General features: G+C 38.7%; 1 protein-coding gene across 3 annotated transcripts; it reads left to right on the top strand.

The window, feature by feature from the left end:
• Window positions 1–6,240: 6,240 nt before the first annotated feature.
• On the top strand, window positions 6,241–55,219 carry LOC108709603 (protein yippee-like 2). 3 transcript variants are annotated; one of them, XM_041584085.1, is made up of 6 exons: window positions 6,241–6,384; window positions 7,742–7,992; window positions 19,727–20,050; window positions 50,533–50,576; window positions 52,385–52,493; window positions 53,707–55,219. In XM_041584085.1, the coding sequence occupies exons 3-6, from the start codon at window positions 19,934–19,936 to the stop codon at window positions 53,794–53,796; spliced, it is 360 nt and encodes a 119-aa protein (XP_041440019.1). In that variant the 5' UTR covers window positions 6,241–6,384; window positions 7,742–7,992; window positions 19,727–19,933; the 3' UTR covers window positions 53,797–55,219. The 3 variants fall into 3 exon arrangements, with proteins under 3 accessions (XP_041440019.1, XP_018105086.1, XP_041440020.1); XM_018249597.2 differs by lacking the exon at window positions 7,742–7,992 and having other exon boundaries at window positions 6,242–6,384; XM_041584086.1 differs by lacking the exons at window positions 7,742–7,992; window positions 19,727–20,050 and having other exon boundaries at window positions 6,249–6,384.
• Window positions 55,220–72,089: the final 16,870 nt, after the last annotated feature.

A 72,089-nucleotide genomic window follows, 5' to 3' on the forward strand; every position in this document is an offset into this window, starting at 1 on the left:
TTCCCACAATTTTGCTGGATTGAAAATGCAGACTGAGAGCAGCGGAGCCAACGCTCAGTGTGCCCTCAGCCTAATATTCAAGTCAGCTTAGAGTAAAAGGTCAGCAAGTTTTGCCACTGGAAGGTGCCTAAAAATCTGTGTTTTTTTAACTTTCATTCTCCTTTAATGATCCCTTTTAATAGCCAGTGTAGATGTAATGTCACCAATTCCCTTACTCAACTTACTAACTCATTACCTATGCTCCTTTGGGTATAAATGTTCTTGGTGAATACTGAAACATGGTTAATTACAAAATAAGGATATGACAACTCCCATAAGCCAACTTTAATTTTATAAAAACAGTTACAGGAAAATCAACTATTACATTTCACATCACTTCAAGTCCATTAAGAATAGACCCCTTCCTCCTGTCTAAGCTGTTCACATTTAGTGCATTCCCTATGGTCTAAACTCTCTTTCAGATACAGTAATAGTTACAAATCTATGCATTACAGTTTACAAATTAAAATCCCTGGTGTAAATTCTCTCATTTAACCTTGTATCCTCCAAGATAGAATTACCATATCATTTTTAAATAGCCTTGATAATTATATCAGCAAAACAGTAAACATGCGGCAGGCAGATGCATATTGATATGAAAATTTGTGTCACCTAATAATGCCTCCTAATAATTTCTGATTTAAAGTAATTTAAGTAATAAATACAACATCAAATGTAGGCCTTGTTTTGTCAAGAGTTTACAGGATTACATTATGAATTCTGTTACAACATGCAAGGTTCTTGTTTCTTTGTACATATTTCGTTATCTCTTCCATACGAAAGGTGGCCATACATGCTACAATTTCGATCTTTCCCACAGCCATTGGTCATACAAAAGATCTTTCGTCCACTCTTCTAACGTTAAGAGCTGAATCATCAGATATGCAGGTAAAAACAAAAATAATTTTTTATCTCTCTCTGATGATTCATTAACGTTACGACGTTCAGGCACCTTTAAAAATTTTCAGTCCTACCCAATAGACAAGACTTTTTACCGATATCCCTAACCTAATCATATTTGAGCCTTTAATTACCCTTTAAAGTAGAGAAAACTACTCTCTTCATGTTTATTACTTCTTAGAACTGATCATGGTTACTTTGTTTGCATAATTTACCTCATGCATTTCAACATGAGTTCTATCACAGTGATAAATATACCAATTACAATGAACGTATATATTTTCCATTGCATTGCATGTAAGCCTTTTGATTTTGCACAGTAAAGCATGACTCTAGATAATATCTGTATAAAGACTATAATGTTTATGGTTTTGCAGTTGTATTGTTTCTAGTAAGTTAATCTTTTCAAGTTAATTAAACTAGAAACACAGTGTTTGGTCCAAAATGAATACAAGCAATTGATTGTATTGAACCATGCTTTGAGTCGGGTCCAAAAGCAAAGACTATTCTTCTTCACAGGATGTAGAAGTTACAAAATCAGATATTTGGAATGGTCTGGGCTGATATTTGATTGCTTGACTGGCACTTGCAGAACATTAAACTGTTACCCAGGTTTTTGAATTTGAGAGTGTATATAATGGGATTACCAATGGAATTTAATGTGATCAACGTAGCACTGAGGTTTCGGAAGACAAACACATTTTTTCGTAAGTCCTCTGGGCAGCTTGCATTGGTGACATCCCAAATCACTCCTCCAAAAAGAGGAGCATAAGAGATGAGTGCTAATATCCAAATGAAGATGCAGGTTTTAGCTACCTGCATTTCAGCTGCTGTGTAGGTTCCGTTAAGCTGTCCGTGAGCCTGCATGCACATCTTCTGCTTCCTTATTTTTAAAATGATTCCAATGTAAGTAATCAGAGGAAAGACAAATGCCATGACACAATTAGGAACAGAAATGAATAATAAATAGTCAATACAAAAAGGTCTATAAAGTGTAGATACATTGCTATCCTCTTTCAAACAATCCCATCCAAAAAGTGGCAGTGAACCAAAAAGTATAGCTACTGCCCAGATTATGACTGCTGCACACAAGATCTCCTTTCTGGAAATACCACAGTTGCGTCTTCTAACCCCAGAAACTGTCAGATAGCGTTCTATTCCAATGCCTACTAAGTTGTAGATCGTAGACAAGACAGAGGTAGTATAAGCCACATATGCAAAAAGGACTTTCCATGAACCAAATATGGTGCTATCTGGATCAGTAATAAACTGCAAAGAGATCCAAAACCCAGATAAACTCACCAAAAGATCAGATATTGCCAAGTTGCAAAAAAGAATAAAGACTGGATGAGTCAGCTGTTTAGAAAAAACTATAGTGACAATGACAGCACAGTTGAAGATCACTGAGACTACATTAATAATCATTTGGGGAAGTCCCAGGGCAAGGACAACACGGGGACTCCAAATATCCGAGTGATTTGTCTCATCTAAGGAGCAGTTTAACAAACGGCTCATGATTTCTCCACGTCAGGTATATCAGATGCACTCAGATGCGATCGTAGCTTTTAGTCTCTCATTCCTCCAATGCTTGGTTTAAAATGAATGCTATTCCTACTTAGTTTACCTTATTTTAGACGTCTTCTTAATTAAATATTAACCACACATATTTAAAATGTTTTAAAAATGTACCAAATGGAATTGCAATTTACAGTTGCTAAGGCAGGTGCCATTAAGCAATGTTTATATGTAGGTTTTATCATTCTCCACAGCAGTCCTTATCTGAAATGGGATTGGCTTATTGCACAATAGCAGGAAATTACTTTTTGCTAAGCTTCGTGTTGTTATCACTCAAAGGGACTAAGCAACTAAGTTAATAATGTACATAATTAATTATCAAGTGTACACAAGTTTCATTTGTCATTTATCTCTTAATATAAAAAGCACAACATTTAATGATAATATATTATTTATTCAGTATTACCTACATGTACCAAAAATTGTACAGACACTTCCCTGTCCAATATCACTTTCCATAACAAGAGTATTAATATACCATTGTTTCTTATTTTACATCTACAACATCATCTACTCTTCTTGGAATGCTGGGGGGGGAACTAGGGGTAGGCAGAAGAGGAACATGCCTAGGATGCAAAGTTTAGGGCCTTGTATTGGGGATCAGGACTGGTTCTCGGTCAATTTTCTAACAGGTGTTCAGCTGGACTAAAGTCAGGGCTCTGTGAAGGCCATAGTCAAAACATACTATAAAATAAAATATTGGGGGAATCCATGTCCTGTATGCATGTGAATCCAGTGAATATAATCAATTCCCAAAACTTGGCAGCCAGGACCGATTAGGATCACAATATAGCAATTCAGCTTTAAAAAATGAATTTGATCTCTTACCAGACATTACCAGGAGTGTCTTTTTTGCCTGTAGGGCACTACCGCTTAAGCAAGATTCTCAGTTTGTTCTTGGCAGGAGCACGTCTGTTGGTGGTGGGCACTAACCTCTACAATTTATTAAAGATATCTTTTATTCATTCCATTAAAAAAAAAAAAAAAAAAGGTGACTAGCCATGAAGTGCTTTAGACAATTGTAGCTCCTCTAAATATTTGATTTATTATGGTTTCATGAAATAGAGTGTATAAATATTTTAATATTTGTTTTGGCACAAAGTTGGAGGCATGGAATTGTCATTAATGCAATAGGCAGGCAGCATTCTCCTGGCAAAACACAAAGTCTTGGCCAAGCTCGGACTCTTCAGTCAGGTAGTGGAATTCAATTTCCACAGCTCCAGAGTTCAATGGCAGCTATATTTCCACAACTCCAGCCATTCACGAACAGGTATCAGACCTGATTTCCAGAATGCTCGGGACTTTTGGTTTTCTGGAGAAGAGGTTCCGTAATTTGAATCTCCATATTTTGTCTTCTCCAAAAATCTACTAAAAAATAATTTAAACATTAAATTAACCCAATACAATTGTCCTGTCTCAAGTAAAAATAATTTATAGCTTAGTTGATATCAAGTACAAGGTACTATCTTAACTAACAAATAAATCATTTATTTAATTATGTGAATTATTTGCTTGAGATAGAGTCTATGGAAGATTGTCTTCCCATAATTCTGACCTTGCTGGATAACATGTTTCCATATAAGAGATCCTATACCTGTAATTGTTCATTGTAGTATCAGACATATTGTATGTACAGCTGCTCAACCATAAAAGCCCGCATTTCTGATTCATAGTTGTTGTTCTGAAATTGCTCCCAGAAACAGTCCAGAAGAGCTGCAAAAAGACCCTAAGCCGAAGGAGCCGAAGTTGAAGTCCTGAAGCCCCAAAAAGACAAGAAGCCACAAACGGATCTGAAGTTGAAGTCCTCAAGCCGCGAAAAGACCCAAAGCCACAAATGTAGTCGAAGATGAAGTCCTGAAGCTGCGAAAGCAGCTGAAGTTGAAGTTCTGAAGCCATGTGTTGTTTTTTTTATTTTATTGAACCCCTAGCCAACAATGTATTATTTTTATACTCTATAGGCCACTGCAACCAATGTTTTTTTTTAAAAAGTATTCTCTGAGGCCTCAATGTTTCTTTTTAAAATAACTTTTATGGGGGGCCCTGGCGCCAATGTTTTTATTAACTTATGGGGAGCCCTGACCACCAATGATTTTTTAAAAACTTTTATGGGGGGCCCTGGTGCCAATGTTTTTTTAACTTATAGAGGGGCTCTGGTCAACAATTTTTTCTTTAACTTAAAGGGGGGCCCTGACCACCAATGTTTTTTTAAAACTTTTATGGGGGGCCCTAACCATCAATGGCTTTTTATAACATGTGTGTTTGGGATGTTTACTGTTTTTAGCTCTGATGTCTGTGTGGTCTTTAAACTGTGGTGTTGGGTTGGCCGGGTCTTGGACGCTGGGGTGGGCAGGGGGCTCAGAAAATGTATGGGGACCCGTGATTTCTAATGGCGACCTTGAGGACATGCCATTATAGACAGAAAGGATGACTTTTACCATATACTATAAAAAATAATTTATTCTGTTGTGTACCTGCTACCCAGTAGATGCCCCATTTACCATTTTATTAAAGCAGACCTGGACATCATTATTTTAATTCACATAGTAATTCACATAGTTTCACATACTAAACTAAATTAGAAATGTTTTCGTGACACATACTAAATTAGACAGCAGTCCACAAAACTATATGAAAATATAACCCATAATTTCTGGCACTTTATTTTTCATCCTATACTGCTAATGAGGGACAGTATCAATGGTACAGAGCTGTTGACTTTCAAAGGTGTGAAGCTAGGGGAATTGCAGTGTGTGCTCCCGAAAAATTTCCATTTCCATCCCCTTCCGTCCATTGGCCCCCCTCAATGCTTTCTCCCTCCTTAGTATTTCAGTGGAAAAAAGTGTCCCATGGCATATTCATGCAGAGTAGCGCAGCTCTTCAGCGACATCTTCTGTATCTTCGGATAAATATATAGCTTTCCGCACATGCGCAGTAGGCACGAATACCAGCATGGTCCCAACTGTGCATGCACGAAAAAGTTTTTTGATTAACGGGGGGGGGTTAGTTCTCCTTTAAAGGATTGGTCTTACTCATCGGGCAGAATAGATAGAGATAGAGGTAGGGTTTCTAGCCGCATGGGTTTCAACTGGACATCTCAGTTTCTCAGTGTCCGTCCAAAACTTTCTGTCCCATTTAAAACATTGTAAAAACTGGACAGAAATCCATCCATTTGCATATAAGTGATGTAATAACCCTGACCCAGGATCATAGTTCCATGACATCATTGTGCCTGCCTCTGATGTCATCATGGCTACCCCAACATCACTGTTCCACCCCCAATGCTAGCTGCCCCGCCCCCATTGTTCGGGTTTAGCCACCGGCAAAGGAGGCAACCCTACATCCAGCCCAAGTGTAAGGTTTACCACTTCATGTTTCCTTTATGCTGTAAGCAGCCTTGGAGAACATGAAAAGGGATTTAATATATGTATTGCCTGTGCAACCCTAGCAGTATGGAAACTATGAGGCACACGTTTGGTCAGTTCCTCAGACCTCAGGGCTCCCATGCTGGCAGTTCTATTAGCCAGCTCATTGGCTGACCCACTCTACAGCTGTTGTCTCCACACTGCAACCTAACCTCATGTTTTGTTTTTCCGACAGCTCTAACAGGTAGGCGGTGCAGAAACATTTCCACGCAGCCTATTGGCTCATAGTTACCATGGGCAGGAACCCAGGCTAACCATTGAGAACAATGTTGCTATCCACTGTTTAATACTTATAGGCGGACCAAGGTGTCACTTATGTTGTGGCTGGTTCGGTTGTTCTGCTGTGAGAATTGCAGGCATTAGAGCTCAAATGCAGATCTGGCTGGAGAGTCACTTCAGCTGCGTGAGCGCTTCTGCACTGGTTGGATACTTTGTCTTCTTGCACTCAGTAAGTTGCTGAGGCTTTGTGATGGCATGAGATCATTTTTCAGTCTACATTTAGAATTGATGTGCTACTGCTATGTGTTAGTGTGCTATGTGTAAGAGCTTATGTGTCTGCACAGTGCTGCATTTGGGTCATGGAGTCACTTTGTACCTTTATCAGATGCATTGGCTCTTGCTTATTATAAAGTAGTCTTGTACATCTTGTTTTGACTGGACTGGATATGAGAAAAACACTACATTTTTAGGTGCGCTACATTGATAGGTGGACATACATTTACTATGCTCTGATTGTATTGTATATAATATATATGTGTGTGTGGGAGTTGTCATAGTGCTTGCTCTGCTGTGGCAGAGTACAAAGGAACCATGCTTTCCTCATTATAATGGAGAAAAGGGTATATAACTTTTGGCATGGTGTTACCAAGCAATAACATGAAAAAAAAGCATCTAAAATATATAGTAGTAGCCTTGTTTCACTTCCTAGAAAAGTTTTACAAAACAGTTACTGCCTTCATAATCTATAATACACAAAAGCCATGAATATCTTGTAAATTATATCCTTATAAACGCTGAGTTCTGATGTCATTTCTGTCACATGACTCACTGAAAATTGTGTATTATAATAAATAAAGTACCCCCAGTTGCAAAATATGAGGATATTAGAAGTTACCTCGGAGTTCCATGACCTTCGGCCTCGTGTTTTTATATGGTCATGATACTCCTCTGTAACTTATAATATTCTTATATTTTACAAGAGGGGGTACTTTATTCACTATATAATATCCCTTTAATTTCCAGTCCCAGGTTTAGTGGTACATTATGTCTGAACAAAACCTTACAGTAATAGTTACAGTATGTTAAACATAAACCAGGATGTTCAGGGGCAAACAAACTATCCAGGTTTCTATGCTAATCATTAAATTATATTTACTATTTTGATTTCAAAAGTTTTTTGCCCTGATGTCCAACTGGTACCTCTATGGTATCACTTTGCATTGCTGGGTTTTTAAATACTGTGTTAAAAAATAAGAGGGAAGGCAACTAGTTATGTTATGGCAAAAGGGCAAACTGACAAGAAGCAAGGAAGTCAAAGAAGAAAGCCTGTAGATCACATTCCAAACATGCCAGATCAAGGCAATTAGACTCTGTATGCTATGTATGGCCTATTTAAAGGCACAAGCCAGAAAAAGGAAATCTAGTGGGTTGCAAAATTGCTTTACCCACGTGACAGTGTTATTTACCAACACATACTGAAGTGGGAGGAGTTTCCCCAGGACCGATTTAATAAAAGGACAAATTGGGCATCTGCCAGGGGCCCACTGTGCTACTATGTATTTATTAACTTTTTTGTCATTCCACAGGGTAGTTAGTCCTCCCTCCCCATATCACCCAAACCCCCAGGCCACAAGCACCCTAACCTGACTGTGAGCACGGAACGAGTGGTGAAATTGATTGACATTGCTGCTGGCCAATGGAGCACAGGCTAAACCAGGCAGTTGTGAATTCTGCAGGGAGGAGGGAGAGGGAGGAGAGACAGAGAGCTCAGCGTGTCAGTGTGACAGGGAAGATATAAGCTCGGAACTGCAGAGAACTGGGAGTCAGTGCCCAACATGTACGTATAATAATAGTGACACATCTGTGGGCTGCAATAGCCTTATTTACTTCAGTTTTCAGTATAATATATTGTTATGGCCTATAATCTAGGTAGGGGCTTAAGGTTCAGCTGCAATAAATGCTGCTCATATAATCAGTGCAGGGGAGAGCAAAAGAGACGGAGAGAAGTGCATAATGACCGGGTGAGAGAGAGCTGTGTGTGTTTTTTGAATGCCTTTTTTGTTTGTATCTGAGCTTGCTTTTTGTCAAGTGCCTATACTCAGTTATCAAACACATGTATTTGATCCCAGATGCATACAGGCAGGTTTACTGGCTCCTGATAAAACTACCCCTAGTGAATGGGATAGGGAGCTCAGATTGCAAGCTGTACTGGGACAGGTCCTGATGGGAATGATGCACAATCTCTGGATGTTACCAAGTAATACTGTATGTTACTGTTATAAATAAAGGCCAGTAATTGTAATTATATGTTCTTGAACATTATATGTAGAACCGGCAATACGCTTATTTTGCCACATGTTCAAGGGGCAATTGGGTGTGCATTTCTGCACTGTTATGGGGCATGATGCATCAAGTTGATTTATTTTGCTAAGCTAAATTTTTGTGGCATTTTACTATGAAAAACAAAGAACATTGCTGTAACCCTCCCCAAACCCTCTTGTCTATAGCAGTTCTCTCTATTTGCATATAAAACACAAAAGCCATGAATATCTTGTAAATTATATCCTTATAAACGGTGAGTTCTGATGTCATCAGTTATAAACGGTGAGTTCTGATGTCATTTCTGTCACATGACTCACTAAAACTTGTGCATTATAATAAATAAAGTACCCCCTGTTGCAAAATATGAGAATATTAGAAGTTACCTCGGAGTTCCATGACCTGTATAAAAACATTCGGCCTTCCGCCTCGTATTTGTATATGGTCATGAAACTCCTCGGTAACTTATAATATCCTTATATTTTACAAGAGGGGGTACTTTATTCACCATATATAAGGTGCACATGTGCTTTTGCAGAGAGAGACAAGTGGGCTATTTCACGTAACGTGGCAACTAAAACCTGGTGCAGCCACTGACAAATTCGCCGCCTGCCCTTCATTAGTACTTACCTTGGTTTCCTGCACTTTCCCTGCCTAAGACTCATTTATTCTATTAAATTGTTTAAAGCAAAGTAACATCAAAAAATTTAAGTTTTAAAATAATGAAAATCTCATGTAGTGTTGCCCTGCACTGGTAAAACTGATCTACTTGCTTCTGAAACACTACTATAGTTCATATAAACAAGCTGGTGGAAATTGAAAAAAAGGCTATATAGCACAGGTTAAATAGTGGATAACAGATAACATCCGTTTAAAACAATTTCATTTTTTGATGTTACTTTTCTTTTAAGTCTAATAATAATTGTGCCTAATTATACTTCTATTCTGTGCCTTGGCTTGTTTTATACTGTTGTCCAATTGAGCAGCCGTGTACCATCCTGGCACCGGACCCCCTCAAAAACCCTTTTTTTTTCTCTTACCTGTCCCCATGCGCTTACTCACACCTCTGCTTGCTGCAGGAGGCCCGGAAATTTCCAGGGAAGAAAGTGTTATAGAAAACACTCCATGACCACAGGGTCTGCGTCCTCTATAGTTAAACAACTGTAATGGAGAATAGCTGGCAACTTCCTCCCCAATATAAAATATATATATTGCCTAAGCCGACAAAAAATGAATAGTTATACGATTGGCACCATCCTAAGCCCTTATGCCTCTATCTTGAGCTTTGGCTAGTTGGTTTGCCTCATGTATTGTTATCCAGTTGCTGGAATCTTGGATGAAGGTGGATGGTGACTGGAAATAATTTGAGGCCAGTTATATATCTATTTTTTGTTTTTGGTGCCTCCGCCCTCCCTCTTTGTCGTAGAACTAGCATAACATTTCAGTTGTATAGTTTGTGTGTGTACAATTGGAGGTGTATCCCTACCTATATAGGGGGATTCCCAAACATCTTATAGCAACTAGCATATTTCCACCTTTCAGTTTCCTCATATTCTGTGTTAAGGTTCTTTGTTCAAGTTTTATACTTATTACTGAGTATGTTCACAGTAAATGTGAATGTGTTATCAGTAAATGTTCTAAATGCAACTTGTTTGTTTTGTTTTTTCTTTATCTTAATATTGTGTGGGTGGAACTGCAATTGTTATGGCAATGGTAGGGGGGACAAGTGTGTGCAGGATGAGACTTTGTATTAGTCACAGCTTTTAGTTTCAGTGGGATGCTTGTCTGACTGAATTAATGTGTGTGCTTTGCTTGACTCTCAGTGCAGCTTTAGTCCAGTAAATTATGTGTAGCCTTTTTATCCCTTCCTTAAAAAAATATAGGCGTTAACAGCAGCTTGTAGTAATGATTGTAAGCACTGAGCTGGTGCTGCACTCTGCATTCAGGGTCACAACTATGGTTAAATATGCTTTATTTAGATCCTGGACAGCAACTGCAGCTTTTGCAAGGATATTTTTCACAACAATCTTAAACTGGTCATATAGAGATAAGTCTGGACATGCAATATGCTTTCTTCTGTGGCCCCTCAGGCTGCTTGTGCCTTTATTTGACACGTATGGAAGGTCATTGTCTGTCCCAAAGTATTATCAGCCAGCACTCTCTTTGCATAAACTTATCCACTTTTTGAAGCCTGTGATGCAGGCAAGGTGACTGGAAAAGAATTGTTCTCAGTACCAGAGGAATGTTATTATTGGGTTTTAACATTGCTCAGAAATTCACATTTTTCCTCATGTACAGACAGTTTTTGCCCAAGATTAGCTCCAGCGTATTCTGAATTGTTAGATCCCAGCCAGAGACTCACAAAGAACAGTGTTTAGGCTCAGTTGAATGAGAGAAATCAGAGCGTTACTGATGAGAACAAACAGCCGAGTGGCAGAAATAGATCCACTGCATAAGGTGTCAGGAGTTTAGAAGTGGAATAGGTCATTATGCAGAGTTAAAAAAAACCCATCTCTGCAGGTACTCAGTGTCAAGGATTAGGTAGGGGGCACTGTGGAGACTGAAGGGAGAAGGTGAGTCCTTTAGGCAGGGACTGGCTGTGTCCACAGAACACAAAGGGAAAGGCAGGAACAGGGAGACGAGGGCCTAGTCAAACTGGAACAGGTGCAAAGTGAAGCAGGACGGAGCGGGCGAAGGTCAGGAAAGGATGATGAGGGTGTAGATCGGGGGCAGACCAAGAGGATAAGACTGGACGGTTCGGGCGTAGATTTGGGGGAACAGGACAGGATACAGAGGGAGACTGGATAGCAAGATAGCAGGGGAGGACTGGAGAGCAGGAGAGGAGACTGGAGCAGAGGGAGACTGGATAGCAAGATAGCAGAGGGAGAGAAGGGAAGCTATAAGACAGGGTTCAAGGCAGAACAGGTCAGGAAGCAGGAACAGGCAAGGCAGGTACAAGTTGAAGTCAGGGAAAGGTACAAGGTGGAATAGGAAATGAGAACAGGCACCGGTCAGATCAAGGTCAAGGCTGGGAAGGAACAAGATAGGATAAAGCAAGATAAGACAAGATAGACAAGGACAGGCAGACCAAGGCAAGGAGGAATAACAAGGGAAAAGGGCAAGAGCTTGAACAACCTAGTTAGGGGCACTGTCACAGTACTAGGGAGACAATGTAATGCTCCGGCAAGGAGTGTTCTAAGGGCTGCCCTTAAATAGGGCAGAGTCAGTCCTGATTGGTGGATTGCAACTACTCAGGCAGCAGCTGGGCTGGGGCTGCAGAGGCCAGTCAACACATAGTGAGCAATCCTACAGGCTGCTCACCTGGCCAAATGGTTAAGGCATCGAGCCAGAAACCCAAAGGTCCCTGGCTTGAATCCCAGCAATACCTGAAACTCAGGAGGTTGAGCTTTAATTTTTTTTTTTTTTTTGTACAATTGTTTTTTAAGTACAATATTTTATTTAAATGGTGCATTAGTACTTAGTGACTCGGCCTCCTGGAGCTCACCAGAGATTCAGGGCCCCCCAGTTTAATGTAGACTGTGTTAAGTGTTGTACATTTTAGATATTTTATCGACTGGTACTCTGGCAGGCCCCTCTATCCTTGGTTGTTTACACTTTAAAAAAAAAAAAAACTATGCTAAACTTTCTCTCGCCTATTTGCAATGAAAAGTATCTGTTCAAAGTCAGCAACATGTGTTTCAAACTCTATATAACCAGATGGTCAAAGGAAGAACAAAATATTCTACTTTTTATTGGTAAAAAAAATACTAATCAGTACAACATACCGTATATACTCGTGTATAAGCCGACCCGTGTATAAGCCGAGGTACCTAATTTACCTAAGAAAACTGGAAAAATGTATTGACTCGTGTATAAGCCTAGGGGCCCCATGTCAGATTTCAAAATGTGGAATGTGACCCGGCCGCAACAATTGGGGGACACTGGGCAGGTACCTGTTAAAGGGTCCTCTGTCTACCCCTATTTCATGTTTGCTTCCCTCTGCCACTTCCCCCCCTGCCCTCCCCATCTGTCGCTCTCCCCACCCCGGCCCTCACGTCTGCTGCTCTTCCCTCTGTCACAGTAAAACGTGACCCGGCCCCAGCAGGACTGTCTGTGACTGACTGTGTCGCCGCCCGGAGCAGGTCCAGGAGCTCCGGGCGGCGCGTCCTTCCCTGCCGGCGTTCGCTCCCAAAATGGCGGCGCCCATGGCCGCCACGTGGGTAGCAGCGCCGGCCGCTACCCACGTGGCGGCCATGGGCGCCGCCATTTTGGGAGCGAACGCCGGCAGGGAAGGACGCGCCGCCCGGAGCTCCTGGACCTGCTCCGGGCGGCGACACAGTCAGTCACAGACAGTCCTGCTGGGGCCGCGGAAGGAGGTATGACCCGCGTATAAGCCGAGTTTGAGTTTTTCAGCACATTTTGGGTGCTGAAAAACTCGGCTTATACGCGAGTATATACGGTACTAATAAAATAAATTCTAAAACCTATACAGCAAAGAACTTTTAGATAGCTATTAAATGTTTGCAGATCCAGCATGGTGCCAAAATGTTTTGCAGGAAAATGATAGTTGCCAAAACGTTGACAGTATAATATATACCTCTTTGTGGATGTTATCAAGTTATAGAAAGAAGCGGTATTGGCAAATTGTTAAGGTAACACTAAGGGGCAGATTTATCAAGGGTCGAAGTGAATTAGAGGGAATTTTCAAAGGAAAAAAAATTCGTAATTCAAAGTAATTTTTTGTATACTTCGACCATCGAATAGGATACTACGACTTCGAATTCGATTCGAAGTAAAATAGTTTGAATATTCGACCGTTTGATAATCAAAGTACTGTCTCTTAAAAAAAAAAACGTCAAATTCAATACTTTCGCCAAATTAAACCTGCCGAAGTGCTATGTTAGCCTATGGGGACCTTCTAGAGCAGTTTTCTATGTTTTTTGAAGTCAAAGAAAAATCATTCGATCAATCGCTGAAATCCTTCAAATCGTTCGATTCGAAGGATTTTACTTCGACCGCAAATGGCCAAATTCAATGAAAAAAAACTTCGATATTCGAAGTCAAAGTAATTCAATTCGATGGTCGAATTTCGAAGTATTTTCAACTTCGTAATTCGACCCTTGATAAATCTGCCCCTAAGAGCTTCATGCAGAGTATTTTTGCAAGAATAAGACACCAGTGGCCTTCTGGAGACTGGTTAAAATAATTCAGTTATTTCTATTTATTTATTTATTTAGCTGTAGCTTTTCATCTCAGTGCTCTAAATCAAAGTATAAACCATAGGACCCAAGTATTATGGATATTAGATCTCCTGTTAGGATTTATTTAGTCATCCACTAGACCTTTCTACCTAGACAGAATAATATCAGAGTTACTCTTGGAAACTTCTTTTGCAATTTAATTCAGTGTTAGAATTCGATTCGATAAAACGTAGTTTAACAATTTAAGTTTTAAAGTTCCATTGGATGGCCTTGACTTTTAAGCCATTGTAAATTTTCCCTTTCCAGGCGTCTTTATACTACAATTGGTGTACCAAATAAGAAGGAATAAAATGCTGTGTAATCATGAATAGCCCATGGGACCCCAGCCTTTGCAGATCTTCCACTCCTAGCACTAAGTTTTATGTGGGATATGAATGGGGCTCTAGTTTTGCTTTATGTTTAGTGCCAGGGGTTTCTTGTCCCTACATTGGTGGCTCAATGAAACTGAAGCTGGAGATTCTTCTAAAAAGAAGTTTAAAGCTGATCATTTGAAGGATGTTTTAAAGGTGCTTCTGCTTTGCTCTAGTGGACCCCTATCAGTTGCAGAGTCTTTTCAATTACATGTTTCTGCAGGAACTGTGGGTTAATTTTTAGTGTGATTGGTTCTGTTACAGAAAATCTGGTTACTGTTTGGGGGTAAAGTGAGTGATGCAGGTGTTGCCAGGTCACTCATAATGGTTATAGCCTAAAACAACAGCATGGTGGACTAGTTATAAGTAAGCCATTACAGACTGGTGGAAAAGCTCTGAACTTTTTTTTTCTTGTGTAACTTTTCTATTCAATGAAACAGTTGCATAATAGTGATGGCTGAATGTGACCAGTTACGATTCACTGAAAATTCACGATAAACGAGAAAAATTTGGCAAATGCATCGACGTCAATGGGTAACAGGTTTTTTTTTGACGCTCAACAATTGTTTTCTACCATTGGAGTCTATGGGTGTCTTTTTCACAGCAAAACCTGGAGAAAAATTTTGCTCATCAACTAAAAGTTACTGAGCCACAAAGTGAAATATTTTAAGCCCCCCATACTTTAGGATTAAGGTCGTTTTTATGAACATATATAAAAACCGATTTTCAGTCAGTGTTACAGTGGGCCTCCCAACACTTGCAATGCCTGTTTCCTCTATTGTGAAAAAATATATCAGAGAGGAATTTGAGTTTAGATCTCAGAGACCTCAGAGTTTGTCATATCCTGTTATTATTATGTTTCCAAGTGTACACACATAAAAGCGAATAGTTCTTCTAATCTTTATTTACTAGTTTAATGTCAGCACAATAAACATTTCCCTCTCCTGTGTGAAAGTTGAATAATACAATGGCACCCTGACATATTCCTCATTTCACTTCCTGCTTCATGTTTTGTTTGTTTTCACCAACTCTTGACACGGCGTGCCTTTTTTATCACAAGACAGTACTTGGTCCTAAGTTATAGCATGTGTGTAATCATATTAATCAAATGTAATTTTGTCATTTAGAAAAATAGTTATATTGTACTAGAAATTCTAGTAAAATGTAGTGTGGCAGTTTATTCCTTGAGAAAGACAAATGGCAGAAGACAGTGAAGCCAGATAACTGTATTAACCTCAGAAGATTAAATAGGGTTACCCACTAGTGCAACAAATTTTATCTGTGTAAATCCACTTGGCGACTGGATGCAATTCTGGTCATTGAAGTTAATGCATGGACAACTGGTGTTGTTTTCTTCATTCTTACTATAATTAGGGATGCACCAAATCCAGTATTTTGGATTCCGCCGAACCCCCAAATCCTTCACGAAGGTTTCGGCCGAATACTGAATCCTAATTTGCATATGCAAATTAGGGATGGGACGGGGAAATTTTTTTTTCTTCCTTGTTTTGTGACAAAAAGTCACGCGATATCCCTCTCCGACCCTAATTTGCATATGCAAATTAGGTTCGGCCAGACAGAAGGATTTGGCGGAATCTGAATCCTGCTGAAAAAGGCTGAATCCTGGCCAAATCCCGAACCGAATCCTGGATCCGGTGCATCTCTAACTATAATTGTGTGTGCTGAAGGGACAGTATGCTTATTAATGGCATAATATTTAATACACAAGCTGTATGTCCCATTTCAGCACACACAAACTGTATTGGACCCAATGTAATACAGTATTCATATTTTTTATAAGTTTCTGTATATGTATGCATGCACTTGCCTTCTAGCCTCCCCAAACAAACAAAAAGATCGTCCTCTGCCTATGACAGTTTGCATATACAGGTATGGGACCTGTTATCCAGAATGCTCGGGGACATGAGGCTTTCTGGATAACGGATCTTTCTGTAATTTGGATCATTATACCTCGAGTCTACTAGGAAATCCTTTAAACATTAAATAAACACAACAGGCTGGTTTTGCTTCCGAAAAGGATTCATTATAACTTAGTTTGGAACAAGAACTAGGTACTGTTTCATTATTACAGAGAAAAAGGAAATGATTTTTTTAAATTGATTATTTAATTTAAATAAAATGAAGTCTATTGGAGACGGCCTTTCCATAATTCTGAGCTTTCTGGATAATGGGTTTCCGAATAACGGACCCTGTATAAGGTGTGTGTGTGTGCTTTTAAAGAGAGAGCTGAGTGAGTCATTTCATGTTACCGCACCAACACTGCCAGATTCACTGCATGCCCTTTGTTAGTACCCTTGGCTGCCTGCACTTTCCCTGCCCAAGACTCATTTATTTTATTAATTGTTTAAGCCTAACAACAATTATGCTTTGTTATGCCTCTATCTTGTGCCTGGGCTGGTTGGATTGTCTCGTGTTTTTGTCTAATTAAGAATGGATGTCAAGAATCATTTATATAACTATTCATTTTCCTACCTTCCCCAATATAAAACATATATATTGCCTAAGCTGCCAAAAACGAATAGTTATATGATTGGCTCCAAAATGATTCCCAATCATCTATTCCACCCCCCATATCTTCTCTGAGTGGATAGTTTTAGCATAACAGTTCAGTTGAATATAGTTCCAAATGTGTTCAGTAGTATGGGGAAGGAAGCATGTTGTATCCTCCTCTTTCCTTCTATCCATCCCTTTATTAGAGCATTGAGATGTAGTTCCAGTTCTTATTACTTGCCCTGTGGAACGCTTTTCGGAGCACAGAGATTTGCAGCTGCGCTGATAAATATAGTCCTGCCTCTGTTCAGTTGCTCTATATTCATGAAGCTCCTGGTACAGTCTGGGTTGGATTGCTGATTTGTAGGAATTATTTTTATGTATAAATTCAGTTGCTTTTAATGCCTTTTTATTTAGATTTTTAAACCAGTTTCTATATGATCCCATACATGCCTGCCATTAGTGAGGTACAGTTGATACTTCTACCAGTTACCTATAGCAGAAAGGTTCCCATGAGATGTAAAATTACTTCTTGTGGGTTGCATTGGGGATTGCACTTGTGGGAGTGGGCAAGGTTTGGATGCGTTATGCATGGGGTTTTAGCCTAATGGGATGTTACTAGGGTGGATCAGTGGTCCGGTTGTGGGGGCTTTTTTTTCCCTTTGGGGTCTTATTTTTATTGTTAACAAGGTCAGCCTCCACTCAGAGGAGGAGATGACTAATAATTAGAGCTCTTTGGGGGAGAGGACCCTGCTTAGTATTATGGTGCCTCTGATTCCTGAAGCAGATGTGATCACATGTTAGATTTTTCTTCAAAAGGGAAGTTGCATACATGTTTTTTGGAGAACCACATAAGTCATAATTAAAGAAGGAAGTGATCTTGTTAGACAGTCATATTAAGGTGCCCATACACGGGCAGATTTTTTACTTCCAAACGACCGATTCAAGAACGTTCCGATAATATCGATAACCTATTGGATGGTTGATGGTGTACGAACGATCGTCGGAAGAACGATTGTCTCAACATTATTGTTGAAAAATTGATTGGATGAGTTTAAAAATTTTAGTCGTTCAGGGATAAAATCCCTCTTTGAGCATATCAGGATTGTAGCACAAGCCATGAACATATACAGAAGGACCCTAACGTTCTTTGCTGAAAGCTTTGTTTGTAACTATATGAACTATGTAAATAAATAAATTGGTGCTGACTGCAGGAATATCATCCTATCACCTCATATGTAAAAGAAGTTTATTATGCCATAGCAAGACATAAATCCATATGTTTGCATGGAGCAGGGAAGGCAGGCCCTGATTTGTGGCGAGGCCACAAAGGCCGAGGCCTAGGGCAGCAGAATTTGAGGGGCGGCATGTCGCCCAGCTGCATCAAAATTAGATATTGGCATTGGAGACGCATGTCAATCTCCAATGCTGTGCCTAACTAAGACTTGCGTGTGCGCACCTGAGAGCGCCGCACGCACGCAGACGAAGGGAATGTCAGCTGGGGACAGCGTCGCACGCACGCAGATGAAGGGGACGTCACCTGGGGAGGGAGTGGGACGGTGCCTGCCTGGCAGGAGGGGACATTGCCTGGAAGGGGACATCGGAGTGGGGGACTAAACCGGAAGGGGAGGGGGCATAACAGCAGCACTGGCCTAGGGGCGGCAGATTTGTAAGTCCAGCCTGAGGGAAGGAGAAACTAACTACAGACTATACTACAGACAGTGACACAATGCTAACACTATTCCTCGTTTGTTGAACAACGTTCGTCCGTACACGAAGCAAACAATACGGTTATATCTGTATATGTAATCGTTCTCTGTGGATGGCATATCGTATGGTAAAATAATCGGCAGATGATCGTTTAACGATATGATCATTCATCGCAGAACGATAAAAGTATGCCCATGTATGGCCACCTTTAGATCTTTAAACAAAGTCCCGGGCTGGGGGTTTGTGCATGCAGAAAAGGAATTTCTTACCACTGATTTATTTTCACTTCAATCTACACTAGATGCCCATGACGAAAATAAACAAGCACATATTTATAATAATGTATGTTCCCATAGTTAAGTAGAAAGGCTTTGTGCACTTGGGGATGCCAAATGTTAGGCACCCCAAGTTATTGCTCCATGGTGCTCACTGGTATAACCCCGGGCCTGTGCAGTTTTCTGCTGATATGAGCACCGGCCCGGGGTTTCAGGTAAGTAAATACAATCACTTGGGGGTGCTTTACATTTGGCACCCCTAAGTGCACAAAGCCTTTCCTTCTCCTTTAAGCAATAAAAATTGGTGCTGTGGTTTAGTGGAAGAACCAGTAATTTAATGGGATTCTGTTATGATTTTAATGGTGTAATTTTTATTTATAAATTACATTACACTGTTTACACTTTCACCCTACCAAGTAAAATTTAATTCATAAAAAGTGTATTTTTTTTTTGTTGTAATATTGGGATGTAGGCAGCCATTGCAGGTCATTTTTCCTGGTTACGTGTTTTCAGAAAGAGCCAGTGCTGCATTATGGAACTGCTTTCTGACGGCTATTGTGTCTCGTACTCAATGTAACTGTAGGAGTCGCAGTGGGACATGGATTTTTACTATTGGGTGCTGTTCTATCTACCAGGGAGCTGTTATTTGGTTACCTTCCCATTATTCTGCTGATGGGTTGCTGGTGGGGGAAGGGAGGGGGGTGATATCACTCCAACTTGCAGCAGTAAAGAGTGACTGAACTTTATCAGAGCACAAGTCACATGACTAGGGGCACCTGGGAAACTGTCAATATGTCTATCCCCATGTCAGATTTCAAAATTTTTGCTCTTTTGAAAAACAGATTTCAGTGCAGAATTGTGCTGGAGCAACAATACTAACAGATGCATTTTGAAAAAACAGTATACCGTTGCAGCTTGGGGATAAGAGTACACTCGAACCTATGTTTATAAATTTGAGTATATTTGCTACAAACCCTATATCTCTTCTGTTTTTCATATATTAGTACTTAAATCCTAATTTGCAGATTGGCACAGAAAATGTGTTTGATAATAAAGCATTCTGTTGAAAATTTGCTGCCCTTTTTATAAATTTGGACTTAGGTACTTCATTACTGTCAAAAATGATTTTCTATTTTGCCCTGCAGGTCTCTGGCAAAGTGTACCAGTACCTTGACAGAGTGTTCTAATTAAAAAAAGATAAGTTTTCTCTTCAGTGTGTGGAGCCTGCCCCCACACCCTTAACCTGCCAAACCACGGCCTTTACCTGTGTCTTCCGGTGTTTCCCCTGCGATCCATCCTGTGGAAGCGCCTCCTGGACCACTCCAGAATTCAATCAGCGCTCAGTGGCTCCAATGGTGAAAATGACGAGGTCTAAAACTTTTCAGGCATATCTTCCCTCCTGCCACAGAACATATAGCTGTATACATTGCCGAGCTCATTTGGCAAATCACGATGAGCTCATCTCAAAGGTAAGACACTCCAGGGTTTCTCTCATAAAAGTATTTGGAACAAGTTGATCGTTTTTGTTCATTTAATTGAGCTCTCTGTGTCGGCGGATAGAAGTATCCATGTTGTAGAGTTCTAATGGGATAACAAGCATTTATTGTAATGTCGACTTCATTGAACAAGAAGGCAGGTTAGACCAGGTAATAAAATAAATAAAGTTGCGGCTTGGTTCCCTCTTCTTGCTTAATTGGTGACACAGCACATTTTTTACACCTTATATTTATTTTGGGTTTATTTTCATGTTTCTGTAAATGTTAATTTGTTTTGCACAGCACATAGGGCCTCATTTATATTTTGCTAAATATATGTATTGATCCAAGTGAGTGGGATCATACTGCATCATCTGCCAATCATTAACTAAAACATCACTCTGGTCATATTATCATGCAAAATATAAGAATGCTTGTCGGGTTACCAGGTAATAACTCGGATTACCTCTGTTTTACATGTTTGTAAATACACTGTTTTTATTTAAAAAACTTTAAAGTGTGTTTGAAGCATTTTGTCTACTTTCATTTAACACTCTTCTATGTGCAACATAAAAGCTTAAGTAGCAGCTCTAACACCCTTAAAGACTGCTAAACCTAACTTATAGTTTTTTTGAGAATACAAATGTATTTTGCAGCATTTACAGATGTCATATCAAATGGCTTAGGTTTCCTAGATAAAGCATTTTGTAAAACTGCTCCAAAAAGGAATTTGTTCATTCAATGAATGTTGTTGATTGTTGCCAACCACCTGGCAATCAGCTGGCAATTGTGAAATAAAGTAACAATGGAGGTCACCTACTGTATGTACTTTACTATCTATTGTTCAGCAATAGAGTTCAGCAATAGATGAAATATAGTAGGGATGAAATTAATATGAATTCATGTCAAAATATGATGAAAATCATGCACTTTTTGCAACATTTGTATTCTGCTGAATCTCTCACATGCATCCTAAGCCATAATTGCCTTGGTGTTGTATAACTGAAAGCAACAGACTGTAATGATGCATTTGAAAATGCAAAAAAGAGGGGTTTTTTTAGGATGGTATTTGGCGAAATCTTCTGTGTTACATACCAGAGCCAAAAATTTTGAACGTAGTGCATCTAGGGGTAGTAGTTTCTTTACTTCAATTCATCCAATCCCCACTTGGACAAGGAAAATTGGAAAGCCTGTCCATCCTGAACTGAGAACCGTTCTATTCGGGACAGTGCGAGTCTTGTGCATGAAGTCTGGTGTTTGCTGAGCGAGTACCATCAAAATTGGAGCGTTGATCAAACAAAGGAGTTTGAAAGTGAATGGAGCAGTGACTGGAAGATACAGACAGATAAGAGTTTTATATGCAGTACTTTACTATGATCTTGTGAATAAATAAGAAAATTGGGGATTGGGTGAAGTAAAGTAAAGAAACTACTATCCTAAGAAGGTTTTCCTGTTATTTTAATTAATTTCTATATAATCGGTAGAGTGGGGAGAAGGGGTACTTCTATAAGTAAGCAGCAGAGTGGGGACAGAAGGATAAAGGAGATTGGAGTTTATGAATCCCAATTCTGGGAGAGCTGAAAGTTGACATACAGGGGCACATTTACTCGAGGGGCACATTTACATCGAGTGAAGGAATAGAATAAAAAATACTTTGTATTTCGAAGTATTTTTTTGGCTACTTCGACCATCAAATTGGCTACTTCGACCATCGACTATGACTTCGAATCGAATGATTCAAACTAAAAATCGTTCGACTATTCGACCATTCGGTAGTCGAAGTACTGTCTCTTTAAAAACAACTTCGACCACCTACTTCGCCACCTAAAACCTACCGAACATCAATGTTAGCCTATGGGGAAGGTCCCCATAGGCTTTCTAGCCAATTTCTGATCGAAGGAAAATAGTTAGATCGATGGATTAAAATCCTTCGAATCCCTTGATTCAAAGGATTTAATCGTTCGATTGAATGATTATTCCTTCTATCGTTCGATCAAACGAAGATCGCTAAATCCTTCGACTTCGATATTCGAAGTCGAAGGATTTAACTTCCAAGGGTCGAATATCGAGGTTTAATTAACCCTCGATATTCGACCATTAGTAAATGTGCCCCACAGCATTTGATTCATCCATAAAATCTAGCTTTTGACAACAGTTAAGTCTATCAAGTTCTCAAATACAGTAGAATCTTCATTATGCCAAAGGATAAGGCTACTGCCAGATGGGGGTGATCTGCTGGCCCCTGTTCTGCACTGACAGAGAGGCACAGAGTTGACTTGTTTGAAAATCAGATGATATTTTAGGTCACATTCAAATAAAAATAAAGAAATGTTAAAGGGTTCACAAACTTTCAAGCACCACTGTACTCACATATTTCTTTGCTGAAATCTGCTCCGTGAATGCACCTAGGCCAATGCAGTGCCTCTCTGTGCAGACACTGAAGGAGCAGAGGCCAGCAGGCCAAGAATCAGCCCAGTCTGAGAGTACACTTATTCTTAGTTCCAGGTTAATGGAAAGCTCATCCCTAGTAGACCCCTTAAAAACAGTTTTGTCATGCTTTATGCTATTGAAAAAGTTCAGAAAAATAAACTCAGAATGTCTTCATAAAATTAGCATTAAAGGAACAGTAACATCAACACATCTAAGTGTTTTTATAGAATGAATAGATAATATAGCGTTGCCCTGCACTTGTAAAAGTGGGGTGTTAGCTTCAGAAACACTACTATAGTTTATATAAATAAGCTGCTGTTTAGCCATGGGGGCAGCCATTCAAGCACAGAACACACGGTAGATAACAGATGAGTTCTGGAGAATCTCATTGAATGCCTTGTTAAGTAGGCCTTTTAAAATCTTACAAAAATCTTAAATTAAATTCTGCCATCCAGTTAAACTGCCTATTTGATAGTAGGGCAGTGTATAGTGCAGCAAATCTACAGGTGTCAATGTATTTATTTGTTTATTTGTTTATAACAGTATTAAACTCTGTCTCTGCCAAGCTTCTTTGATGTTCCATGTCACTTGTGACCAGTAGAGACACATTACAGCATAAATCAGAGAACATACCGATAACAAAATCGACAGTGCTGGAGCTATTGATTTTTAGAACTAGTGCCATAGATTTTGCAATCTGTGGCACTTAAAGGTTTGAAGATTTTGAATATTCACACTTTTTAAGCACTGTGAAACAAAACAATTCATGACATTTTATAATCTCAAAATAATTTACATTTTTTTAGCAGTCTATTTAAACAGCTGTTGCTATAGAGACAAAAGACTGCGTAGGCAGGACATAGAAAAGCACAAGCTTGAAATGTGTTCACCTGCAAGGACTTTATTGGACATGATCTTTTAACAATCAGGCCATCCCTTAAACCCAAATGTTCGTTTGGGGAAAATGAAATCAGCCTTAATGTCAGGGAGAGAATTTGCTTTTAAAATTAAGAAAAGTATCCCATTTGGAGTTGGTTTCTTTAAGTTATAAAATTAAAGTCCAAGTCGCCATAACCTTTACTTCATTTCTGCTACTGGGGGAATAATGCAACAGAGAGGGGCCCATTTACTTAGCTCAAGTGACCTTCGACTACGACTTTGACTTCGAATTGAACGATTTGAACTAAAAATCGTTCGACCATTCGATAGTCGAAGTACTGTCTCTTTAAAAAAAACTTCGACCCCCTAGTTCGCCACCTAAAACCTACCGAGGTGCCATGTTAGTCTATGGGGAAGGTCCCCATAGGCTTTGTAACAATTTTTAGGTCGAAGAAAAATCGTTCGATTGATGGATTAAAATCCTTCGAATCGTTCGATCTAACTATTTACGGTAAATCCTTCGACTTCAATATTCGAAGTCGAAGGATTTACATTCGGCAGTCGTATATCGAGGGTTAATTAACCCTCGATATTCGACCCTATGTAAATCTGTTTGTCCACATGATCTTTAGCAAACTGTAGACAGTCAGCAATATTTTTAGGGCAAATCAGTGTCTTTCTCCTTGCTAGCCTGCCATGCACACCATTGCTGTTCAGTGTTCTCCTGATGGTGGACTCATGAACATCCACATTTGCCAATGTAAGACAGGCCTTCATTTGTTTAGAAGTTACTCTGGGTTCCTTTGTAACCTCTCGGACTATTGCAGACTTCTTGCATTCGAGCATTATCTTTGATGGTCTATTCACTTCTGGGTAGGGTAACAACGGTCTTGAATTTTTTCCATTTGTACACAGTTTGTCTGACTGTTGATTGGTGAAGTCCAAACTCTTTAGAGATAGTCTTGTAACATTTTCCAGTTTTATTGACATCAACAACTCATTTTCAGAGTTCCTCAGACACCTCCTGTGTTCGAGCCATGATACACATCCACAAATGTTTTAGGCTTTGCTGGATCCCTGTTCTTTAAATAAAACAGGGTCTCTCGCTCACACCTCATTGTCATCCCATTGACTGAAAAATCTAGACTATGATTTCTCCTTCTAATTATGTGATAATCCTAAGGACTCATTCACTTTTGCCACACTCAGATGTTATAATAAATACAAGACCAAATATAATAATTTTTGTTTAATTTGTTTAACTAGGTTTTCTTCATTTACTTTTATGGCTTGTTTGAAATACATATAAAAATATAGAACATTTTAAAGGGTTCACAAGCTTTCAAGCACCATTATAAGTACTAAGAAGTTTGTTTGGTTCAACTTGATGGCCTTTGGTCTTTTTTGAACCCAAATTAACTGTGTAACTATCTGCTTTTGGGAAATTGCCTTCAGTTGTACTTGTAAGAGCAAATTCTGTTTATTTCAATGGTTGCAAGTAAATATGTGGAGTTCCTGATAGAAAGCTTTTTTTTTCATGAATGCATATTGAAAACTTCTACATAGGAAAGAACCACAAATGTTACCTGTATAGGACATTGAACAAACATGGAAATCTTATTCTTAAAATGTTTTTCCTTCCTAGAATTCCTGCATAAAGCTTTTTTTTTTTTTCTCCATAATCATGTTTTTTCCTCTTCGTGTGCAATTTTGCCAGGCTTGAAAGAACACTGTAGGCCATTTATAAGGTCACTGATATACTGATATATACTGTATAAACTATAAATAAATATAATATACTTATTTTTTCTGTGACTGCAGCTGTCTGTTTTTTTTATCAGGAGGGGTACGTTATGCTTATACAGGTATGGGACCTGTTATCCAGAATGCTTGGGACCTGGGGTTTTCCACAATTTGGATCTTCATTCCTTAAATCTACTAGTAAATCATTTACACATTACATAAACCTGATAGGCTGAGTTTGCTTTCAATAAGAATTAATTATATCTTAAAGTGATACTGACACAAAAAAATACTTTTCAAAATATGAATGTACATCAAAAGTTACCTATAGGTCATGTTGACCATTTAGTGCTGATAGGCTTGCTTTTGTAAGTAATTATTAGTTGGAATTCCTAAACCTGACTGTTTTGTCAATCTGACTGTCCCTTCAGTTTTCGTGACAGTTTCTAATACTAAAGGACTACTGCTGCAAATATGGCAGCCCCCTCATAGAGGAACATGTGGGATCAGTTAGGTAATGTAAAAGCATCTGGCAAATACTTTTATATCAAAAACTGTATATTGCATGCAAATACAATATTGTTTAATTTCTGTTGTCAATATCTCTTTAATTTGGATCAAGTACAAGGTACTGTTTTATTATTACAAAGAAAAAGGAAATCATTTTTAAAAATTTGGATAAAATGGAGGCTATGGAAGATGGTCCGTAATAAATATATTGTAGTAGACTGGCTACCAGCAATCACAATATTGCTGTAAATGTTGCCTGGGTGTCAATCTCGTTGATAGTAGTAATAGTTGCCAGAAGAAATTACTACAAACAAGGACACCCTTGTAGTAACACTTTGAGAAAGGCTGAGGAGTCAGCCGAAACGTTAGACGCACCTCTGAGGACGTTGATATTAAACCATTGTTATTTTTACATTATAACTCCTATGAGTGCGATTTATTCTGGCAATAAAAATTCGAAGAGGACCAGCACTCCGTTTTAAAAATCACAAAAATTTACTATTACATCACAGTGCCTCCAATGTTTCGTCCTGCATTGGGGCCTTTATCAAGAATAAAGTGCTAAGTTATATACATCAACTATTTAAATACCCATAAACTCTCCAAAAAAGGCACCAAAATGCTGTAATTGCTATAAGAATCATTTAATTAGTGTAGGTAATTAAAACTATGATAAAAAGCCATAGTAAAAAAGCTGTGGTTTTTGAAAAACGGAGTGCTTGTCCTATATATATATATATATATATATATATATATATATATATATATATATATATATATATACACATACATACATAAACTAATATACCAGTAGTAATATAAGCTGTGCAACTGCTGCTTTTAATGTTGTACATACTTACTAAAAATGCATCTTCAAAAGAAGGTTTGAAGGTTTTAAGATTAATCTTATTAAAATATTAGGTTATAATTTGTGGTACATCAAAAGAGAATAAATTCACAGTGACTGAGAATCCATTTCTGGTATAGCTAATTAGTATGAAGTAAAAGTAATTGTATGCCATGTTTTCCCAAATCACCCAAGATAAATGCATATATGATCCTTAACGTCCATAATTTTATATATAAGATCAATTTGATGGCAGTAGGGTTGCTATCTGGTCAGTAAAAATGGTGCTTCATGCCAGATATCAACAGGGCAGAAAGATAATGGGGCAAATTCACTAAGATTCGTAGTTGCGCCAGGCGTAACTTCGCCACACTTCGCCACACTTTGCCTGGCGTAGTTTCGCCAGCGCTTCGCAAATTCACTAAAATCCGAAGTTGCGCTCAGGGGTAGCGTAAGGTTGCGAAGTTGCGCTAGCGTTGATTCGCTAAGTAAAGCGAAGTTACGCTAGCGAAGGCTTATTTGCATATGGCGCCAAATTCAAATTTCAATGTAGGAATACGTATCAGCACTACAAATGGCTAGAAAAGCTTCAAAACATCAAATAAAATTTTTATTTTGCCCTACACATGTGCCCACTGTATAGGTAAGTTGCTATGAGTCAGGAGATGTAGGGGGGAAGGAGGGGAGCCCCAAAAAATTTTTCAATCTTTTTCAGCCTATCACCCATAATGTAGAAAACACGCCAGCGTTTTTTGGGACTTAGAAAAAATTTTGCCTTTTTTTGAAGCAATCCCTATCTACTCTATTGCGCTTCGCCTGGTCTGAGGTGGCGAAGGAAGTCTAGCGTAAAAGGTAGCGTTCAGTACACTGTGCGCGTTAGGGAATTTGCGTAGTTACGTCGCTAGTGAAACTTCGCCAGGCGTAAGGGTGCGAAGTAACACTAGCGAAACGACGCCAGCGTTCGTTAGTGAATTTGCGCAGTAACGAAAATGCCAAACGCTAGCGAAGTAACGCTAGCGTTCGGCGCTTCGGCGCTTAGTGAATTTGCCCCAATATTTTTTCCAGAAATTGCTGTATCCAGAGTGCTGTAGAAGCCAGTTTTTTGCTTTTTGATCCCCAGTGTTAAAAAAAAAAGAAAGGATAAACCATCTCAGAATTTAAGAATGTACCAGTATGAGATCTGGAATGCCTGAAGTTGGGAAAGGGGTCTTCATGTGATTAGATCAATATTCCTTAATCCAATATTAATTTACGCATCTTAGTTACCATCAATTACAGGGAGCTGTTTGATAATTACAGAGAATATGGACTTTGTTAATATATTTGAATTGTTTGCTTAAATTTGGGAAATGGCGTTCCCTTATCAAGAGCTTCAGTATAATTGGTTTCCATATAATAGATCCAAAAGATTAATGATTAATTCCTTGGGAAAGTAACATCTTTATTTGTATTAGGCTAGTGTCACACATGGTGTTTGTGAATTTCCTTGCTGAACAGGTGGAAGGCAGCGGATTAGTGTTTTCTCCACAAGTTTTTTTTCATGCAATCAATTCCACTAATCCTTTTATCTCTTCAACAAAATTTTCATCATTGCTATTCATTACAGCTTTGTACTTTATTTGTGTTTTAGGTTGTTCATATAACTGATCTTTCATAGGTTATTTATAGATTATAACCCAACTGCATGTTACGTTCTTCATCTTTCCTCTTATTTTCAATAAATATGATTTCTTTTGATGTATTTTACTCAGACTTGTATGGTGCTGTTTCCTAATACTGAAGGAATAGTTTTATTCTTGTACTTATGGAGAACTAAACCTCTAGGAACACCAGTCCAGCTTAGCTGCCTTCCATCTGACCCCCCACCTCTCACTCCCTGCATAGAAAGTTGCCCCTAAGTCTAAAATGCAGAGCAACGTAGCAGAGTTCCCCGATGCCATCTTTTTTCCATTCACAACTCCTTTGGATCTCTTTGCCAACACAAAGCCTCAGGAACATGTGCAGTTGAAGCCGATACTTGACTAGTCCCAGCTGTGTATGCTCCTGCAGAATAAGGGGCAGATTTATTTGTTGTTGTGTGAGGGTTTTTCTTCCTTGAATAAACTCGAATTCTGGGTATTTCTGAAAAAATCCCAATGAAAAACGACAGGGAAAAAAACTTGCGTTTGTGTCCCGAAAAACTCGATCAATTCGTTCTACATGACCTCCAGTGACTTTGTATGGAAGGAGCACACCTATGGCCAATGCCTTTTCAATCCATTTATTTCAGCAGAAAAAACATGAGATGGCGTATTTTTAAAATCAAATTTTCAAGGTTTTTTTTGCTTAATAAATACCAGACATTTGCATTTCCGAAAATATACCTTGAATGTGTGAGTTTGGGTGCAAAATAATTCACTTGCTTCCAAGGTCTTGCTACACTCTGCACCTGCACATGCTGGATTACAAACCTGGTACGAGTAGGGTTGCCACCGGGCCGGTTTTTTACCGGCCTAGCTGGCTTCTGCCCATGTATTGTGTATTTTGCACCAGTAAGTGAGCCCTAAGGCTAGTGTGCCATGCATAACCGGGGCCAGTATTACAAATTTACCTGCAATATAGTTGCCGTTAATTTGTAATACCCTTAAGAAAGAGCCCTTGGCCCGCCCCCAATTCGCTCAGTATTTACCCTTTCTTTTTTTAGGCTTTTGGCCATCGCGCGTGTTGCGCCGCCCCCTTTTGCGGCACTGTGTGTGTGACTCTTTTACACCACAGGCTGCCCCCTTATGTTCCCACCCCCCACCGGGCGGTAATCGTTTTTAGAAAAGTTGGCAACCCTAGCTACGAGGCACTGACACAGTGGCAGTGGGCACAAGCAATCATTGTCCTTTATGCCTACCGTGGGGAAGGCACTACATACAGGGCTCCTTTGACTCTGCACCAACCATAACTTGTGTGTGTGACTGACACTCAGTTTAGGGGGCAGGAGGGGGGACTTAGTCATTCCTCAACCCAACCAACTGCTCATTAGTGCAGGGTGCAAAAAATATGGTGTTGTGTACTTTGCACCGGTAAATGAGCCCTAAGGCTAGTGTGCCATGCATAACAGATGCAGGCCAAGAATCCACTCCCACATGAGAATTAGCCCCTTCCTTGCCCATATGCAGCATATTTTGGTGCTGAAATGCAAACGCTCACATTTCTGCAACAAAATGTGTGGCAGTAGTCTTATTTGTAAAAATTTTCATCCTGCTGGTTTGTACAGAACCAAGGGGCAAATTTACTAAAGGGCGAAGTGAAAATTCACCAGCGTGACGTCATTTCGGAACTTCGCTGATTTACTAACCATCGCTGGCGTAACTTCTCTAGCGAAGGAGAAACTCTAGTGGTATTTCGATTCCTAACGCCAGGCGAATTTGCGCTCTGGCGAATGGATGTAACTACGCAAATTCACTAAGAGGCGGATTTTAATGAACGTAAGTTACCTCTTGCGGCAGACTTGCCTTCGCCACCTCAGACCAGACGAAGTGCAATAGAGAAAAAAATAGTTGAACAAAAAACGCTAGCGTCTTTTCCTTTTTTCAGGGTGATAGGCTGCAAAAGAGCATACGTTTTTTTGGGGTAACCGGCTTTCCCCCTACATTGCCTAACATATGGCACTTAAACTATACAGTGGGCGCTATTTTATTAAGGTTCCCTGGGCTTGTGTAGTGTAATGTATTTTCTGCAACATATACGTCCATTGAACTTTAACTTCCCACCGTAAGCAAATTAGCCAATGCTATCGTAACTTTGCTTTGCTTGGCGCAGTAACGATAACGCAACTTCGCCAGCGTTCGGTGCCCTGGACGCAACTTCAGATTTTAGTGAATTAGCGTTATCCAGGCGAATCTACACCTGGCGAAGTGTTGCGCTGTGAGCGAAGCCGTCGCTGGCGAATTTTCGGAGGTTAGTGAATTTGCCCCCAAGAATGACATTAGACATATTTTATCTCCTCTTTATTGCTAAAACCTTTGTCTTGTTAGCAGCATGTCTCTTTTCTGCTATGCACTTGTGGACCCTTCTACAGCCATACATAAACTATCTTATTTATGTAAACAATGCTAGAGCTTCTGAAAAAAAGCCATTATATTATTTTGCCAGTTCATTGTGAAGAATATACTGTATATGGCATGGTCATTTTTGCCTTTTTCTCCTGGTTCATTTCTCACTAGGCCGATGAGCAACAAAGTAGAATCACCCCCCAATCATTTGAATCTCAGTCGCCTCGAGTGGAAGGGCAGATGATAGTTGTTTCAAATTGCTGACTTACATATTTCAGGTTATGAAATATAGCAACAATGTTTCACATATGTATAGCCATAATAATGCAGCAAAATAGATTACCTAATTGTACATTTGCTGAAGAGAATAACCAGTAAAACATGAACCTCAAATTTATCTGGTCAAGTTTTTAAAGGGGAAAAACTTGAATATTTCAAAATTTATTATGCTCTTGAAGGTGCTAAAAATTTAAATCCGAAAATACTCCAGCTAAAACCTGTTAAAATCATGTAGAAGTTAGTGGCTGGTGTCCTTTTAAGAAATGGAACATGTTTTTTACCTTCAGGATTCTAAATAGTTTTGCGCTGTTTGCTCTGGTTTTTGTTGATAAGTTGATAAATTTGAGTTGTCCCGATAACTTGAAAAAGTTGTACGATTCGAGCGTTGAATTGAAAAAGTTGCACTATTCGGATTGTTGCATGATTTTTGTCGTATATTTTTATATTGGTTAATTAAGGGAATTCAGGTTTGGGAATTTGGTCTAATCCTTTTTTTTTTTTTTTTTAATAGAGTGAGAAAAAGGTTGAGTTTTATTTTAGTAAATAGGCCTCCCTGTGTCTGATTACTATAGAGGAAGATACCCCATTGTCGGGAGGGCTGGACTTGGCCAGAGGGTGTGTGGGCAAGAGGGCATCCACAGGGAGAGAGAAAGGGAATGAAGAAGGATGGGCAGGAGGCTGGGGGGGATGGGCAGGCACCTGAAAAGTTGAAATGCTTGTTGGCACCTTTGGAGTTGTTTTGCAGGGGGCCTGGTGCAGTCTAGGTATACTGATGCATGTATGGCTACCGTTATACAACTGGGGTTACCATTTAGGTCTATAGTTACATGTTTTACATGTTCTAAAGTGTACATCACAAACTCCCTTTAATATATATTGAGCAATCCATGAAAATACTCCTGGATAAATGCCATGATTTAATTCTGCATTGACTAAAAATAGTTAGTTTGTGATGTGACTGCAATCCTGATGCAAGAATAGTAGAATCTGTTAATATGGTGTTAGTGTTAATATGGAGTATTGAAACAGGTAGAAGTTCAGGTTGGGTTCAGAGCCATCACCTTCATTTACTTATATACAGTAGGACCAGCATGTTGCATAGTTCTTTCCCATAATTAAATAAACATAGGTTACAGAATAGAAATATAACGGAGGGAACTGTTTATAAACACATTGGTACTCAAGCCATGGCCAGTTTGGTTGGCAATACACTGATTGATTGGGAACAGGGCACTTAATGATTGTCATATTTTGACAGTTCCTTGGAGCACTGGAGAAAGCTGCTATTGATGATGAGCAGTGCCTACCAGCCCCAAATTATGCTTTGAGGACAGTACATAATGACTTTCACAACTGCTTCCCCATGGCCCTGAATTTTAACTTTGTTGACCTACAGTATTTCCCAGACATACAGTATGCTACTCAGACAGATTAACAATGGTGAGGCTAAGGATTTTCCATCTACGTCCATGCTATAAACCTGGATGATTTAATCTGCCTGTGCAGTTTAATGGCACGTAGTATTACTTATGAATGATGACAAGGGTGCTCGCAAAGTACCTTGAGATTTTATTGATGCCAAAGTAAATCCGTTTTAGGATACTTTCTATTAGCTCTTTCATTCAAGGTTCTTTTAAAAGCTATTTACATTTTCTTTTACCCTTCACTTAAAATTGTTCCAGCACCAATATATTTTTTGGGGATATGTGGCTATTAGATTTGTTGAAGAGTGTCAGCCCTGATATTGAAGGGGTGTGACAGTATTGCTTCACTTGCTCTGTTTCTCTGAAAGCAACCAAATTCAGTTCAGGGGCTGACCTATCTGTAATATCGATTTCAGGATATTGTAAAATGAATGTGGCTAAAAATGTCATATTTTATATAGTGAACTTATTGCACCAGCCTAAAATTTCAGCTTGTCAATAGCAGAAATGATCCAGGACTTTAAACTTGTCACAGGGGGTCATCATCTTGTAAAGTGTCTGTGACACTCACATGCTCAGTGGGCTCTGAGCAGCTGTTGAGAAGCTAAGCTTAGGGGTCGTCACAAATTATCCAGCAGAAAATGAGGTTTGTCTGTAATATAAGCTGATGCTACAGGGCTGATTATTAAATTCTGATGCTAATTGCACTGGTGTCTGTGCTACCATGTAGTAATTATTTGTATTAAATGGCATGTAAAATCTAAAATAGAATAAGGTTAGAAATGCTGTATTTTGTATACTAAATATAAACATGAACTTACTGCACCACAAGCCTAATCAAACAAATAATTTATGCTTATAAAGTTGGCTACCGGGGGTCACCATCTTGTAACTTAGTTAAACATATTTGCAAGACTAAGACTTAAGTGCACATGTTCAGTGTGGTCTGGGCTGCTTAGGGATCGTCATAAACAAAGCTGCTTGAGTTCTGCATGGCTGTAAGTAAGGCGGGGGCTCCCCCTGCTGTTCATAAGTATGATTGTTTCCCTACTCAGCAGTTGGGGACCATCTGACAATTCCTATCCACAGCAGTAAATGAAGGGAGAATTTCACTGCACACAGTCGGGTTTCTTATAAAAATGGTACACATTTTTTAATCAAAGTATATTGGAGATAGGTTTCTTTTTCATTAAAGAAAGTAAAAATGGGATTTTATTTTTTTGCCTTTACATGCCCTTTAATTACTAATTAGCATTATATTGTGACAATTCTAAGTGTACTGTATATTGTGAGTGGGTCCCTAAGCTCAGTAAGTGACATCAGCACAGAGCATGTGCAGTGAATCAGCAGAAAAGAAGATGGGGAGCTACTGGGGCATCTTTTGAGACACAGATCATCCCTGCTGAAGGGCTGTGGTTGCCTTGGGCTGATACAGAAGCCTGAGTCATAATGTACAACATTTCTAGCTACTTCTTTAGTTAGACTTTAGTTCTCCTTTAAAGGGATGACATGACCCTGTAAGCCTAAGGGGGGGGGGGTAGTGGTTTGTTCAAGTATCATGGTTAAATTTCAACCTGTGGAATCAGTTATGTCTATGAAAAAAGTAGTGAAGTATGATCCCTTCAACTGGATCACCATATAAAAAGTTTAATAAGTTGTACGGTGTGCAATTGTATTACAGACATATTTTACTGCCTATTATAATTCAGATTCAGAGCTAAACAATATCTCTGCAGATCCCACCAAAATTGTACCAAAATACAGACACCCATCCATCACCTACTCCCTGGAACTCTCAGATACACTGTAATACACTGCTAGACATCGCTATATCTAAATGAGAGCATACACTTTCCAGCAGCTTTTAAAGAAAACCTGCTGGCCGCCACCAATTTCTCGGGGAAAAAGTGTGTATCTAGGCTCTTCATTACCACTGTATATGCTCCACAGAAGCTGTAATAGACACTTATATACATCATTCTGTCAGCAAGGTCATATTTGCAGAGAGACAAGGTCACAAATGATGCCTTCTGTTTGAATATCCTGGCAACCACTCCTCCAACACCATAATCGCTACCCTTTGAAAAATGGCTTTCGGGGATACCTTTTCATTGAGCCTTTATGTCACAGAAAAACAAAAAATAAAAAGGAAGCATAATGTTTCCAGCCTACCATATATGATTTGCTCAATGGTCACAGTTAGAGCAATACAACTGTCTGTCTAAGCATCTATAACTGTACATTATAAGGTAAAAGTAGATACTGAGAATTAAATTATCTTAATACTTCTATGCAGCTGGACATTTTAAAGAATAGAAATAGGCCCATTTGCCTTGAAATCAGGTGCAGTTGGCCATTAAATAATAAACTTCATCCCACCATAAGGCATCATAGTCCCAAGCTGCTACAAACCATCAAAATGGCTCTTAAACATGGGTGTTTATTTATTTTTTTGCTTATAAAAGCAAGCATAAAGGCATCTAATGCATTTGAGTTCTGTTAAAAATGTAACCGAGCAAGTTTTTGTGAGATTCAAACTCAGGCTCCTGTGCTGTTGTATTCTGTGCGCGGCAAGCTCAAAAAATGCAGCATGTTGCATTTAAAAAGACTCAATGAAAAACAAACGCAAAAAATGCAACTGTAAACATTGCACACAAAAAAGTCCATGTGTAAGAGAATATGGAAAATGAATATGGAAAAAACAGTGGCCAGACAGGATCTCGTTTTAGACTGTTTCCATCAGTTCCACTCTACAAATACTGGCAAGCACAGTCTGGCTTCTCTTAGGGGCAGATTCACTAAGCTCGAGTGAAGGATTCGAATGAAAAATACTTCGAATTTCGAAGTATTTTTTGGGTACTTCGACCATCGAATTGGTTAAATTCGTTCGAATTCGATCGAAATCGAACGAAATCGAACGATTCGAAGTAAAAATCGTTCGACAATTCGACCGTTTGATAGTCGAAGTACTTGCCCTTTAAAAAAAACTTCGACCCCCTACTTCGGCAGCTAAAAGCTACCGAAGTCAATGTTAGCCTATGGGGAAGGTCCCCATAGGCTTGCTAACCTTTTTTTGATCGAAGGATTTTCGTTCGATCGTTGGATTAAAATCCTTCGAATCGTTCGATTCGAAGGATTTAATCGTTCGATCGAACGAAAAATCCTTCGATCGTTCGATCGAAGGATTAGCGCTAAATCCTTCGACTTCGATATTCGAAGTCGAAGGATTTCAATTCGAGGGTCGAATTTCGAAGTATTTTTTACTTCGAAATTCGACCCTTAGTGAATCTGCCCCTTAATGTCAATTAAATCTTGCCACTACTAGATTCAAAAACAGCCATGGAAGATAAACTCCCCTCTCAAATATCAGTATTGTGTGGGGCACATCTTCTTGCAGCTAATCTTGTATAAGTATCTATCTACCCCAACTGATTTAAAAAAAAAAAAGTTCAAACCATGGACTGATGTGCATCATATTGTCTTACATGAAGGAGAACTAAAGGGGTCTGTACCAGCTCAAGGTGATCGGAGCTTTTAACTGGGGAGATCTGTGCCTCTGGAGATCAGCTTGGTACAATATTTGTTTGGGTGTGTTTTGACTACTCCTCTGACCACACAGTTAAACCTCTTTTAATACATGAAATTTCCAGAAAATTACAATTCTATGCCATGGCTGAAATAAATGGTGATTTATGGGCATGACTCTTCGAGATACAGTTAATTACAGTGAAATGCTTACTACTGGCATACAGCTAGTTCTAGGGACTTGCTATATTCAGCCTCATTTAGAGGGTTTTTTTTTCCCTTCAGTTACATCTGACTGCCAGATTACGTCATTGATCTTTTCATTGATTAATAAAGAAAAAGAAACAGCAAAAATGAACTTTAGATGAAGGTAATTGTGCAGTATCCACCCAATAATCCATTTGTAAATGTTTATAATGCCTTAGTTAGTTTGGGGGATTTAATGGCAAATCCATTTCAAATCTTCTATTCTCTAATTTATTATACAGATTTAAAGGAACTGTAATTTTGCATCTGCCATATTGCTATAGGAATTAATAATTAATAATAATAATGAAGTATTGGACACTCTGTGTGAGATGTACCTGACACTGGTACAAGCGTAGTTGCCTCATGTACATGTACTTAGAGTGCCCAATTCTGTACCTTTTTTTTCAATTTAGAATTTAATCTCTCTGCTAGTGATGTCATTAATAGTGCATATTTTTGCATGAATTCAGGTACAGATATGGGATCCGTTATCTGGAAACCCATTATCCAGAAAGCTCCGAATTATGGAAAGTCTCCCATAGACTCCATTTGATCCAAATAATCCAAATGTTTTAAAAATGATTTCCTTTTTCTCTGTAATAATAAGACAGTGCCTTGTACTTGATCCAAACCAAGATATAGCGACAAATCGCCTTTTCTTGGGGCAACTTATCTCCCCAAACTGCCTTCCCGCCGGCTAGAATCTAAATCGCCAGCACTCGGAGTGCTTAGTTTTTCGAAGTTGCCCGAAGTTGCCTCACAAGGAAACTGTGGGCGACTTTGGAAAACAAAGCGCTTTGAGTGCCAACCCTGCCGGCGATTTAAATTCTAGCCAGTGAAAAGGCAGCTCAGGGAGATTAGTCACCTGAAGAAGAGGTGATTTGTCGCCAGGCGACTAAATCCCCCCCAAATCTCTACGTGTGTCTCTGCCGTAAAGTATGAAGATCCAAATTACGGAAAGATCCGTTATCCGGAAATCCATGGTCCCGGGCATTCTGGATAGCAGGTCCCATACCTGTATCATCCTGGGTCATGCAGCTAAAACACGTGGTTTTATGGTGATAGCGTGATGTTTTTTATACTTATGGTCAAGCCAATGTACTTTGTTGTTAATAAATATAGATAATTTGTATCTATGGTCTGAATACTATGTACTGGTTCTGTTTTTTTCTCCTTTGGTTTGGATTTATTCATAGCTAGCCCAGTAGTACCATCACCTTCATTTGATTGTGGCTAGTCCTGGCCACCCCTTTGAGGAGTATGGGGCTATGACCGCCCAAAAAATCTTTAGGAGGGCAACACATTTTTTCCAATTCTGTATCTTCTTAGAGCTCCAGCAATTGCTTCTGTAGCAGTAGTAAATGAGACCTATATTTTGGTTACTTCAAAGAGTGAACATTATATTTAGTGAAAAAAAAATAATAAAGTGAGATTATATGGTGCAGGGAAAATGTGTTTCACTTTTCTCTATATAAATCACTCAGCAGAAAAATATGGTTTTGATCTTAAACACAAACAAATGTATGTTCCCCCTTAGGAAACAGACTTCCAAGAAACACATTTATTGTCTAACATCTGAGGGTGGAATGTGGAGGAATCAACAGTTAATGTAGCCACAGAACAAGGGTTCATTTTGTATTTCCTTGGAAAAATGTCCTAAATAATAAATGACTCCATTCAGTGGTAACATTTTACTTGAAGGCACTACACAGTTTGTTCATATTCAGAATTCAGAAGTATGTTTTGCTGATGAATGTACAGACAAAACTAACCCTGCAGCAATATGGACAGGTGTACTAAGGGCCTGGTGAGGTTTTTAAACTGAAATATAAATCCATTTTAGCTGTATTTGCCAAATGCATGAAGCAGAGATTATAATCACTCATTCCAAAGATCTGCCATGTATTTAAAACAGGCTCTCTTTACATTCTTCTGTTAGCTATAACTGACTCATATAAACTAAGCTTTAGTGACGCCTAATGCCATTTTGTGACAAATAATACCATGGTCCATTTTATATTAACTCTGCAAGGAATAAGTATGTTGCAGAGGATAAACAATTTTCCCAAAGAAGGTTCCTCTACTGCCATGGGCGTCAGTAGAAAATTTTCCAGGGGGGGGCTAGGAAGAAAACATATTACACAAATTACTTGTACCCATATTTTGGTTTACACACAAACCTAACAGCTTTTCTATAAATATATAAAGTAGTGACTGTTGCACATGTATAGCATTGCCATTCTATTAGTGACAACAACTGCTTAACACAATTACTAGCCAGTGGCTTGTAGAATGTTATTCCCTCTAGATATATACAGTGAAGCCTCCATTTTTCTTACCCTAATTTTAAGTTTTTCCATATGTAATACCATTTTTTGTGGTCCCGCCAATATATTTAATGCATAATACATTTCCCTGACTTTACACCAGGTCTTCTGGTCCCCCTGAAAAAAATAAAATGGGAGTTCTACTGTACATAAAGTAGAATAACAGCAGGAAGAGGTTGTGCCCAAGGAAATGTCACTAGTATAGAATCTATGTTTATACATTCTGTTTCAATAGAGGAAAGCTGCTTTGTTCCCAGAGTGGCAGAAGGGTTAAAAGATAAGAGTCATCCAAAAAGAAACGATTAGGTGGATACAGGACAGGAGCAGGAGACAGGGGTGAGGGCAGAGGGTTATTAGAGACAGAGAGGTGAGTGTGGGGGTAACTCAGCAGAATCAGAAAGGAAAGGGTAAAAGAGGAGAGGGAATAGAGTGAGGCCATGTATAGGTGGGGGATTCAATGGAGTAATGGGACAAGGAACTGTAGGCAAAACTCACAGCCCAACCATATCTATAAGATTGAATAATGAATGTAGTTACACAGCTATACACAGGTTCATTATAGTCTCTATAACACACACAGTTTGTAAGACATTCTAAAACACAGCTGCCCTTACACACATTAACACTAACAGTTAATTTTACACACAGACATAGATACACACACATAAACTGGCATTGACACACATGTAGGGACCCATAGGGTTAATATGCTCCTATGGCTTCAATTCCCTACCCTGCCTCCTTTTCCCTAGTTGCTGGGCAAAAGTCCATGTATCTAGTGTTATATTCACCTGTCCAGTTATTGGCCAAGAGGTGTAATGACCACTTCCTACCACACTTCAATATAGTGTTTGGAAAGGGGTGGACCTTCCTCATTAACTGCTGGTGTCCTGATCAACTGGTTGTTCTTGTTCCCATTGAGCCTGGGTACACCAAGGCCCAGTAAAGCCATTGCCCGGCCTAGAGGGACCAGTACCTCTAGTGTTTGAGTCGGGACCAGGGAACCCTGTGAACAAGGTTAGTTAAATACAGGTTATATCAGTCATAGACTCTCTAGGAGAGTCTAACTAAGTTAGAGAGTACAGATAGCAAGAGCAGCTTTGTGGTCCATCAAGGATCTGTAGCAGGGAGTAGCTTCCCAAGGCTCCTAGATTGCCTTTAGTGAAGGGACTGCAGTGGATAGGGCATCAGGCTTCGAATCCTTCTCCCTGACCCTCAACTGGGTGGGATGCAGGCCACTTCAAGGTACATCTGCCTGGGATTCCTTATTACTACTCAATTACAATGCCTTATGGGAGTCACATTCCTCAGCTGTGCAATCCAACCTGTCTAAGCTCTGCTAATACTACTTGCATATACCTCATGACCAGGGGCGCTCCGCCAATGAGGCGAGCTGAGCCGCTCGCCTCAGGCGGCAGCGCCAGACAGGATTCCAGGGGCGGCAAAAAGCCGCTCCTGCACCTTTAAGAGCCGAATTTCCGGTTTTTAAACCGGAAATTCGGCTGCGCTATTGCGAGAGAGCGCAATTGCGCTCTCCGCAATCGTGTTCCTGCCTCCCCTCGCCGACAGGTAAGTCAGTGCGGGGGGCGGCATTGCAGGAGCCGCCTCCTTCCCCAGAAACGGCGCTGCTCATGACTGTAAGTAAACCTGTGGGTCACTTATCTAGAACAAATAAACTTGTTACTCCTTTGTTTCACCATAAGAACCTCCTGGTGACCATTATTCCTATTTTTACTGCACAGTAGCCTGAGAGTTGTAGTAATACTACACCATTCCTGAAATCTTCCACTTAGCAAAGGCCCTAGCCTCAAGTGTTTGAGTCACATGTAACCCATGCTCTAATCACTAGCTTTACATTAACTACTTTTGGTCAGCCTATCCCAAGTTAGCATTACACACGCAGGTGTAGCCTCCCATTTTAGGCTTTGGTGAATAGTGCTTTGAAGGCAGTTGTTGCCCAGTAATGACTGGCGTGTCCATTGCCTTATGAAGGCTTGTTTTGATAGCTGCTTCAGTTATGTGGGAGCTCTCAAGCGGTCTTCAGATTTGGTGTCCAGACATGTATCGCCCTGCTATAGTTATAGGGATATCCAAAATATATTCAAGAATATCCCCTCTAGGAGGGCCAGTTCAACCATTTGAAAACCATTTACTCCACTTTCAAAAATTCTGTATAATTTTTAGAACTGCCGGTTTTAAATATTTTTTGGAGTTTTATATTCCCACGTTTTTCATATAAGGAGCTGTATTTTATCAACTAATAAAACAATCAAAGCTTTGCTTGCTTGCACATTTCTGGGCCAATTTCACCTGCAATGTGGTCAGCCACAGCAGCCTTCAGCAGTGCACACAAGCTCTCAACATGTGATCAGAGACTGCATGTGACTATAAGGAGACTTGGTGCCTGCCTGCTACTGATTCTGTCAGAAATCAATTTACCTAATTCTAAACCAAAAGTAAAACTTCCAAAGGCACATAGTAGGTTACCATAGGAATAGAAATTCTGTTATTGTTAGTAAAATAAAGGAATTCATTTACTTAAATATAAGCAGAATAAAAGATAACAGTATCAAACAAAATTGATTCTCAAAAGGACAATAACTTAATACAGTTAGAACAATTATGTTCTAAAAAATGTTGCAGAGTGCCCCTCTGTGTAGTACCCACCCTTATGTGCTGCAAATTATATTTACTGTACTTAAATGTCTTTTTCGTGTTTGGTGGTACTGGTTGGGGCCTGGGGCTTTCTGGATAATGGATTTTTCCGAAATTTGGAACTTAATACCGTAAGTCTACAAAAAAAACATTTAAATATTAAATATACCTAATGGCTTGTTTTGTTTTTAAAAAGGATTAATTATATCTTTGTTTGGATCAAGTACAAGGTACTGTTTTATTATTACAGGGAAAAGGGAAAGCATTCTTACAAATTTGAATTCTTTGGCTAAAATGGAGTCTATAGCACATGGCCTTCCCATAATTCAGAGCTTTCTGGATAGTGGGTTTCCAAATAATGGATCCCATACCTGTATACCTGTACCTATATCAAGGAAGCATTGTAATTTACTATAAGGTAATGTTCTAGTGGTAAATGAGAGCCTCAGTAAAAGTACCTAATAGTACAGGTATGGGACCTGTTGTCCAGAATGCTCAGGGCCTGAGGTATTCTGTATAACAGATCTTTATACCTTTAGTCTACTAGAAAATCATTTAATCATTAAATACCCCAATAGCCTGTGTTTGCCTCCAATAAGTATTAATTACATCTTAGTTGGAATCAAGTACAAGGTACTGTTTTATTGTTACAGAGAAAAAGGAAATCATTTTTAAAAATGTGGATTATTTGGATAAAATGGAGCCTATGGAGGATGGGCTTCCCGTAATTCAGAGCTTTCTGGATAATGGATCCCATACCTTTAAATTAACTTTTAGTATGATGTAGACCAGGGGTGTCCAACCTTCGGCCCAAGGCGCCGCATGCGGCCCAGGATGGATATGAATGCAGCCCATCTTGAACTTCCGCCAATCCAGGAAACGTCATGTTGCAATGTCACGCACAGAGCGCGTATGTACGCATTCGCTAATTGTATGCATGTGTGGTTTAAATTTTACATTGGATGTGCGGTGTGTGGCTTTTTAGAGCAGGAAAAGAGGTTCACAAGTGAGGTTTCGGTTACTTACAAAGGCAAGTAAGTATTCTTCAGCGGCATTGCCCGCTATGCTAGGGATATATGCAGCACCTACATTTGTGAGCAACTTATTTCAAGAATGAACACACTTGGGGGTTATTACTAAACTTCGAATTTTTGTATGAAATCAGACTTTTAAAAAATCACAGATTCTTTGGAATTTATTAAACCCAGAGGTAGGAAAAGTCCGGTTGAATATGTCAATGGGAGAAGTCTCAATGATTTTTTGATGAGTTTCGTGCAATACCCCAAAACTTTCAGAGTTTTCAGGCAAAAAGGAGAGTTGTCGGGTGAAAAATCCAAATAAATTGTGAAAATCGGATGAAAAATCTGAAAAAATATTGAAAATCCGATTTTTTCCTACAAAGCAAAATTTCGAGAAAATATAATAATAAATAAGCACAAAAAAATCTGACCAGATTTGATTGAAGTTTGTAGCAGAAAATACTGAGATAAATTCGGACTTTTATAAATAACCCCCTAAGAGTAAAATTAGAACCAAATTATCTAATTAGCACCTTGAGAATTCACTGAGAATTGCAACTACTTCCATTGAACCAGATATTGATACATTAGTTTCTCAAACACAATGTCAACAATCCCACTAGTTTTATGATACCCTCTTTTCTTTTACTTTTACAATAAAATACATCAAAAGCTAGCGTTAGTGTTTCTGTGTATTTTGAGTGTGGCCCCAAAAGATTTTTCTTTTTCCAATGTGGCCCAGGGAAGCCAAAAGTTTGGACACCCTTGATGTAGACAGTGCTATTCTGAGACAATTTGCACTTGGTTTTCATTTTTTATTATTTGTGGTTTTTGAGTTATTTAGCTTTTTATTCAGCTGCTCTCCAGTTTGCAGTTTCAGCAATCTGGTTGCTAGGCTCCAAATGACCCTAGCAACCATGCATTGATTTGAATAAGAGACTGGAATATGAATATGAGAGGGTCCGAATAGAAATATGATTAATAAAAAGTACCAATAACAATACATTTGTAGCCTTACAGAGCATTTGTTTTTAGATGGGATCAGGGACCCCCATTTGAAAGCTGGTAAGATTCAGAAGAAGAAGGCAAATATTTCAAAAAATAAATAATGAAGACCAACTGAAACAGTTGCTTAGAATTAGCCATTCTATAACATACTAAAAGTTAACTTGAAGGTGAACCAGTCTGTATATGACTTTGGCCTGACCAGCCATGCCCCATTCCTAGAAACCCCCTATTTTCTACAGCAGTAAAATGGGACTGTTGTCAAGAAGGGGGGCATTAACATCAATATACACTAGCATCAGCAAACTTGCTTCTGGGATGAACTCACTGCAGTTTCCATTTTCTGGGAGATGAGACAGCACTATGTGTATTGTAGCCTCTCTGCTCATTTGCCAGCTGATTCCCTGTTGGCCGGCATGCTGCCAGTGACTGATGGTTTCAGTCATTATGATTTCATCGGTCTGTCTGCAACCTACAAGCACAGAGTTTTTATTCTTCAGTTTGTTTCTCCCAAGCATAATTTAAGTGAAATAACCATTATTTATGGAGCTACAGATATGAAAGGAAATTACATATCAATAAATTGTCAGTTGGAGATTGTGGACCTTTCCTGTATGTCAGTGCTTTCTGCCCTATTTTTCCCCAGAGTCAACCTCACACAAGTATTCTTTTCTATATGTTCACCTTCTGCATATTCACTCTTGGCAAATAATAGAGCCCTAATCTCCAGGGGTTAGTCTCACTACTAAATCAGCGTGTGTGATTAACTTCTCTCAGGGGTGTTGCTACCTAAATGCTTTTACAGAACATTTAAGGGTAATGGAGACACACGCCATTGAACTTCTCAAGAGTGCTTTTATTACTTGCATTTAATTCAGAAGGCAGGAAGCTTTTAAGAAAACAGAATAAGTGGATTTCATCTGTAGTGTGGGTCTTTATAAAAGGCTGCAATTGATATAAACACTTCTTTTATATATATATATATATATATATATATATATATATATATATATATATATATATAGTAACAGAAATGCTGGGAAATAGTTTGAAGGGGTGTATGTATCATCACTTTAATATACCCGTTAACAACATTAACAACTCTTCTGTCTCTAAACTTCTTTCACTAACCTCCTCCCTAGGCTTATCTTTGTGCTCAGACTCCCCCTCTCACTCCAATGGTAATGCTCTGGATCTCATATTTACCAGACTCTGTTCAACTACCAATTTTAATAACTCACCATTTCCCCTCTCTGATCACAATATGCTCACATTTCAACTCTCACTAACTCCCTCCTCACCCCCTGCTATTCCCCAAACACGTACTTACCGTGACTTGCAAGCTGTAGACGTGTCACATCTCTCTTCTTCCTTTGACTCTCTTCGCTCTAATATCTCAGCCATCTCATGTCCTAATGTGGCTACCTCTGTCTACTATAGTACTCTCACCACTGCCCTAAATGAGCTTGCTCCTATAAAAACTAAACGTTCTCGACCCAAACGACTTCAACCTTGGCATACTGCTCATACAAAAGCGCTCCAAAGACACTCACGTGCACTTGAGCGTCGTTGGCGCAAATCCCGTTCAGAATCAGACTTTTGGAGCTACAAATCGGCCCTGCGCTCCTTTAACACCAGCCTCTTCCAAGCCAAGGGACATTACACTACTCAACCCCCCTAGACTTCCACCACCCTCCCTCCACACTCCCCAGTCTCTCCTGTGCTCCTTCACCCCTGTCACTGATGAGGAAGTCTCAAAGCTTTTGGCCTCTTCTCACCTTACCACCTGCCCGCTTGATCCAATTCCCTCAAAACTTCTCCGCAATACCAATCCTTGTCTAATCAAAGCCTTAACTCACCTATTTAATCTTTCGCTCTCAACTGGACTGTTTCCTTCTCAACTAAAACATGCTCTTGTCACCCCCATTCTGAAAAAACCCTCTCTTGATCCCTCCAATCTTGACAACCTTCCGACAAAGAAGCTATAAGGCAAGCTAAAATTGCTATAGAAAAGGATATTGCAGCAAGCAGTAAAAAAAATCCAAAATTATTTTTTAAATATGTCAATAGTAAAAAAATGAAGCAGGAAGGGGTGGGACCCTTACTATCAGAGGGGGGTCAGCTGGTTGATGAAAACAAAATAAAAGCGCAGATTCTGAACTCGTATTTTTCATCTGTCTACACAAATGAAGAACCAGTAAGTGAAGGTTTCCTTCTTAACACTCCCAATTCTAGTAATACAACTAATGATGCATGGTTCACACATGAAGAAATTCAAAAGAGACTTGAACATGTTAAGATTAACAAAGGTCCAGGGCCAGATGGTATTCATCCCAGGGTAATTAGCGAGCTTAGCTCTGTGATTGCCAAACCTCTTTACTTAATTTTTCAGGATTCATTGAGATCTGGCATAGTGCCGAGAGACTGGCGAATTGCTAATGTGGTGCCTCTATTCGAAAAAGGATCCCGTTCTCAGCCTCAAAACTATAGGCCAGTTAGTCTGACGTCAGTATTAGGAAAGCTTTTCGAAGGGTTAATAAAGGATAAGATACTGGACTTCATAGCAAATCATAATACTATGAGTTTGTGCCAGCATGGTTTTATGCGTAATAGATCTTGCCAGACTAACTTAATTTCTTTTTACGAGAATGTAAGTAGAGACCTCGATTCTGGGATGGCAGTGGATGTGATTTACTTAGACTTTGCTAAAGCATTTGATACAGTGCCACACAAAAGGTTACTGGTTAAATTAAGGAATGTTGGCCTGGAACATAGTATTTGTACCTGGATAGAGAACTGGCTAAAAGATACACTACAAAGAGTGGTGGTAAATGGAACATTTTCTAATTGGACCAGTGTTGTTAGTGGAGTACCGCAGGGCTCTGTACTAGGTCCCTTGCTTTTCAACTTGTTTATTAATGACCTGGAGGTGGGCATTGAAAGTACTGTTTCTATTTTTGCAGATGATACTAAATTGTGCAGAACTATAGGTTCCATGCAGGATGCTGCCACTTTGCAAAGTGATCTGTCTAAACTGGAAAACTGGGCAGCAAACTGGAAAATGAGGTTCAATGTTGATAAATGCAAGGTTATGCACTTTGGCAAAAATAATATAAATGCAAGTTATACACTAAATGGCAATGTGTTGGGAGTTTCCTTAAATGAAAAGGATCTAGGGGTCTTTGTAGATAACACGTTGTCTAATTCTGGGCAGTGTCATTCTGTGACTACTAAAGCAAATAAAGTTCTGTCTTGCATAAAAAAGGGCATTAACTCAAGGGATGAAAACATAATTATGCCTCTTTATAGGTCCCTGGTAAGGCCTCATCTGGAGTATGCAGTTCAGTTTTGGACTCCAGTCCTTAAGAGGGATATAAATGAGCTGGAGAGAGTGCAGAGACGTGCAACTAAATTGGTTAGAGGGACGGAAGACTTAAATTATGAGGGTAGACTGTCAAGGTTGGGGTTGTTTTCTCTGGAAAAAAGGCGCTTGCGAGGGGACATGATTACACTTTACAAGTACATTAGAGGACATTATAGACAAATGGCAGGGGACCTTTTTACCCATAAAGTGGATCACCGTACCAGAGGCCACCCCTTTAGACTAGAAGAAAAGAACTTTCATTTGAAGCAACGTAGAGGGTTCTTCACAGTCAGGACAGTGAGGTTGTGGAATGCACTGCCGGGTGATGTTGTGATGGCTGATTCAGTTAATGCCTTTAAGAATGGCTTGGATGATTTTTTGGACAGACATAATATTAAAGGCTATTGTGATACTAAACTCTATAGTTAATATAGGTATGGGTATATAGAATTTTAATTAAAAGTAGGGAGGGGTGTGTGTATGGATGCTGGGTTTTCATTTGGAGGGGTTGAACTTGATGGACTTTGTCTTTTTTCAACCCAATTTAACTATGTAACTATGTAACTATGTAACTATCTCTCTGCTACCTTTCATCTCTAAACTACTTGAGCGCCTAGTCTACAACCGACTAACCTCATTCCTCTCTGACAATAACCTGCTGGACCCCCTACAATCTGGTTTTAAGCCACAACACTCCACGGAAACTGCCCTGACTCGACTAACTAATGACCTTTTAACCGCTAAAGCCAACAATCATTTCTCACTACTAATACTGCTTGATCTCTCAGCCGCATTTGACACTGTAGATCACCCTCTCCTCCTCCAGTCCCTCCAGTCGCTTGGCCTTCGTGACACAGCCCTGTCCTGGTTCTCTTCTTACATCACCAATCGTTCCTTCAGTGTCTCCTACAATGGAGTATCATCTTCTCCCCTACCTCTTTCTGTTGGAGTTCCTCAAGGCTCTGTCCTGGGACCATTACTATTCTCCCTCTATACTTCCTCCCTTGGCAAATTAATAAATTCGTATGGTTTCCACTACCACCTCTATGCTGACGATACTCAGATCTATCTCTCATCTCCTGATCTCAACCCAGAACTCCTAACTCGCGTCTCCTCCTGCCTGTCCGCTATCTCTACCTGGATGTCGCAACTCTACCTTAAATTAAACCTCTCTAAAACTGAAATGGTTCTCTTTCCTCCAACTAACACCCAGGCCCGGTGCCTTGGGGTTATCCTAGATTCTGCCCTGTCATTCACTCCTCATATCCAGTCACTTATTAAATCATGTCACTTCCACCTAAGGAACATATCCAAAATACGATCATTTATCACCCAAGACGCTGCCAAAATTCTTATTCACTCTCTCATCATATCGCGTCTAGACTACTGTAACTCTCTTTTAATTGGCCTGCCCCTCCAGAGACTGTCACCTCTCCAGTCCATAATGAACACTGCTGTGAGGCTCATACACCTCAGCAACCGCTCCTCCTGTGCCTCACCATTCTGTCAATCCCTGCACTGGCTTCCATTACCTTTCAGAATCAAATTCAAATTAATGACACTGACTTTCAAAGCACTTCATAGCTCTGCCCCACCCTACATCTCTGAACTCATCTCTATATACTCACCCACTCGCTTACTACGCTCCTCTACTGACCTACTACTCAACTCTTCTCTCATTACCTCCTCACATGCTCGCATTCAAGACTTTGCAAGGGCTGCACCCCTCCTCTGGAACGCTCTCCCACGGTCTGTCCGACTTTCTCCCAACCTTTCTGCTTTCAAGAAATCTCTGAAAACGCACTTCTTTCGAGAAGCCTACCCTCACTCTGCTTAACTACCAAACGCAACGCCACATACAATACCACATTTCTCACCCACTTAATTTGATCTTGCCCACTCCCACACCTTGTGTATTACTCCCTTCCCTTTAGACTGTATGCCTATGCATAGGGCCTTCCTCACCTTTTTGTACCTGTATTGATTGTGATGTTTGTTACTCCATATATTCTATGTATGTAATTCATGTGATGTAGTTGAATAATCACATTTACTCTACAGTGCTACGCAATATGTTGGTGCTATATAAATACATGTTAATAATAATAATAATAATAATCCAGATTTCTGTCATACTGTTTTTAAGCAACCAGGTAAATGTACATTTTTTCACGGGTCTGTGGCTAGCTGTAATAGCCGGGAAAAGGAGACGAGAGTGTTGAGTGGGATCCGATTCCAGATGGACAGTCCGGGTTTGCCCAACACCTGAGTAGGGAAGGGATTGTGTGTCTCTCTCTCTCAATCCTGGGGAAAAGAGCAGGCAGTGCAGGCCTGTGAGAGAGCCAGATTCATGTGAGTACGTGCTGTGCCACAAATACTGTTTTCGGTTAGGTGCTGGATGTTAGATCCTCATATAGTTAGTTAGGAGCTAATTGTTTAGTTAGTGCCGGACAGGCAAGGTTTTATTTTCATTTTTGTTTGTTTTGATTCATGTCTTCCTGCCAACCAGACAAATAAAACTGGTTGCGGCCAGTTGCACATTACCAGCCAGTTTTGTGTTGTTTTGCGTGGACTCCAATACTGCTGTGCACCCGTCTACCCCCAGGAGACGACGACCCTGTTACCTCAAACAGTTACAATATATATATATATATATATATATATATATATATAGATTGTAACACTCCAATAAAAAGTCTTTTTTCACTATACCCGTGAGTGCTCTTGACTGTATCTTTATGCTCCCTTTTGAAGAAGCACCCGGGATTCGATTGATTAATGGTGAGTGCCGGTGCAACAAATTGACTATATATATATATATATATATATATATATATATATATAATCACCGCTTCCATAGGCACTCTCCATTCAATCGATCAGCCTACCGGGTGCTCATCCAAAGGGATATCTATATTTAGCAATAAAGAGCACTCACGGCCATATGTCTGCTCCAAAAAAATATAAAAGTTTTTATTGCATAACACCAACGCGTTTCAGTCCACAGAGGACCGTCATCAATATATATATATTGTAACCGTTTGAGGTAACAGGGTCGTCGTCTCCTGGGGGTAGACGGGTGCACAGCAGTATTGGATATATATCAATACTTTTTATTATGAGTATTAACATGTATTTTTAGAGTTCCAACATATTGTGCAGTACTGTAAAATGTTTGTGCTTATACAAAAGAAATCACATGAATTACATACATATAACATGCAGAGTTACATACATAACAACCAGTACCAGTAAAAAAGGTGAGAGGCCCTGTGCAAAAGAGCTTACAATCTAAAGGGGAAAAGAATGAAACACAAGTTGTGGGAGTGGGCAAGATCAGAAATAAGCTTAAGAGATGTAGCATATGGTATTGCATTTGGTAGCTAAACAGAGTGAGGGTGGGCTTCTCTAAGTATGTTTTAAGAGATCTTTTGAAAGCAGAAAGGTTGGAAGAAAGACAGACTGGGGGAGAGAATTCCAGAGGAGGGGTGCAGCCCTTGCAAAATCTTGAATGCGAGTGTGTGAGGAGGTAATGAGAGAAGCGTTGAGGAGCAGGTCAGTAGAGGAGAGTATTAAGCGGTTGGGTGAGTATCTAGGGATGAGTTCAGAGATGTAGGGAGGGGCAGAGTTATGAAGAGCTTTGAATGTCTCGGGTCATTCGCTTTTATTCTGAAAGTTTATAACTATTTCTATGAAAAACAGAGATAAAGAATTTTAGTACTAATACAAATTAAGCAAAATTGAAACTGTAACATTGTGTGGAAACCTATAAGATTTTTAGATCAAATGGGTTATTCGCACATTGCAATGTATTTTAGAGGAGTGTTGTTCAGCTATTATGCAGTGGGACAGTGCTGGATCATATTAAAATGATGATGACAGTCATAGATATCTATAGAGCCCTTGAGTAGACTGTGGGCTATCCAAAATTTTATGGAGGGACACATCAGGCCAACAGCCCCTAGTGGGACAGGCCTGCTTTAGAGAGTAATGCTACAAATATAAACCTTGCTCTAATCTAGTCTGGAAAAAGGACATTCACAGGTGAGGTCAGCATTCAGCTAATGCCACCAATTTTCTTGGACTTTCAACCTACATATACCAAATTGATATGTACCCTATATAATATATAGTAGATATATAGCATATATAGATATGCTTTTGATATCTTACAGTATATGTCTCTGTTTTCTTGCAGTCATTTCAAGGAAGTCAAGGTCGAGCTTATCTATTCAACTCAGTGTGAGTATCGAACACATTTCCATGTTTTCAACACTTACTTGGATTTTAAAGGAGAACCTGCAAAGCCACAATGTTGATGTCTTAAAAATATGCTTTATTCTTTTTATTTCAATGTATTTGTAGGTAGGAATCCATTTATAAGTAGTTTCATCTAACCTAACATATCTTTCCTGCTGCAAACAACTTAGTCATGATGTTGCTGGCAGATGGGCTTTCCAGATCACTAACATCTGGAAGATCAGGTCCAAATACTGTTTTCATCTGACTGCTTGCACTTCTCAAGTGGATCTATGAATAAGGGGGCACAACACATCCCAAAATATTCTTCAATGTAGAGAAATGTGGATGAAATTTCACCAATGCAAAGTTTGCCAAAATGCAAAATCACCAAAACTTGTACTTTCCATTTAGTAAATTTTCGATGCTGTGGCAAAGTTTTACTTATGCTAAACATACTTCATTTGCAATATAGTAGTAAATATGCCCCTGAGTGTCAAAGACAACAAGGAGCATGTGCACTAGTAGCCAGTCTTTTCCTGCCTTCCAGGCAACATGTTCTTAGTTAGCAATCCCTACCAGGAAGCCTCAATGTCAAGTGCTCTAAGCAGTTGAATGTAGTTCTTTACTAGGGGGCACATTTACTCGAGTGAAGGATTAGAATTATAAATATAATATATAATATGTATATTATAAGTATTTTTTTGGCTACTTCGACTATCGAATTGGCTACTTCGACTACGACTTCCAGTTCGAATCGAACGATTCGAACTAAAAATCTTTTGACTATTCGACCATTTGAAGTACTGTCTCTTTAAAAAAACTTCGACCCCCTACTTCGCCACCTAAAACCTACGGAGCACCAATGTTAGCCTATGGGGCCTAGCTTTTTCTGATCAAAGAAAAATCGTTCGATCGATGGATTAAAATCCTTCGAATCGTTCGATTCGAAGGATTTAATCGTTTGATCGAATGGTTTTTCCTTCGATCGTATGAAGGAAGGAAATGCGGTAAATCCTTTGATATTCGAAGTCGAAGGATTTTACTTCGCCGGTCGAATATTGATGGTTAATTAACCCTCGATATTCGACCAATAGTAAATGTGCCCCTATGTGTTTATAGAATGGTCAGTTCTAAGTAACTTTCCAATTGGTCTTCATTTTTTCTATTTTATAGTTTTGGAATTATTTACCTTCTTTTTCTCACTCTTTCCAGCTTTCAAATGGGAGTCACTGACCCCATCTAAAAACAAATGCTACAAATGTGTTGTTATTGGTACTTTTTATTACTTTGTATTACTCATCTTTCTTTTCAGGCCCTCTCCTATTCATATTCCAGTCCCTTGTTGAAATCAATGCATGAAATTACCCTAGCAACCGGATTGCTGAAATTGCACACAGGAAAACTGCTAAATAATTCAAAAACCACAAATAATATAAAGTAAAAACCAGTTGCAAATATCACTTTTTACATCATAATAAAAGTTAACTGAAAGGTGAACAACCCCTTTAAGAGTTCAGCAATCATCTTTGAACTGATATTTTGTAAAATGCCTGGTCATAGCACTTTAACAAATTTATGGCACAGCCGTTAAGCGTGATGTCATTTCCTCAAGGTAAGGGTACACAGGTCCGGTGCCTAGGGTGGTATTAGACCTAAATACAGTGCTGATGCCAGTTAGTAAATGCACCTATGAAGTCAATTTTAGTTTTAATGATCATCATATCAGTTTCCAGATATTTTTCCCAGGGATATTGGCAGTTGATTATTTCACACTGGCTAATACATAGCTGTCTTCTTTCCACATGTAGTGTAAATGTAGGTTGTGGGCCTGCAGAAGAACGTGTTTTACTTACTGGGCTACATGCGGTGGCAGACATATACTGTGAAAACTGCAAAACAACACTGGGCTGGAAATATGTAAGCATTGTTTGTCAAGCATGCTTCTTAATAGAAAGGTATATTGCACCTAAGAACTTGCTAATGTATCAAAGTGTACATAACTTACCTTGCAGCATATTTCCTGTAATACTGTCAACCATTTTGGCTTGTGTATTGTGTAACATTTAAGCTATTTTTTACCTTTTATATCATCTAGCAGTATGCATATTTAAAACAGTATTAGGGTTATGTAATAAAAAGTTTGCTTCGGGTCTAGTTACCTATAGCAACCAATCAGCAGTAAGCATTAACTGGTCACCTGTTTAAATATATCTTATTAGTTGCCTTGAGTTACTGCACCTACAGTACCAAACAGCAATTTAAGTAGCATATGAGCAACCTACAAATATCTGGGGACATATGCAGTCATTCCTTGCCAGACCTTCATAAACTGCCTGTGGCAGTACATGCTTTTCGAATCTAAAAAAAAAAAATAGTTATGTAGGTATCAGCTACCAACACTGGGAATAAATAGTATGCAATGAAGCATTCAGAGGCAACTCACTAGGGCAGAGTCATAGAGACATTGGTGGCCAGTGATCTGTGCCTTTAGCTTGTTTCCAACATGTTGTTATAAGTGGAATTCATCAATTGTATACACGTTTATATATGGTATTGTAGGTGAAACTAAAGTATGGGTGGCAAACAAAACAAGGGTAATGGAGGAAAGTGAAAATTTAACACACTAAGGGGCAGATTTATCAAAGATCAAATTTCTGATGTGAATTTATTTTTTTATTTCAATAAATTCAGATTTACTCACAGCTTGAATGAGAGGTTATTTATGAAAAAACGACCCAAAAATGCAAAACGTATTCGATTCGAATATGAATTTAAATTTGCCAGGTTTTAGGTGAAGAATATTTGAATTAGAGCTGTTTCCATGGTCAAGTTGTGATAAATCTCACGCTCAAATTTACATTCGAGTTGGTGCTTATAAATTCGAATTTGTGAGTTTTGACACAAATTTTTTTTTTGAAAATTCGAATTTGAATTTACCATTCGATCCTTAATAAATCTGCCCCTAACGCGAACCCTCAAATATTTACACTTATATTGTAGTTTGTGAAGATGAGCATAAGCCATAACAACAACATATTGAACTAGTTCATTCTTTCTCTATCAAACCATATATTGGGTTTTTTTTTTTTGTTTGCAACAATTACTAGCCATATTCTTTTTAATTTATTAGGAACATGCATTTGAAAGCAGCCAGAAGTATAAAGAAGGAAAATACATCATTGAATTAGCTCACATGATCAAGGATAATGGCTGGGATTGAAGTGAAGATCCCTACGAGAAGCAAAGTCTCAGAATGACATTCAGCTGACCGTTATATCCTTAGAATGAGCGAGTTACTGAGTGCTTGGTTTCATATGATTCAGAGGCTGTGCCGCATGGAGCATCCTCTCACCCACAATCCATCATTCTTGGTGAACGGCCTCTAAATTTCTGACACTCTGTCTCTTTGCTTTGTACCCCTTTGTGAGTTGCCCTTGGCCTTGTCCTGCTCTATTGTAGAGTTGACTAATGGAAAGCATCAGGAGCCTTATAGACCAATCCCTTCTTTTTACTCTGTAGAGTTTATTTGATGCTATGTGTTAATGGCGTGAAGAAAGTGGCACACCAGGGGAGGATTTGTGGGGATAAACAAGGGAGAAGTAGTAGGAAATAGTGGAAGGAACATGCAATATCATAGACGTCCTGCAAGTATGTTTTGATGTATTGAATGGAGAAGAAAATCAGTGCTTGCTTTCAAGCAATATCTTTGAATGGCACAAGCAGTGTTGTCTAATAACTACTTAACATTCAATATAACTAAAAACACCTGGGTATTAAATTCAATGACCAGGTCACAATTTGTAGCAAGGCTGCAGCCATGATAACATAAATATGAGAAATAATCAACTTCTTAGTTAATTCACCCTGCTAACTGGCATCCACAGGGTTCTTTCAGGAACAATGATAAATAATCATCATTCTGGCTACCTTTAAAGAATAATGTTTAACATATTTTTGTTTGGTGTTTGTGTTGGCACCTTCAACCCTGCACCATACACGGTAAGTATCATGATGTAAAATAAGAGGAGTTCTTTAACTTCTCTACAAAACATACTAGGTTTCCAGTCCATTTTTGTCTTTACAACATGTATTATTTTTCTGTTCCTTGGATAAAAGACATAAGTTTAGCCATTGGTGAATGATAAAAAAAGTGTGCAAGACACATGAAACCAAATTAAGGTAGAAATGGATATGTTTGTTTTATTTAAATTATAGGATCAATGGTAATAATTTGTTTTTGGTCTTTTATTTACATTACTTTCATGAAACATAAAGGACAATATAACTTTTGATGATTCTTTACATCCTTGCAACATGCTCTAATGGGAAGATTTAAACAAAATATTAGTCCTTTGTATAATTGCCAATAACATTGCAACAAAGGAACATTGCACAAGTAACACCTACCTCTGGGCTGATATGAACAAAATGTACTTTAATGCTCTCCTATTAAATTGATATGCAGGGCCCCCAAATCATTTTTTTATTAAAGGATTGCTAAATCCTAAAAATCAATACTATATACTACTGAACCTGTTGCATTAGTGTAAAGTTTCAGCTTCTCAATAGCAGCAATTATCCAGAACTTAAAACTTGTCACAGGGGGTCGCCATCTTGGACACTCACATGCTCAGTGGGCTCTGAGCAGCTGTTGAGAAGCTAAGCTTAGGCGTTGTCACAAATTATCAATCAGAAAATGAGGTTGGCCTGTAATATAAGCTGATGCTACATGTCTATTTTTAAATCTTGATGCTAGTTGCACTGGTTTCTCTGCTGCCATGTAGTAATTATTGTATTAATTACTAATCAGCCTTATATTGTGACACTTATATTCTATGTGTACTGTATATTTTGAGATGGTCACTAAGCTCAGTAACTGACAGCAGCACAGAGCACGTGCAGCAGAAAAGTAGATGGGGAGCTACTGGGGCATCTTTTGAGACACAGATCTTTACTGTTAAAGGGCTGTTGTTGACTTGGGCTGGTACAGAAGCCCTAAACATAATGTACAACATTTAAAATGATTCAAAAAGAATGCTTGAATGGGTGGGGGAACACACTCCATGATAAAGATTTTATTGGTAGTATCCTAAATTTGCTGCAAAGGCTTTTTTCTCTTCTTACACCCTCAGCTAGATCTAAGCATATATGAATTTATAAGCAACATTTAACATAGGTCTGGTTTATAATTCCTTGTGGTTTGTAAGGCTAGTAGTAGTGATGTAGCACAATACAGCTTTTTTTTTTTTTACAACATTTTTATTTGGAAAGAGCTTGGACTGTTTGATAAAAATGGCTTTAATTTGGACTAGGAGAATGTTCTGGTTTGTCAGCCCTAATCACAAAGAACCATGGTAAAGCAGCCCTCACAAACTGATTAAGCCATTATTAATTGTTTCTTAATTTTTTCTTGCAGAGTCCTACATATACTTAAAATGCATTATTATTTTTGAAACCGAAAGGAACATGAGAAGAAAACCAAAGCATGCGTTCTGTTTCATCAGCAGGCCACCTGATAAAACAAAATAGCAATCGTTATATTAAAATGTGCTTTATTGTTTTCCTGTCAATGAATATTTATAAACAGTGGTAGGAAGTGCTGCACATGAAAGAAGAGGTAGTTAAGCAGATATGTGCATATCCTGTGTAATGTTGTACATCCTGTTCCACACACCTTTACGTATCTCCATCAACTATCACTTTTGACTCACCTTCCCTAAACGTACACTAGTTCACATGCACAAACAGAATTCTAATTGCTGATTATAACAGATTATGTGCCTAGCTTAATACTTTCACCACATATTATCCTTGCAAATGTTAAAGCAATGTGATGCAATATACTCCAGATTCTATTCATGCGAAAGTCACTAACTAAACAGCAATATACGTCAATTTTAATGTAATGTATTTTTTTTTACTTTATATTTTGGGTGGTGATTGTTCTATCATATTACTTTGGCCTGAGGATCATGAATGTTGGTGAGACATTATGTGGCATCTGAGAAGCAAAATGCAGTTATGACATAGTTCATAGAAAATTATTTTTACTTTGGAGACATTTTTTGCTGAGAGGTTATCACCCTTCCAGTTAAAAATGCCATTAGCTTTTACATTGTTGTTGTGGCCCTAAGGAACTACAGGAAAATAAAAATAGACTATGGTGGACTGTTGAAAAAAAACCCTCACAGCTTTACTGAACAATAATTTGAAAATATCTGGCTTTATAGGCAAGACAGGCTACATACCCTTTAAGATGCAAAACAAATCAATGCCCGGGCTTTAAGCTGAACCCTTAGTGCATTGAAAAATTAGAGAAGGTTGACAAGCCAATAAGATATTTACATATTTAAATATTAGAATAATATATTATATAGCTATTGAGGGGTTCCAACTTTTCACATGCATTGATGCCACTTGCACAAAGCTTGCAAATTAAAGGCCATGCCAGCTATTGTCTGCATGCAAATAATTACATTGATCTAAAATATTTTTTGAATACCCAGAAGTAGTGCACAAAACCAAATTTAAACTCAGTTACATTTTTGATTTTTTTGAGTTTATTACTCATCTTTCTCCTCTATCGATATTCCCGTCTCTTATGCAAATCAGTGTATGGTTGCTAGGTTTGGTTTGGTGGCTGTATTCCATTTATCTCACGAGTAAAGCTGCAGATATGTATAAATCCAGTGATTGGATGAACTTCTGAGCTGCTGCAGAACTAAGCCCTAATATTTTACAGGCAGTAGAACTTGAGGGGGATGCTGGGTGTTTTCATAAAAAAAAAATGAATACCTGCCATAGCTTTCTTATATTGGATCCCTAGACTGGTTGGCACTTAATCCCCTGACTGGTTGGCGTGTGTATACATTTTTATCCCTTCATTGTTCTGCTGTATGTAATTAATCAAACCGCAAAAGGTGTTAGCATATTTTTTAATTGCATCCATTTGTACGTACTATAATGAATTGCTTCCATTATGGGGGCACATTTACTAAAGGGCGGAGTGACTAATGCTGGCAATGATTCACCAGCGTGACGTCATTTCGATACTTAGCCGTTTTACGGACGCAGGCCTCACGTTGCTAGCGAAGAATATAGACGCTAGCTTTGCTTTGCACTCTTAACGCCAGGCGAATTTTCGCTCTGGCGAATGGACGTAACTCCACTTTTACTGAACATTACCTCTTTCGCCAGACTTGCCTTCGCCAGCTGAGATCAGGCGAAGTGCAATGGAGTGCATAGGAAATACTTTCTAAGTCCCAAAAAGTGCTGGCGTCTTTTTTTTCCCAGAGTGATAGCCTGCAAAAGTGCTTGAAAATTTTTTTTTGGTGACCGGGTTCCCCCATTTTATAACATATGGAACACAAACTATGCAGTGGGATCGTGTGTAGGGCATTATAATAACTCTATTTTCTTTTATTAAGGTTCCCTGGACTTGTGTAATGTAATGTATTTGCTGCAATATATACATCCATGTAACTTTATAATTTCCCGTCATATGAAAATTAGTCTGAGCGAAGTCCTCCAACGAAGTTGCGCTAGGCATAATTGAACGCTAGCGCATCTTCGCTTTGATTGCCGACGTAACACTAGCGACAATTCGCCAGCGTTCGGCACCCTGGACGCAACTTTGCATTTTAATAAATTAGCATTTTCTAAACAGATTTTCACCTGGCAAAGTGTAGCGATGGGTGCAAAGCCATCAATGGCGAATTTTTGCAGGTTAGTTAATTTCCCCTTTAGTCTATACATATACGTATAGTATATGTAGTACAAATGCCATGCCATGTTTCTACTACTGCACATCTTCGTTTCCTTTTTTTTCCTTTCAATAAGTTGTGCAATATTTCAACATAGCCTTGCATCCACATGTTTACATTGGAATTCCCTGTTGACCCATTTGGGAGGAAATCTATTAAGTCTATCAATGCAGTGTGGGGTCTACTCATTAGATTTTATTACCACTATTGATCTATCTATGTCAGGAAGAGAGGTAGAAGCACATGACTATTTTCTTAGCCTGCTGCTGATCTAAATATATTTCAAGGTCACATTTGAGAGTTGTGATAGCTATTATAAAGTATACTGTATATGGTGTTATTATCCATTTCATCTTTTGCCATTTTAAACTTATATTGGGCCACTTTATACAGATCTTTGCTTAATTACAATTCTCATTAAAAGTTTCCTTACTGCATTTGTAGGCAAATTGTTTTTAGCATATCACTTCTGAGAGCTTTAGATAGATTGGGAAAATGATTTCAGAAACCATGCTGCTAAGAATGCAGTGTACTGACAGCTGAGGATGGCATATACCTTTTTTTTATTAATATATAACAAGTCCTGTCTTTTTCATTAGATAGACTAGCCTTGTTCTTGAAACGGATGTTTATCCTATAGAGAAAGCAATGTGAGCTACACAACATAGGAGGCCTCAGTGGGGTACCTCCTGGCTAGTTTTGTTTCCCTTGACATTTCGCATTTATGCATATAAAATGCATATCTAATGCTGTGCGGGCTTCTGCTGGTGTAATACTATGTTGTAGAAAAAGCTAGTCTGAGACTTCATAGATTTTCAGAACATAGGTCAACAGTGAATAAAACATCTGTGCTGTTCTGCACTAAACTAAGAAACACCATATGGTGGTGCTGTATATTTGGTGTGAAGTGGGCTAGTTATTAAGCGGGCCGATTGTGTTGTTTAGGAGTGAAGGAATAGATGCTGTGTTTTTGGCTTAAACAGGTAACTGACACCAGAAAGTAAATATTTTTTTTACATCTAACATTGAATTTGCATGCTATTTAGAATTTTGTCATAAAAGTATTTTATTGACATTACCCACCTGATGTTTCTTTATGAGGGGGCTGCCATATTTGTGCAGTAGCTTTCTGATAGCATTAGAAATTCTAACTGACAGGCTGAGAAGAGACTGTCAGGTTGTCAAAACAGTCAGGTTTAGGAACTTCAAGTAACAATTACTTACAAAAGCAGCCCTATGAGCAAAAAACAATCAACATGACCTATGGATTTTAATCCATCAATCTAACGATTTTTCTTCGACCAAAAAATACTTAGAAAGCCTAGACCTTCCCCATAGGCTAACATTGACTTCGGTAGGTTTTAGGTGGCGAACTAGGGGGTCGAAGTTTTCTTTTAAAGAGACAGTACTTCGACTATCAAATGGACATATAGTCGAACGATTTTTAGTTCGAATCGTTCGATTCGTAGTCGAAGTAGCCCATTTGATGGTCGAAGTAGCCAAAAAAAAAACATTCGAAATTCAAAGTTTTTTTTCCTCTATTCCTTCACTCGAGCTAAGTAAATGGGCCCCTTAATGTATTAGTTAAAACTGGTGGTTACTTACTGGTGGTTCATTTACAAATTATCCAAATGTTTCTAGTTGTAGAAAAATGCAGAAAACTCATTGGTATCAAATATAAAACATATTTTCTAGAAGAGAGAAGAATAGAGTGAATAAGCCATAGGATACTGTATAGAGTGACAGTTACTACTTTCAGAAAATTCATGATTCTTTCAGGCCATAAAGTATCCTTTAGGATTTATCTAATCTACAGGTTTAACTGCCTTCTCTTTCAAACTGGGCAAATTGAAATCCCACTTTAATCTCTGCATTGCCAGAAAAGCACACTTGATGTTTTTAGGCACGTGTCTGTGGCACACAATGGCCGTTTGTACATTAGTTATGCAGCACTGTGAAAAGCTGCTGTTGTTGACTGTGGCTCAGCACAAAGCTGATTTTTTTTTTTAAAAAAAAAAACTGCCACTGTATTGAGCCCTACTAGGTGAAACTACCACAATATTCTTTCTGTAACAATATAAATACAATAATAATTTCAGTTCCAACTGTGGGGCATATTAGCAGGGGAAACATTGGTAGTGTTGAGTTCAGCAGAATATCATTTAAAGTTACAGGAAGATGTTCACACTTGTTGTACATTTATATTTTTGTAACCATAGTTTTGGAAAATTAGTTAGTAATATACTGCGCACAGTACACCAGCAAGGTGGCAAATATATTTGCAGCGCCTCTGTAAAGTTACTGCTTCTATCACATGTACATGTGTAAGGAAGAATTCCCTCATCTATTCATTGCATTGGATTTTATTTGGTTACATATTTGGTATTAAGAAAAGCAAGAAAATCTGACCAATTAGCTGTAACATTGAGGGCACTAATGATACAATACAACTTTTTAACTGAAAGTATGTGTGTGTGTGCATGTGTATATATATATATATATATATATATATATATATATATATATATATATATATATATATATACACATACATTGTGTGTGTGTGTATTTATATATAAATACTCATATTTGTGTATGTTTATATCCATGCAATACTAATATCATTACTATCCAACTATTTCAACAGTACAGCTGCAGTACAACAGCTTGGAAGAACAAATTTGAAATGGTTGCCTGTTAAAAAAACAATAATAATTTAGATATTATTACAAAATGATCTTCCATGTAAAAACAAAAGCTATTGTATCATTAGTGTACCTTAATGATTGAGGGGCCAGAGGAAATGTATGTGAGTATATAATAGTTGGTGTGACTAGCTCCCACTTGGTCCCTACGTAGAAAGGCAGAGGAATCACGGAGGGGTCTAATAGAAGGGAGGGAGAGAGTTAAAATAACAATATCAACATATTTAGCCATTTTTGTTTTTAAATTAAGTGGTAACTAAAGGACACCACCCATCCACCTCATGCAATGTTTAGTAAATGTTTTAAGGTCCTGCACTGCTTCAAAGATTTGGAAGTAGTGAGTCTGTTGAAAGGCAGCGTGTTTTATTGGAATTATTATTAAAAGATAAGTCTAAATATACTATTTGAATCCTCCATCTAACCGGCTTGAAGTAAAAGGCAGATGCAAGCTAGGACTGTATCTAGCGCTAAATGACTTCAGTAGTAATTGGAGAGTATAATAGGTATTTTAATTTAATTTGGAGATAAAGTTGTGAGGCTCATGCATGTAACGCAAACCTTCTTTACAAACTTTAATTCACTTATGGTGTTAAAGAAACACAAAAACTACAAGAATTCAAATCAGCTACCTGTGTGTGTGTTGCTTTTGTGTTTACAATATGTGTGTACTTTTGTTTATTTTGGCTTATGAGTTTTTTCAGGTCATGTTTTCAATGTAATTTGTTTGTCATCACGTTTTGTGTAAATGCACATAGTTATCCAGTATTAGAGGAAAGTGCATTATTTCTGTCATTTACAATGTGTTTGGTGCTCATTTGAAAGAAAATAAAAGTTTTCAAATATTCCAAAACATTTCTTGCTGGCATCTTTTAACTTTGTTCAAAAATTCAAAGATATATTTCCAGTCAATTCTCAAAGTTAAAAAATCACTTTTTATTCATCATAAATATTAAAAAAGTAGGCATACAGACCAATCGATACTCCGCCCGGAGTATCAATTGGTCTGTATGCCTACTTTTTTAATATTTATGATGAATAAAAAGTGATTTTTTAACTTTGAGAATTGACTGGAAATATATCTTTGAATTTTTGAATGGTGTGCCCTTTGGAGTTGGGGGCTATATTCCAGCACTTGGCCCTTTTCACAGGCCTATTTAGACTGCAGCAGTTGAGTAGTAAAGTTTTTTTGGATCTTTTAACTTTGGACATTTGAATACAGGGAAATTCAGCAGTAATTCACGTGCTGGGGGACATACAATTGCATACACCCCAGGCTTGCATGTATTAATATCTTAACAGGGCCAGATTTTATCAGCGGTGCCCTGAGGCTGCTTGGTCCTAGCGCCTGTATGTCTGGCTTCACCCCCCCAAGTGAACATACACATGCACTGGGGACCTGTCAGGGTCGGACCGGACCACTCTGGTGTGCCAGCAATCACGTGCACACCACTTTGTGTGTGCGCAACTGCGCACCGCCCCCCCCCCCGCTGCAGAGTGTGCGCGTATGCGTTGGCGCACATGCGCACTTCATTTTACAGGCAGCACAGCAGGAAAGGAAGCAGTGTCAAAATCGCGGACCTGGGTCGGCGGGGCCCACCGGGTTTTTACCTGGTGTCCCGCTGGGCCAGTCTGTCACTGTGACCTTTGCTGACCCTAAAATTTTGCTACCCTAGGCCCAGGCCTTTGTGACCCAGCCACAAATCTGGGCCTGTAAATTAAAGGGATACTGTCATGGGGAAAAAAAATTTTTTCAAAATGAATCAGTTAATAGTACTGCTCCAGTAGAATTCTGTACTGAAATCCATTTCTCAAAAGAGCAAACAGGTTTTTTTATATTCAATTTTGAAATCCGACATGGGGCTAGACATATTGTCAATTTCCTAGCTGCCCCAAGTTATGTGACTTGTGCTCTGATAAAGTTCAATCACTCTTTACTGCTGTACTGCAAGTCAGAGTGATATCACCCCCCTCCCTTTCCCCCCCCCCAGCAGCCAAAGAAAAGAACAATGGGAAGGTAACCAGATAGCAGCTCCCTAACACAAGATAACAGCTGCCTGGTAGATCTAAGAACAACACTCAATAATAAAAACCCATGTCCCACTGAGACACATTCAGTTACATTGAGAAGGAAAAACAGCAGCCTGTCAGAAAGTATTTCTCTCCTAAAGTGCAGGCACAAGTCACATGAGCAGGGGCAGCTGGGAAATTGACAAAATGTCTAGTCCCATGTCAGATTTAAAAATTGAATTTAAAAAAATCTGTTGCTCTTTTGAGAAATGGATTTCAGTGCAGAATTCTGCTGGAGCAGCACTATTTCCCATGACAGGATCCCTTTAATGTTACATAGAGGGGAAATTGACATTCTCAATCTGTGGGGCAAAATGTAGTTAGTGAGAATGCAGTCTGATAATCAATTAGGGTGTGATTTGGGGAAATGCTATGGTTGCCCTTTAAAACCAAACACATATGGAATACACAGCCTGCATGGCTAATTAGCAATTCATTTAGATTCATGCTGCAGACTGAACTGATTGATGTACAGCCATGCATCTAAATGAATTGCTAACTAGCCATGCAAGCTGTGTATTCCATATGTTTGAAGTCCTGGATCACTTAATCATAGCCTATAATTAAGTGTTGTGAGAACACGAAACGCGTAAGGCTGTAATTCACACTTGTACTTCAATAAAGACCTGCTTTTTTACTTCTACTGCCTGAAGGATTTCTCTTTGAGTGCCTACCCTACAAACAATACAGTGATGTCCGCTCCCTTATGCTGAAGGCTTGGGGCAGAGCACCTGAGCCTCTTATCTACGTAGTGGGTCTCTTTAAAAAGAAATGTTCTTTATTGCACAATGGCAAGATGTTATGGCTCACAACAGTCAGGCAGTATAGCTCTACAAATACTACTAATCTCTTAGCACTTTTGCTTGTTCAGCTAAAATAGTAGGCCTGAAATACCTCTTACAACCAGCAGGCTGGATTGCTCAAATGCTGGGGAAATCTGTTAAATGAGAGAAAAAGTACAGACTGACAAAGCAGAAAAGTGGGAAAAACTGAAACAGAATCCTGTTGATGGACTTCAACTTCCAACATTCTTAATCATCGATCAAAGTGATAGATCCACCATTGGTAATTTGCACCAAGCAAAAACAATGGGAAAAACATGATTTAGCATCTTCTTTTCACTACCAGCACAATTCAGAACTTTTCCCAATAGTATACCCCCCCATCAACTTAACTTGCATTGCATTAACTAAAAAGCAATGCTTGTTACCTTACGGGTTTAATAAATTTGGTGAGACGTTAACAGATAATGGTGTTTCGACTGCTTAAAGCAGATTCTGACAAACTGACATGTCTATCTGTTTGCTAAATGTGTCCGTTTCCTTGCTCCCCATGCTGCTTCCCTTGATGTGCCAACTCTGCAATTTGCTTAGCTGTAACCCCCAAAAAGTGATGGCCAGTGAAACAAACAGCGATCTGTTGTCTGCGACAGGTAGTTAGTGGGTGGGCAGGCAGGCTGGACACACAAAACCTTTTTTTTGTCAGTATCCTGTGGGCCAGTCTGAAACTGGTATTGCAAAGTATCAATGTGTAAAATGAAATCAAGTCTAGGCTCAAGATTAGTACCTTGGCAACTTACCGTACTTACCGTATCATCTACTCTATTCTGGAACATTGCAATAAGCAAATTTCAACTTCAAGTTGCCAGAACAATTCACCAAACCAAACAGTTTACAGTTCAACATGAGATTCTGTTAAATCCTCATATTACAGTCAAATCAAGCAACTGCAAACTTCAGCTGTGTATTTAAATAAATATGCAATGTAAAAATCTGGATTTATTTGCTTATATTTGACCTTTGTGCAGTTCTACCCCAGTCTAGCATCCCTATGGAAAATGATTTTTCACTACTGCTCTACTCATTCCTAAAAACAACATACAGTAAGCCACAGGAATACAAGGGAGACCTGCAAGACAGGTGAGATGTATGTCTTTTACATGGTGGTGGTGTGGGGGATGGGGGTAATTTCCGCCTTCTGATGCAGGCCACTGTGGAAACCCTCGAGCTATTATCTGGTTCAGCAGTGCTTGTAGCTCGGCAGTAGAACCAAGTGCAACTATAAAGAAATGCAAGGAGTGCATATTGACAGAACTTGTAATGAATCCGGTTTTTAACTGCAGGGAAATTTGCAGCCCCCAGCGACATCTGCAACTGTAAATGTCTTAGACACTGCAAAATTGGGCAAGTGTACCAAGCAGCACAGTTCCAAAGCACTATATTATTTAGCTTATTTTGTGTAAGAGTTGCAACCTTTCAAATGTTTCCATTTAATTTAGTATGTTGCTGCACATACAGTAGTGTAGTAAAACCAAGCTTAACTATACATAAAGGAAAGTGTGTGGTGTTAAATATGAGATTTAAGATGGTCATACATGGGCCGATAAAGCTGCCAACAGACCGAGTTGGCAGCTTATTGCCCCGTGTATGGGGCCCTCCGACGGGCTTCCCAGAACGATATGTCGCTCGGGCAGGGTTAAAAATCCCATTGGATCATGGTCGCATCTGTGTGTTGATGCGGTCCTGTGATCCGACCGCCCGTTTACCCGTTAGAGATTGCTAATGACATTGGTTATGTGATCTGTGATACACTATTTGGAAACAATTATACATCCATTTTATTTTAAATTGATCCTAGCTTTCCCTTTAGTTAATGGGGTGCCCAGGTACTGCTCCAATTACCAGTATGATAGTTGTTCAAGAGAGCTTCATTACATTGAACTTCATTGTTCCAAGTTGATTTTACCAACCCAGTTCACACTTTGGAGGTTATTTAACAAAATCTGAAATTTTCTTACTATTTTCTGAAAAAGACTCTGACCAAATCTGCATGGACTTCTCCCTCTATTTATCCAAATTGTATAAATTTTTTGGATTTGTCGCCAAAAACTGCGAGATTTGAAACCTGCAACTTTTTTGGATTATGTCCTGAAAACCACAAAATCTTCGGATTATTGAACGAAACCCAGTGAGGATCAGGATATCTTCCAATTGTAAACGGGATATCTGGCATTGACTTCTACATGAACTCAGCAGCTCTGACATGGAGTACTTTTTTATTCTTACTTTTAACATTATTTTAATAAATCATGAAATCATAAAAATGTATTATTTTAATAAATCATGAAAAATTTGAGTTGTTTTTCTTCAAAAAAGTGTTTTCCCCATTAAGGGGTAGATTTACATAGGGTCGAATATCGAGGGTTAATTAACCCTCGATATTCGACTGCCGGATGTAAATCCTTCGAATATCGAAGTCGAACGATTTACCGCTATTCCTACGATCGAACGATCAAAGGAATAATCGTTCGACCAAACGATAAAATCCTTCGAATCGAACGATTCGAAGGATTTTAATCCATCGATCATAGGATTTTCCTTCGATCAGAAAATGCTAAGGAAGCCTATGGGGACCTTCCCCATAGGCTAACATTGGCCTCGGTAGGTTTTAGGTGGCGAACTAGGGGGTCGAAGTATTTTTTAAAAAGACAGTACTTCGACTATCGAATGGTCGAATAGTCAAAGGATTTTTAGTTTGAATCGTTCGATTCGAAGTCGTAGTCGAAGGTCGAAGTAGCCCATTCGATGGTCGAAGTAACCATAGTCGATCCATTCGAAATTCAAAGTATTTTTTCTTCTATTCCTTCACTCGAGCTAAGTAAATGGGCCCCTAAGAGTCCAACCAGAAAAAATCGTACTTTAATAAATAACCCCCTTTTACTTGGCACTTACATCGTGCTTAGGCTATGATTCAGTTCTTGCTACTGCATGAAACATAATAGGCATTGTAGAAGGTGAGTTTTTGGCCGCTCAACAAAACCATGCCTGCAAGGAACAGAATAATACAGCAGGTAGGCTGGGCATCTGCTACTAATTATGGGTACAACATAATATCATGAAACAAAAGCAATGGAAAACTATTTTCCATTGCTCATACATTTAGGCTAATGTATTTGGAGATGTAACAGCAGCAGGCTGACCCATCAGTTGCAGGGGCCTAGGACTATAAAGGTCCCAGGGTGGCCCTAAAGCAAGATTTTAATCTATGCATGTGAAACAGATCCTCTTTGCCAAGCTAAAGGACCTAAAACGTTTTAGGCCCAGTAACCTCTAGTTATGTTACAATAACATTTTTTTTAAAAAAAGTGTTGCAATCCAGACATTATACTAGACCTTTTTAGACCTAAAAGGTAGCTGTAAATCATCTCTATAAATAGATTGCTGTGTGTATTCTGTGTCCAAAACAAACCTGCAATAAATAACGGATGTCTGGCAAAATACACTCCTTTTAAGTGTATGTACTTTATAGCTAAAGTAGAATGTTTATCTATTAGATGATTTTTCCTGTCCCCTACTGCTGCCTCTTACAGTGCTTTTCCTTTAGCATATTATAAGGTAGACACATCTCCTGAATAATTGATGGGGTTATTGACTTCTCTTAAAGAAGATTGGAAATAAGAGCTTGTGCAGAGATTGGAAGAGTCAGTTCTATTATTAGCTGCTAATGGACAATGATATTCAATAACCAATGGCATTTTAAAAACTCCCAACTGTTTTATAGTATTCTGCTAATCACAGAGAAGATATCTGAAACAACTCTCTCTAGGGGGGAGTAAAATAATATCCGTACAATTAAGCATTGGTGTTTTTAAATAAGGAATCGTTATATAACGATAATAATATAATAATAATAATGATTCACACATTATGAGTGAGCAGAGGTCATGAAAGTAAGTGATGTGAACCTTATTAAAATCATAAAGGGTTAACATGCTCCCTGCTGTAATTTTTCCTGGGGGACTTTATGGTTGAAATGCTTTTGGTAGCCCTAAAGTTGCCCCAGTCAGTGATTGCAGTTTAGTAGTTGCAGGACTCATGGCCCTTCTACAGCCTCCAGGGACAACTGCTGGTTGTAGCAACATACAGGCCACTGTATTTAATGGGGAATACACTTGAACTTGCCAATTTTGGCCATATGGGGCAATATTCCAACAAAGCTCTTATTTTCCTTTAGAGATGTGTAATCGCTACTTATTTCTATATTCTGAACAGCTAATTAAATTGTAAGAACTCGTTCTTATAATGATTATAGGCAGTGCCTGTGTAATCATTTACAACTGCTGAAATATTATAAAACAATGACTTATACTTTATTTATCCCTAATGTATCCCTAATACATTTTGAGGTTGCTTGTAAAATTATAATTTCACAGTTTAAGAAATAATGTACATCCTACTTTAAAACATAACACCTGTGGTATATTCCCTGTATAGGGTTACAACATTTTTCCAATCAGAAAGTCAGCCATAATGGATTCAATACATAGCATTAAAGGAGAACTAAACCCTAGAAATTAATATGGTTAAAAATCCCACATGTTATATACAGAGCTTATTGAACTAGCTTAAAGGTTCAGCATCTCTATAGTAGTGATTCAGGCCTTCAAATTTGTCAGGAGTTTCCCTTCTTGCATTTTGTTAGGAGTGTCTGTGACTCGCACATGCCCAGTGTGCTCTGAACAGCTGTTGAGAAGCTAAGCTTAGGGGTCGTCATAAAAGTTGACGCTACAGGTCTTATTATTAAACTCTGATGCTAATTGTTTTGGTTTCTAAGATGCCATTTACCAATAATCTGAATTATTTACTAATCAGCCTATATATATATAACAGGTCTTTCTGTAATTTGTAATTTTCATGCCTTAAGTCTACTAGAAAATCATATAAACATTAAATAAACCCAACAGGCTGATTTTACTTCCAATAAGGATTAATTATATCATGATATAATTAAGTACATGATATTGTTTTATTATTACATTGAAATAGGAATCATTTTTAAAAATTTGGATTATTTGATTATAATGGAGTCTGTGAGACATCCATTGCGTAATTTGGAACTTTCTGGATAATGGATCTATACCCGTGTGTATATAAATATATATATATATATATATATATATATATATATATATATATATATATATATATATATGAGAAGTAGTCGCACTCACAGGTCTTATGTTTGTAGAAAATGTAGTTTATTCATCGACACAAACTAACATTTCGGCTACGTCCACTGTGAGATCAAGGATTACTCTGTTGACAATACAGCTTTATCTATTAACTTTATAGAGAGACAGGGTAATCGTGTGCCTTTTATTAAAGTAGATGGATGCCCTGGAAAACAGATATTTAATAAATCTAGATACAAGACTGAATGTTTGTTGCATTCCTTTTTTTGTCATACTTTTACGCCCATCCTCCCTCTTTTTGCAACAAATCATAAACATCAGTACTATATTTGTTATCAATAATTCATTCTTAACCACATTCTTAACATTGTCTGCAGCTTGGTCTGCAACACTGTAAAAAAAATTTTTGCAAAAATGTCAATTTTTCTTGTTTGTTTCTTGTCGAAAAATTTGAGGTTTTTTTTGCATGTCAATCTGAAAAAGTTGCAGTTTTTCCCGATCCCATTTTGTCAAGTTTTTTTTAATTATAAATAAGGGCAAATCGTGGATTCTGTAGAATCATTTAATTTAAGCTCCACCGGGGCAGGGACAGAATAATGATCATTTTTTGTAAAGCACAGTGGCATATATTAGTGCTTTTAATTAAGGATAAAACAGCACTATTTAATAGTATAGATTACTCAGATATATAAGAGGGGAAATACTGCATATAGTGAAAATGTTTAGTAGAGCTCCTTATCCATAGATACTCTATATATAATTTAATGTATTAGATACTTTATTAATAAAGCAGATGTATGCAAACTGATCATCCTCTTTATGGAGAATGGGATAACATAATGTACCTATTTAACCATGCGGCATTGACTTTTAGGGAGTTGAAATTGATAACTTGGGAAACAGTGACTTCTCCATTAAACATAGACCATGATGACAACTATATGGCAGGTGGCAGTAAGTTTATACAGTGGAAGTGCAGCTCAGTTTCTATGGCAAATATGAAGGCCCTTACAGTATTTAAGGTTAGTTGTGTGCAAAAGGGCCATTTTTATCTTCACTCCTTCTTACATCTGAAGGGCCAAAACAGAACCACAAATTGACACCAATAAATCTTCTGCTGCTGTACAGAGTCCTACAGTGTTCACATCCATACTTGTGGTCTCCATGAAGTTCTTACCACATGAAAGAATCAGTTTTATAACCTACCCAAGTAACAAAGGGAATAGTTATATTATGGACCCCCAAGTAATAGAGGTATTGGTTAAATCATTCTATGGTGCACAGCACAGCATCATTGCTATACTTTAAAAGAGAAGCACAGTGATCAAAACACCCTTACCTGCCTGCTGCCATTTCCCATTCCTATGAATGAGAATTGCAATACAAATGGGAGAAGTTGGTGGGAATCACTGGGGATTTCTTCTTAATCAACCCCTGTGTGACAGCATCTTGGAAGTGGCTGCATGTGAGGAAGGGTGTTTTGTTTCTCTGAGAGAACCACAACAACATTTTCCATAGTCCTAGGGGCAAATTTACTAAAGGGCAAAGTGACTAATGCAGGCGAAAATTCGCAAGCATGACATCATTTCGGTACTTTGCCGATTTACTATGGTCGCCGGCGTAACTTCGCTAGCGAAGGTGATAGGCTCTAGCGGTACTTCACTCCCTAACGCCAGGCGAATTTGCACTCTGGTGAATGGATGTAACTACGCAAACTCACTAAGATGCGGATTTTACTGAACCTTACCTTGCGCCAGACTTGCCTTCGCCACTTCAGACCAGGCGAAGTGTAATAGATTAGATAGGACTTCCTAAAAAAAAAAATGTTCTAAATCCCAAAAAACGCTGGTGTTTTTTCCGTTTTCAGGGTGATAGGCTGAAAAAGAGCATACATTTTTTTTGGGGTAACCGGCTTCCCCCCTACATTTCCTAACATATGGCACATAAACTATACACTGGGCTCATGTGTAGGGCAATATAACGACTTATTTTATTTTATTAAGGTTTCAGGTCTTGTGTAGTGTAATGTATTTGCTGCAACGTATACTTCCATTCAATTTTAACTTCCTGCCATATGCAAATTAGCCAACGCTAGCGCAAGTTCACTTCGCTTGGCGCAGTAACGCTAGCGTTCGGCGCCCTGGATGCAACTTCAGATTTTAGTGAATTAGCGTTGTCCTGGCGATTGTTGCGCTGTGAGCGAAGCCGTTGCTGGCGAATTTTCAGAGGTTAGTAAATTTGCCCCCTAATGAGACCTCAGCAAAGACAATAACTTTACTTTTTTCAGCCAAAACAAATTAAATAATACATTTAGTTATGTAATCCATAACAATCCATTATAATGCTTCTTTAATGATTTACTGCACTACACATTAATTTACATTTACATTGACTATATACAGCAAGCAAAATGTTTTTGTGTTAATGTCTTTCGTTATTCACGGTCAAACATCTAAATGCGTAATTCATCATTTGAAGCTTATGCTGTATGACTGAACAAAGATATCATGCTCATAGATTAATTGACTTTATCTGCAGTCTATGGTATTACCTTTTAATGAGTTCTCCTGTTTCAGGTAAATCTATATGCTCTTCATTCCTGCTAAGAAAAGATTCAAGCTGTAGTTTACTGTGGCTTTTTAGGCACTGATGTAACAATTCATAATACCTAGTAAAGAGGGGTTAATTACATACAGTAATCAATGTTTTTGGGAACAGGATTACAAACATTATGCAGTACAGCAAGACATGTTCTAATGATGTAAGTTTCTGTCTGTTTTTGCACAAAAGTCCAAAGTCCCCTGTACTGGCTTTCTGCAGAGTTGTGCATTAATTGGCCCCTCATCTTTATCTGATGTGGCACCTGTCTGCCTAGAAGTGGTCGCTGTGCAGTGAAAGCTAGGGTCAAAAAGGATTCTATTGAGTGTGCTCTTGCTTGCCCATGACTGATAGAGAGAGACAGGTCCCTAAACGTGATGTGGCTGAACATAGAGGCTGCCAAACCTGC

The sequence above is a fragment of the Xenopus laevis genome, chromosome 2S, assembly GCF_017654675.1.
Source record: "Xenopus laevis strain J_2021 chromosome 2S, Xenopus_laevis_v10.1, whole genome shotgun sequence".
In the NCBI taxonomy this organism is placed as follows: Eukaryota; Metazoa; Chordata; class Amphibia; order Anura; family Pipidae; genus Xenopus; species Xenopus laevis.

Excerpts from the sequence above, each read along its gene's own strand:
- LOC108709603 (XM_041584085.1), top strand. The coding sequence starts at position 19,934 with ATGGTGAAAATGACGAGGTCTAAAACTTTTCAGGCATATCTTCCCTCC. Across the intron at positions 50,577-52,384 it reads GCTTATCTATTCAACTCAGT|TGTAAATGTAGGTTGTGGGC; the intron begins GTGAGTATCGAA and ends TTCCACATGTAG. Across the intron at positions 52,494-53,706 it reads CAACACTGGGCTGGAAATAT|GAACATGCATTTGAAAGCAG; the intron begins GTAAGCATTGTT and ends TTAATTTATTAG.